The following is a 60,948-nucleotide window of genomic DNA, read 5'->3' on the forward strand; positions in this document are numbered from 1 at the left end:
AAACCCTCTTCTCTCTCACTAACCACTAACAACTAACCAACTGTCCTGGACAGACAACCCAGATAGCTGAGGTGTGTGTGTGTGTGTGTGTGTGTGTGTGTGTGTGTGTGTGTGTGTGTGTGTGTGTGTGTGTGTGTGTGTGTGTGCCCAGGACAGCGTGCTTGAACGTTAATCGTATATAAGTACGAAAATTAGTTGAAATGAAATCATTCTTCACTTATTCACTGAACTCTGTCCTAAAGAGACCGGCCTCGGTGGCGTCGTGGTTAGGCAATCGGTCAACAGGCTGGTAGGTAATGGGTTCGGATCCCAGTCGAGGCATGGGATTTTTAATCCAGATACTGACTCCAAACCCTGAGTGAGTGCTCCGCAAGACTCAATAATGGGTAGGTGTATACTACTTGCACCGACCAGTGATCCATAACTGGTTCAACAAAGGCCATGGTTTGTGCTATTCTGCCTGTGGGAAGCGCAAATAAAAGATCCCTTGCTGCTAATCGGAAAGAGTAGCCCATGAAGTGGCGACAGTGGGTTTCCTATCAAAATCTGTGTGGTCCTTAACCATATGTCTGACGCCATATAACCGTAAAATAAAATGTGTTGAGTGCGTCGTTAAATAAAACCTTTCTTTCTTTAATTCTGATCAATGAATTGTGATAAAGATATCCCCAGTGCGTCCTATTCGTGGTTCATTTGTAAAGCCTATTGAGAATACGCTTCTTCACAGTGGAAGATAGTTTATATGCACTAGTGTAATCAATACATGTAAGGGGGGGGGGGGGGGGGGGGGGGGGGGGGGTGCGTAGCCAAAGTGGTACAGCGCTCACTTGATGCGCGGTCGGTCTAGAACCGATCCCCATCGATGGGCCCGTTGGGCTATTTCTCGTTCTAGTCTATCTTGTAACGACTTGTATATCAGAGGTTGTGGTATGTGCTATCCTGTCTGTGGGATGGTGCATATAAAACAATCCCTTGCTACTAATATAAGAAAGTATCGGGAATCCTCTATATGTCAAGACTATAAGACTATATGTCAAAATTACCAAATGTTTGACATCCAATAGCCGATTATTAATAAATCAATATACTCTAGTGGTGTCGTTAAACAAAAAAACAAAAAAACAACAACAAACAAACCTTGTTTGGTGTGCATTAACCAGAAACTTAGGGCGGGAGGTAGCCAAGTGGTAAAGCGTTCGCTTTATGCGCGGTCGTTCTGGGATCGATCCCCGTCGGTGGGCCTATTGGGCTATTTCTCGCCCTCGCCAGTGCACCACGACTGGTATATCAAAAGCCGTGGTATGTGCTTTCCTGTCTGTGGGATGGTGCATATATATAATACTAAACGAGCTTGCCTGAAACGTATCGTTAAACAAAATACTTTTCATTACGTGTGTGTGTGTGTGTGTGTGTGTGTGTGTGTGTGTGTGTGTGTAGCGCAATTCCCCTCCCATTTGAAGAAAGGAAGGAAATATTTTATTTAACGACGCACACTCAACATATTCTATTTACGGTTATATGGCGTCAGACATATGGTTAAGGACCACACGAGTATTGAGAGAGGAAACCCGCTGTCAACATTTCATGGGCTACTCTTTCCGATTAGCAGCAAGGGATCTTTTATATGCACCATCCCACAGGCAGGGTAGTACATACCACGGCCCTTTGATATGCCAGTCGTGGTGCACTGGCTGGAACGAGAAATGGGCCCATCGACGGGGATCGATCCCAGACCGACCGCGCACCAAGCGAGCGCTTTACCACTGGGCTACGTCCCGCTCTCCCTCTCATTTGAAGACAAAAATATATGGGGTTTTTTGTGTTCTACTCTAAATAAAATAAGATAAAAATATGGCTTGTGTCCCCCACCGAAGATTGTTATTCACTCATCAGTGATTGTGCCTAAGATAATTCCCAGATATTTTTTTCTACGTGCCTGAGATTACAATCATTGGTCAGGGCAACGTTCTATTAAACATTAAGTTTTGGGTCATTAAAGGGACATACTCTAGTTTTTAAACACTAACGCAGATTTTTACTATTATAACCGTTTTTGATAACTTAAATCATACTTTACTTAGATTTTATTGTTTAGATTATTAATTTCCGTACATACAAAGTTTTTTTTAATTATCCTGGTGTTTTTAATATCACAAAATGCATTTCTCATATTTTTAAAAACGCACGTGCGTTTGAGAAGTAACAGTTATGGAGTCGAGTTTTAGTTTATTTCTAGAGGGTATTTCACCATTTCAAAGTCACAGACTCATGTTTCATTAAATTGTAACTTTATCCAAATGTGTTACAGGTTTGTAGATTAACTAAACTTAGTGTTAATTTTCACGGGTTGAAACTAGGGTATGTCCCTTTAAGCAATTCCCCCCCCCCCCCCCCCCCCCCCCCCCCCCCCCCCCCCCAACACACACATCGTTTCCTTTTATTTCTGTTTCATTTTATCATGATTCTTTTCCCCGTTTCATTCTTTTCTACATATGGGCCGATATGTTCATTGAAAGTTAAAGTTTTTTTTGGTTTTTTAACGACACCACTTGAGCACATTGATTTTTTAATCATAGGCTATTGGATGCCAGACATTTGTTAAATTTGACATATAGTCTTTGAGAGCAAGCCCGTTACATCTTCCCCATTTGTAGCAAGAATCTTATATATACAGCATACCACAGACAGGATACTACATACCACGGTCTTTGTTACATCACTTGTGGAGCACTGGTGAAAACGAGAAAATAGTCCAATGTGTCCTCCGGCGGTGATCGATCGACAATGGTGGTTTATGTTGTATTGAAAAATAATATATACTTATTGCTGTCTTACTGGGATGGATATTATTACAGAACATTGCGATGCATCCGCAAAAATCAGGTACGTTTGATTCTTCAATTCTAAGACTAATTCCTAACGTGGCGCGTTAAATATTACGTAACCACCGGCTCGCCAAAGGGCGTATTCACTGGGATGGTACAAAATGGCTGTGCCCGTTATATATAATAGCCGTCACATTTGACTGGTTTATTAATTAAAGGGTTTGCTGAGTTTGTTGCACTTTAATATTTGTACTAGGTTAAATGTCATTTTATTTCCAAAAATAGAATTTTTTCGTACGTACGAAATTAGTTGAAGACAAAAATCCAGTTTGGGCTTCTTACAAATATTAAGATAACCAGAAACATATTGAATATACACTGATATTCTAAACCAGAAAATGTATTTAGTATATAAGTTTAATCGTAGAAATAATTTATTAGTCGGAAACATTTTACAATGCAGGAAACTCAAGGATGTCCCTTTAAATATAATATAATATTATACGTGTTGATATTAAGGAATATTGTGCATTATATATTGTTGAATATGCATACCAATCCAAACGTCTTGCGCGAGCATTCCTTTAATGGATGAAGGTACCAGGTTGCCATCTTGGAAAGTGTGGTCTTTGCTCTATTTTGATCAAGCAAACCACCCGGTCTTCGTGCCTGACAATGTTTGACCTCATGGTGCCAAAACAGCACTGAACTATTTGTAGTGGAATGCACTTAAAAATCGACCATGGCATGCAAAGACGATGTTATGTTGCTTAAAGGGACATTCTGGAGTTTGCTGCATTGTAAGATGTTTCCGAGTAATAAAATATTTCTACGATTAAATTTACATATTAAATATATTTTCTTGTTTAGAATATCAGTGTCTGTAGGCCTTATATTCAATGTGTTTCTGGTCGTCTTAATATTTGTAAGAAGCCCAAACTGGATTTTGTCTTCAAATAATTTCGTACGTACGAAAGCATTATATTTTAGGAAATAACATGAAATGTAACCTAGTACAAATATTAGAACTATCAGAAAAACGTTTAATATACAGCCACTAATATTTTATGCAGAAAAATATATTTGATATGTAATTACAATCGTTAAAAAAGTCTCTGTTTGTCGATAACATCTTTAAACTTGCAGCAAATTCAGGAATATCCCTTTAATGGAAATTCGTGAAATACGCTCCTAATTATTCGTACCACATGACACAAAATTCCGAGTGGGAGAAACTGGAGCATGTGATTGTGGCACAGCCGCCATGACTGTCGATCATTTCCTTCAGCATTGTCCCCCACTACCAGAGGAAAGCAGTCTGGCCTTCAGATCAACCCCTGAAGGAGAAACTAGTCGGCCCCAGAGGAAACCTGCAACACACAGCAGCATTTGTTTCGAGCTACTGCGGTCTCTGACTGGGTGTTAGAAAAGAGCACTTCATGAGACGTTTCAGAAAACAGTGAAGATTCGTTGACCGGTGTCCAGCCTGAGGATGTCCAGTCTGTCATCCAAGCACATGGTAGAAGGCCACAGATCACAGTTATTTTTCAGGGGCGTAGCGTGACCTGGACCTGGGGGATGGGGGTTCGAATATGAACCAAGTGGACCTTTTCTATTTTGTTTTTGCACCACCAGAAACTCCGTATGTATAAACCTGTATGTTTTAGTTCTGAAAGCGCCCCCCCCCCCCCCCCCAGCCTACGCCCCTGTCTTCCCATGTGCTTGTCCGCTGTTAGACAGTGATTATTTCATGACAGACGTGGCTTTGAAGTGTCAACTATTTGACTGAAGTTGACAGGGGAGAGCATGTAGTTTGTAAACATGTGTAACTTGTTGACAATGAAGACTTGTTTGTGGTAATTCCGGCCCATGCAAAAGTAGTGCTTTTTGTGTAAAATGGGTGTACTCCGGCCAGGTTTAGTGGGCGTTTGCTTAAAGCAATATGCTGGCAGAAAGAGCTGGACAACAGGGGTTGTCCTTTTCAGGGCATGTGTCCTCCAGACAGGCAAAGGTACATACAAAAATCCATGGGCCTGCTGATATTAATAAATATGTTATAGCCACTAATGCTATATAGAAACATATAGCGTAATTAATTGTGGTCTGTGGCCAACCATAGCCTAAATTGACTGGCTTAGAATTGTGTTGAGGTGATGTTGGGGGGCCAGTGGATCATGGAAGCAATCGTGACTTTGTCTGAAACATCTTTTTAACTGCCTTGTGAAGAGATTCGATTTTGATCATGGAATAGTTTTTATCATTCAGACTGGCCGACTTTTACAGATGATATTTCATTCCATTCCACGACAAATTAATCACAGCTCTTCAGGTAATAATCTCAGATTTTTATAAATACAATTTTCACCCATTTGTACATCTATATAAATAAAAGATGCATGCAACATTTTGTGGCCAAATTCTAATTAGTTTTGAAATTATGGTTTATCAAATAGTGCCTGTTGTCCCATTTTTTTCACTTGCGACTGTCAAGTGGTGTTAGGAAATTGTTGAATGATAGTACGGCAACTTTATATATCAAGCTGTAATTTGCTGTATATTACCTAGTTAATTACTGGAGATCTGAAATTGGACTAATTTTGTATAGATCTGCAGGGCTTCTAGATTATGGTAGCAAAGCTGTCAACCTGTGGCAATTCTTAAAGCCCCCGCAGACGAGAGCTATCAGCTGAGCAAAACGTTACTTGAGACTCTCGTGTGCGGGGGCTTTTAGGCGTGAGAAAATTAGAAATCAAGGTCCAGGGACTGAAAGCTCTTGGTCTGATCCAGGGCGAAGTTTTTTGTTCTTTGTTTGAGTCCAAAACGGAAATCTGTATAATAAAAAAAAGCAAAAAATAAAAAATAAAAATAAAAAAAGAAAAAAGAAAGAAAGAAAAAAAGCGGGTGTACGTTTTACGGTTAAACCATACAAGTCGGTCATCGGTAGCACCCGCGAGCGATTGTTTGTACTGAACCGAGGTTCAATATGCTGTTATTATTATTAATAGGTAACGAATTCAGAGACCTGCATATAATTCCATTCAGCTTTAAAATATAAACCACGATTACAAAATATTTTTTATTTTTGGAAAAAGTGAGACTATAGTAACGTTGCGTGAGAGCGTGATGTTTCTTACAAATGCGTGAGACTTAACAGGTATGTGGTAACCCCATTCCCATGGTTAGTGATATTCAATGCTGGGCTTGCCATGCCCGACGGCTAGTGAATTTTATTTTTGTTAACTGTTGCAGTTACGTCTATTTTGTAAATATGAATACTCTGCCCCCACCTCAAGTCCCCAATATTAGTTTTTAAGCTCTCCCTCACTCTTTAGGCAACATATCTGATTATTACTATTATTTAGTAAAATTGTATTCACTTAAAGTAAAGTTATACAGGGCTCACCCTGTACATTGCCAAATTAGCCATTTGCTATTTTTTATACAAAATGGCTACAGAATTTACTCTTTGGCTAATAAAATATTACTCAAACTAACCACATTTTCATGTTTTTTTGAAAAACACTACATTTCTGAAAATTGGCTAAACCAAAAGTTTTTCCAGTGCAAGCCCTGAAAGTAGGGCTAGTGAATTTTTAATTGTGGCCATTAAAGGGACAGACCCTAGTTTCAACCCATGAAAATTAACACCAAGTATAGTTAATCTACAAACCTGTAACACATCTGGATCAAGTTACAATTGAGTGAAACATGTGTCTATCATTTTGAAATACACTCTAAAAATAGACTAAAACTCGACTCCATAACTGTTACTTCTCAGACGCACATGCGTTTTTAAAAATATGACAAATATATTTTGTGACATTAAAAAGTGGATTTTATAAAAAATTCACCAGGATGACCAGAAACACTTCGAATGTACTGAAATGGATAATCTAAACAATAAAATGGAAGTAATGTATGATTTCAGTCATCAAAAACGGCTCTAATAGTAAAAAATATGCCTTTCTGATTAAAAACTAGGGTAACTTTAAAATGTTTTAATCTCTGATCCCATGGCTAGTGGATTTTATAAAAAATTCTAGAAGCTCTGGATCTGTCATAGTTTCTGTGCAGGAGATTCCTAAGAGTGGCTTTCTATTATTCAGAAACTAATATTTTCAGATTTTTGGACACCTGCGCATTGGAGGCCTGGCGTTGTCATGAGATTATACTCCTTGATTATATATCAAAGAAAGAAAGAAAGGTTTTATTTAGTGACGCGCTCCACACATTTTATTTACGGTTATATGGCGTCAGACATGGTTAAGGACCACACGGATATTGAGAGAGGAAACCCGCTGTCGCCACTACATGGGCTACTCTTTCCAATTAGCAGCAAGGGATCTTTTATTTGCGCTTCCCACAGACAGGATAGCACAGACCATGGCCTTTGTTGAACCAGTTATGGATCACTGGTCGGTGCAAGTGGTTTACATCTACCCATTGAGGCCGGTGATTATATACCAAAGATACAAACTGTTAAAGGGACATGCCCTAGTTTTTAAACACTACGGGACATTTTTTTAACTATTATAGCCATTTTTTATAACTGAAGTCATACTTTACATATATTTTGTTTAGATTATCCATTTCCGTACATTCAAAGTGTTTTTGGTCATCCTGGTGTTTTTAATATCACAAAATGCATTTCTCATAATTTTAAAAACGCACGTACGTCGGAGAGGTAACAGTTATGGAGTCGAGTTTTAGTCTATTTTTAGAGGGTATTTCACCATTTCAAAGTCACAGACTCATGTTTCACTCAATTGTAACTTTATCCACATGTGTTACAGGTTTGTAGATTAACTAAACTTAGTGTTAATTTTCACGGGTTGAAACTGTGGTCTGTCCCTTTAAGAGGTTTGAAGTACAAATATAGTATGAAGTATATATACCTCTGGGAAGATTTTTGGATTTTATTACTGCAGTGTCAGATAAAAAATCACAACAAACTCCATTGTGAACATTAAAATGCACAATAAATGTCATATAAAAGTATTTATTTGGTTGCCACATTAAAAATTGAAGCATAAAAAACAAAAAAAACAAAACAAAAAGAAAAAAGAAGAAAAACAGCAACATTAATGTGAACACCACAAAAGTAGTGTACTTTTATAGTTTCTAAAAACATTTTGATACTGTGGTGTAATTCTGAAAACAATTTCTTAATATTAAAGTTCCCTCTTGAATTTTGTTTCGAATTTTTGTTGTTGTTTGTGTTTTGTGTGTGTGTGTTGTGTGTGTTTGTGTATGTGTGTGTATGTTGTGTGTGTGTGTTGTGTTTGTCTGTGTTGTGTGTGTGTACGAGTGTCTGTATGTGTGTGTTTCTGTATGTGTGTGTGTTTGTGTGTGTGTCTGTGTGTGTGTGAATGTGTGTATATATGTACCACTATGTGTGTCTGTGTGTATGTATGTGTCTATGTATGTACCTGTGTGTGTGTCTTGTGTGTATGTGTATGTATGTGTCCATGTGTGTATCTGTGTGTGTTTGTGTGTGCATGTGTTGTGTATCTGTGTGTGTGTATCTGTTTTGTGTGTGTGAACACTATACAACAAAAGAAATGCGAATATTAATATAGCTGCTCCACCCCCACCCCCCATTATAAAATCCTTACTACACCACTGCATGGAAGCAGGTATGATCATATTATGGTATGTAGTATAAGCTCAGATATGTACCTACATCACATTTAGAGGACGATGGATGTATATAATTATATAAAACAGTACTAACATGGTATAGTCAAATTAATGCAATACACAGATGGATACAGAAATGCAGCAAGTTGAAAGGCAGATAAATATACAACATATTCAAATTCTTCTAAAAGTTAATTTCTAGACAGAAATCTTTAAAGACTTCACTCACATGTAACTTGTATGGGATCACCATGCAGTTAAAGTTTCAAGTTTTTATTAAATTCTTTAGTCCAGACTAACAATTCTTGAAGCATAGAACTTGTTATGATCTTTTTGTTATGCAGTATAAGCTCAGGTATGTAACTACACTAGGTTTAGAGGACCATGGATGTATATAATTTTATTATCCAGATGGTTCAACATAACCCGAGTTAATAACAATCATACGAAGCATACATGTAATAACAAGTGTGCATGATGACGTAATTTTGGGAAGAGACGTCGTAACATGACGTTGCTTCTCCAATCCTAGCTCAGACTGTGCATTTGATATATGATGTCATTTCGTCGTCTCCTAGTTGTGGCTGAAAGACTCTGAGTTGGATCTTGTTATTCGTAAAGAAAACAACAATAATAATATGGATAATAAAGAAATTATTACACTCGTGTGCGAGTCGTACCGATTTTACGAAACTCGTGTGCGAGTCGTACCGATTTTACGAAACTCGTGTGCGAGTCGTGCCGATTTTACGAAACTCGTGTGCGAGTCATACCGATTTTACGAAACTCGTGTGCGAGTCGTACCGATTTTACGAAACTCGTGTCAGCAGGAGTAGCTCTGGGTGAACACAAAGTTTCACCAAATAATTTATTAAGCTTCAAAATTGGCAGAAAACAAGCTATTTTATGATGAAATGTAGTAATATTATTTCGCCAACTCAAAATAAAATTCACCAGTTTTCAAAATTTGCACTTGTATTGCTCGTTTCGTAAAATCAGTATGACACACATGCTCATATAATAATCTCTATTTATAAAACAGTATTAAAGGCATATTGTCACAGACCACTGACCTATTTAATGGTCTAACAAAGTATTACATAAGTGTACTTTATTCAACCATCTTCATAACCACCATACTCCATTTATTAATGATATTTTGCAAAAATAATTGAATTATGGCAATGGTCCATAATTCAAAAACTAAAATTGTCGAGAGGGTTGACATGGATTTCACTCCATCTTGGTTCAGTTAAGGTAATGCGATAGCTAGATTTGGTTTCCAACAATTAATGTAATTTTTAGAGAAATAAGCTCCTTAAATCCGTGACAGAATGCCTTTAACACGGTACAGTGAAACATACAGTTGGATACAGTACTGTGGTAAGTAAGTTCAAAGGAAGGTAAATATACAACATATTCAAATTTATATATACTAAAGTCTCATGTGAACGAACATTTGATGAATAAAATAAAATATATTTCAAAATTGCTCTTCTAGAGCAAAGTATGATGCAAAACAATCCCACACGTATGGCTTAATTCACTAAACTCTCACAATTTTACAATTCCGCAGTGCTGTGCAACATCACATGCAAGGACAATGCATTGTTACTCAAGAGAGATTTGTACATTTTGCCCCAGTCTCTTAAAAATACTGAAATGCCTAGTCCCTATACAGTACACACATACACAAAGACACACACACACACAAAGATACACACACACACATACACAAAGATACACACACACACACACACACACCTATGATGTATACTCCACAAAACTAAATTAAAGGCCAGTATATATTTTTAGCATATTTCTTTATGGTACAAAATTTGTGTTTGGTTTTACAAAGCACATAAAGCTTGCATGTTTCTTCATTGTTGAAGTGACATACCCCAGTTTTTAAACACTAAAGCATTTTTTTTTGGACAATTAAAGCCATTTTTGAAAACTAAAGAAAGAAATGTTTTATTTAATGACATACTCAACACATTTTATTTACGGTTATATGGCATCAGACATATGGTTAAGGACCACACAGATATTGAGGGAGGAAACCTGCTGCCGCCACTTCATGGGCTACTCTTTTCGATTAGCAGCAAGGGATCTTTTATATGCACCATCCCATAGACAGGATAGCACATACCACGGTTGTGGTGCACTCCCTGGAGTGAGAAATAGCCCAAAGGGCCCCAATGACAGGGATCGATCCCAAACTGACCGCACATCAAACGAGCGCTTTACCACTGGGCTATGTCTTGCCCTTTTTTGATAACTGAAATCAGACATTGTTTAGAATATCCATTTCCATACATCCAAAGTGTATACGATCGTCCTGCAGTTTGTACTAAACGAAATCAGACATTGTTTAGAATATCCATTTCCATACATCCAAAGTGTATACGATCGTCCTGCAGTTTGTACTAAACGAAATCAGACATTGTTTAGAATATCCATTTCCATACATCCAAAGTGTATACGATCGTCCTGCAGTTTGTACTAAACGAAATCAGACATTGTTTAGAATATCCATTTCCATACATCCAAAGTGTATACGATCGTCCTGCAGTTTGTACTAAACGAAATCAGACATTGTTTAGAATATCCATTTCCATACATCCAAAGTGTATACGATCGTCCTGCAGTTTGTACTAAACGAAATGCAATATTCATAACTCTAAAAACACATGTACTTCTGAGAAGTAGTGGTTATGGTTTATTTTGTTCAACAGCTCCACTAGAGCACACTGATTCATTAATCATCGGCTATTGGATGTCAAACATTTGGTAATTTTCACACAGTCATAGAGATGAAACCCGCTACGTTTTCCCATTAGTAGCAAGGGATCTTTTATACGCACCATGCCAAGGACAGGATAGCGCATACCACGACCTTTGATATATATATATATATATATATATATTATAGTCTTAGAGGAAGCCCGCTACATTTTCCATTAGTAACAAGGGATCTTTTATATGCACCATCCCATAGACAGGACAGCACATACCACGACCATGAATCAGTCGTGGTGCACTGACTGAAACGAGAAATAGCCCAACGGGCCCACAGATAGGGATTAATCCTAGACCGACTGCACATCAAGCGAGTGCTTTACCACTGGGCTACGTCCCGTCCCTTCTTATACTGTATGGAATGGTAAACTGTGAATATGCAAAAAAGGTTTATAATGGATCATACATGCAATATCAAATACGAATGTAATAAAAACACCATCACATTGAAAACACACACCTCAATATATATACAGTCATCTCCACTTATTTGCACATCGGTTTATAGCACAATTCGGTTAATCGACTATTTTCACCCAACACGGAACCATTTGCCCGTATAACACTACAAAACATCCGGTTAATTGCACAGACTACAGGCTATATATCGGTTATTTGCACATATAAATAACGTAGTTTTTTTTTTGTGTGCTAAATTAATGTCACAAATGACTGAGAAAGTCTATCAAACTTTGGCAAAAAAACTCAAATAAATCACCGATTAATCTGTTTTGTTTGAGCTCACTGTGTGGCAAGCCGACTGTAATCGCCGTTTACAGAGTCGACGTGTGACATGCAAATGAGATGGTGTGCACGTTACTACTGTATGGGTAACTATATTTACGTGCCCCTATCCACGAGGGTTCAGGCACGCCCACCCCGGATTCAGCCTCTGACATCGCCAGTTGTCGATTCCGGGGCGGAGGGGGGGGGGGGGGGGGGGGGGGGGGGGTAATTATAAAAATGCATGGGGTAATTTTAAATGTTGTGGTATGACCACTTACAACCTTAAATAGTTATATCAATTACAGTTAGGGATCTATCATATTTATATATTGTCACTCACATATTTATAATAGCACCATAAATAAAAGCCTTATATCCTTCTATTATTTTAATATATAATTAGTAGGTGCAATTAATTAAGATTTCGATCGGGCAAATCTAAATAATTATATAGTATAATTAGTTAATTACTAATAATATTTATATATATATATATATTTTTATTTTATTAATTAGGCCCTGGAGGATAAAGGATTCGTAAAGCGGGGAGCACCGCGCCACCGGCAATCAGGCGATCAAACAGGCGGGAGGCCCACTATGGTAAGTCCGGATTTCCACGGGGGGGAGTTACTACTGGTGAATCACAATACCCGACTACAAGATTTAAGAATGACATAAATAAGTTGAATAAACCTAAGTTTCTGCTATATTGTTAGACACCAATCAGTCGGACCGCACCATGAAGGTCAGTCAATTGTGTTAGACCGGACATGCATGCAATGCAGACTGCTGCAACTGATAACGATTCACTAGCCGAGCTTAACTTTAATTGCTTAACAATAGCAAAGTCATTATTTGGGGATCACAAATAATACCAAAGCTTGCCATAACTTTTGGGAGGGAAAGAACACCATACCAGCAAATTCATACAAGTTCACGTAATTCTATGGTAAGGCGCATTCGGTCAATCAACAGCCCGGTAATTCCGGAAACTGACGTCATTTTGTAAACACGTGCACCGATGAAACGTGAACTTTTTGATGGTTCTGTTGTTTCAAGTTTATCTCATTAACTACATGGCTAATACACTTTGTGTACACTAGTGGATGGTCAGTGGGTTTTTTTTAATGCACAAAGTTTGTGTTTTTAGAAAATGACGCCCAGTGACGGACGTTGTTGGGTTGTTTTTTTAAAAATGATTTCTGGTCTGGCAGATTAAAAACAAAAACGTCATGCTAATTATATATATATATCGATCGATATATTTTTTTACATTTATATATATCCAACTGCATGTGACGTGTTAACTGTAATAGTTCCGGTATGAAGTACCGCATTATGCTAGACTGTCTCCCATGCCACTTTGTAGTTGGATGGCTGTTGCAAAGTGAAAGTCGGTACTCTATCGGTTAATCGACTAACCCGATTAATTGCACCAAATCGAGCAGCACCGAGGGTATGCAAATAAGCGGGTTTGACTGTGTATATATATATAATATATATGAAGAGTTTAGGTGCAAAACGTGATATATCAATTTTTTTAACATTTTCAGTAAAAGTGATTTTTTAAATTGGCGTATATCGCATTTTGATATAAAAAAAAAAAACGGTATTTACCCAATACAATTTCATAAGGATCAATCACATTTTGCGGCAAATCAGCGGGCCTACGATTAGACCTTACTGACATACAATAATGGCTTTAACTAAAAACTAGAAAGAAAATGGTTTATATCACGTTTTGCGCCTGAACTCTTCATATATATATATATATATATATATATATATATATATATATATATATATATATATATATATATATACACACACACATACAATCTCTTCTTCATAATGGAATTCACATTGTATAAATGGTCCGATGATAACATTTACGCAAATCTGATATAAAAAAACTTGGTTATACAAACATACATGACATTAATTTCTTTTACATATCAATTCACATTGTATAAATGATCCGACAATGACATTTAGGCAAATCTGATATAAAGCCTCGGTTACAAACATGCACAATGTTAATCTCTCGTTTACATCTTAAATCACATTGTATAAATGATACGACAATGACATTTAGGCAAATTTGATATAAAGCCTCGGTTACAAACATGCACAATGTTAATCTCTCGTTTACATCTTAAATCACATTGTATAAATCATGATAGTTTGTGATATGTTACTACATTGTATAATAATTATTTGGCAGTAAGTTTTTCACATAATTAAAACAAGTGAAAATAATGGGGAACAAACATAATACAACATAACCGGCCTCGGTGGTGTCATGGTTAGGCCATCGGACATAAGGCTGGTAGGTAAAGGGCTTGCACCCCGGGACCGGCTCCCACGCAGAGCGAATTTTAATGACTCAATGGGTGGGTGTAAGACCACTACACCTCTTCTCTCTCACTAACAAACTAACCAACTAATGAAAGGTTCCACTTTCTTCAGAGTGAATTTTAACGACTCAATGGGTAGGTGTAAGACCACTACACCATCTTCTCTCTCTCACTAACCACTAACAATTAACTACTAACCCTCTGTTCTGGACAAGACAGCCCAGATAGCTGATGTGTGCCCAGGACAGTGTGCTTGAACCTTAATTGGACATAAGCATGAAAATAAGTAATGTTTAACACCACTACTAGAGTACATTCATTAATTAATCATCGGCTATTGGATGCCAAATAAGGAAGGACATGTTTTATTTAACGACACACTCAACACATTTTATTTACGGTTAAATGGCGTCGGACATATGGCTAAGGACCACACAAATATTGAGCGAGGAAACCCGCTGTCGCCATTTCATAGGCTACTCTTTTCGATTAGCAGCAAGGGATCTTTTATATGCACCATCCCACAGACAGGACAGTACATACCACAGCCTTTGTTACACCAGTTGTGGAGCACTGGCTGGAATGAGAAATAGCTCAATGGGTCCACTGACGGGGGATTGATCCAAGACTGACCGTGCATCAAGCGAACGCTTTACCACTGGGCTACGTCTCACCCCTAGCAGCTGTTGGATGCCAAATAATGACAACCAAGGTCACAGGATTAGTAATTCAAGCTACTTGGACCTCTTACAGGTTTACTTTATAATAATTTTATGAACTATGAGCCTTATGGCTTAAATCTATTTGATGGTATACAGTGTATTCCCAGTAATAGGTGAAAACTGTTATTCCTACTTCATCCTTCACATAAGCCACAAAGTGTCTTACAAAATTCCTGGGGTTTTTTAGTGGACATACAGTGAAACCTCCCAAAACCAGACCGTCTGTAAACTGAAATTCCCCCAAAACCAGACCGTCTGTAAACTGAAATTCCCCCAAAACCGGACATTTTTCACTGTCCTTTTTTAAAACTCAGTACAGAAATTAACCTTTCTAAACCAGATACCTCTTTAAACCAGACATTTTACTTGCTCCCGAGGGTGTCCAGTTTAGAGGGGTTTCACTGTACTTGTAATTTCAATTGCAGGATTCAGAGAATACTCAATGAGCTGCGAGGAATACTCAACGAGCTGCGAGGAATACTCAACGAGCTGAGGGGAATACTCAACGAGCTACGAGGCAATATCGTTTATCTTGCACGAGTGAACTGATGTTGTCCTTTGACAAGGGAAGGACGTATACAGAAGTTCACATACGTTGTTTTCGCTTCCCATTTATTGCACGAGTTTATTTTGCGCAAGAATATAGACCACGAGACCATGTAGCGATCGAGTGGTATGTTCTTTCGCAAAATAAATGAGTGCAATAAATAGGAAGCGAAAACAACATATGTGAAGTTCTGTATTTATTACCTTCTTTTACGTTTTACAAAAACGGTTTTTAATTTAACGTCATAACAACACTTTGTTAAATCTATGATCAAAACTCCTTTCATGGATTTACTTAACATTAAGAATCATACTCTGCGGCAGCCTTGTGTAATGTTTCAAATACAATGTGACATAATTTGTAAATCGTATATGACGTAAGTAAATAAAAGGCGCTAACTGCAGTAAAAAGTTCCGGTCCATATCGCACATATGTGCTATACAAAATACATTTATTACATGCTTTCAAAATGTTTTTAGCACTATAGTCAGATTGAACAGGTAGGTAATAAAAATTCAATTCACAAGTGCAAGATAAACGAGTAGCGAGTTGGGTGTACTATTTACCATTTTATGGATGATTTTCAACCATATTGTTATTAAAATAAGTTTGCAAGTCGAGAACAAGAGACGGCATTGCATCATAGCTGTGATGTATGTATCTTGTTTGACAAACCGACTGAATGAATAAAAAATAGTTATGGTTGTTTGTTGTTGCCTAACAGTTGTGACATCAAAAGTCTATAGTGAAGCACTGATTATGAAGTCAAAACGAATCAAGGGAAAGATTATTTTTCCACTTCTCTCTGCCCATATGGGTAATAAAGTTTGTATTGTTTAACACCACTAGAGCACATTGATATATGGGTAATAAATACTATTACCAAATAAGACTTCAATAGGTGATGATGTCTACAATCGTCAATCCATAAAGGGTGTATACTACCAAATCAAATCCCACAGACGACAATAGTAACATATGTGGCTAAAACTCCTACCTGCAGTGTATCAATCAACAAACGCCACGGATATAAATACTACCATCCCTCACATTTAAAGTGAATCAGAAAAAATTGGGGGTCAAGCTGCTCGTTTCTGAGATAACGGGTAGCGTCTATGACTACCCTAGTTCCGCACAAAATTCGAGTACTTTTTTGCACAGGTACCCCATACATGTTTCAAGCACAAGGCTACTTGACACATTGGTACTAGATGAAATAAAATTGCTATTATTTTTTACAACCAACACACTCACATTTATAACCAATCACAGGACTTGTGGTGTTCACTTCTCTATCGAAAGTTGGGGTGCACCTCGAACTTTGACCCAGCCGGAAATTATTTGGTCTAGTGCTACCTATACTATAAATACTACAACACCAAAATGTAACTTTCTTTCTTCAACTTATTTTCGTGCTTCTATCCAATTAAGGTTCAAGCATGCTGTCCTGGGCACACACCTCAGCTACTTGGACTGTCTGTCCAAAAAAGTTTGTTTTGTTTACCGACACCACTAGAGCACATCGATTTATTAATCATCGTATATTGGATGTTAAACATTTGATAATTTTGACAGTCGTCTGACTAGGATAGTGGTTTAGTTGTTAGTGGTGTATAGTGGTCTTACACCTACCCGTTGAGTCATAAAACTCGCTCTGAGTGGGAGCTGGTACCGGGCTACGAACCCTGTAGCTACCAGCCTTATGTCCGATGACTTAACCACGACACCACCGAGGCCGGTAAAACAAAATCTAACTGATGGAACAGGATTATCAAAAGTTACTGTCTTTTGAGCTATCCACACCATCGCCCACCTGTCTCAACTTCCTCGATGGGTGCAGTCTCTGTGTATTTCATTGCACCCACCTGGCATCCTCATCCTCTGCCGCTAATAAAGCTGGTCTGACCCACGGCACTAACAAATGACCGCCGGTAGTAGGGGTGCATAGTAGGTGCTTACAAGTGCTTCTTAACAATGCCAGAAGTATCTACTGAACACTCTCCGAAGTGGTCAGACTAAGCCCACAGCTAAAAGCTGATGGAAAAAGGCAGGTGTGTGGCACAAATAGCCACAAGAGACAAGCACCTGTCGCGGTTGGAGAGACAAGGACAGGGATGTGGAGGTGGACAGCGAAATAAGTTGAAAGATAGGAATTGCCAGATCAGGAAGAAATGAGATGGAATTCAAAGGAGAGAAATGAAAGGGGGCAGTGGGATAAAAAAAAAAAACCCACACCCCCCCCAAAATCAACTAACAAAGTGTCACAAAAAATTACAACAGCTTAGACATAAATCAGGATACCACTGAAATGTATGGAGACAATTGTAACAAAAGTGATTTATGACTAAGGTCTCACTATACAGTTGACATCCGGGTGAGAGTTCATTCATCACGGTCCACTATAGTTCCTAATTGTGACATATGTTGTGGTTCACATATTCACTTCTAAAAATTGGGGGAAAATTAAAACAATGTGTATGTTTAATGGCTGTATTTATCCATGTTATTTTATAATATTGAGCATCGACCTTTTGGGACATGGGTGTATAGCGCAAGAAACAGCTGGAGTGAATCGGTTAATGAACCGCCTGTTCGGACCGGTACTACAGCCAGATGCTGTCATATAGCAACAAACTGAGACGGAAATGTTCTCAATTTTGGAGTGAAAATAAAATGATTATAATATAATGTATGTTCGCAATGGTGTATGTTGTTAGTGCCAATGAGAACCCATTCTATTGGCAATCTTCATTTGAAGTTGGGAAATTTAACATGGATTTCAATGGCAGACGACATCTGTGTAGTGCGAGCTAAACATTTCACAATTTGAGAATTTCAAAAAGTGTTTTAAAAAAAGCTTAGTTTACCAGTGGCTCATTTGTATTTCACGCACAAAGGTATTCGACAACAGTGTTGCATAAAATCCAACTGCCTACCTTCATTTCACAGATAAAATTATTTTAGATTAAAATTAATATATTTTAGTTTTGGACAAAAAACATTGCCACATTTATAACCAATGGCAGTCCTGGCATGATTACCTCCATTAAAATGTTTAGCTCACTTTGAACTTTGACTCCAACCAAGATACTATTTGGTATAGCGCTACATCCCACAGACAGGATAGCACATACCACTGCCTTTGTTACACCAATCGTGGTACACTGGCTGGAACAAGAAATAGCCCAATGGGTCCACCGACGGGGATCGATCCTAGACCGACTGAGCATCAAGTGAATGCTTTACCACTGGGCTACGTCTTGACCCCCCCCCCCCCCAGTCAAAGGGAGGTCTCCCCCATAACGAATTTAGGATCCCTCATACACGTTTTTTAGCCATCCGTGATACAAATTCCTTGGTCCCCGTCACTGTCATTCGTACACTCAAGTAGATATAAAAAAAAAAAAATTCTTCCACATATGACGAAAATATTTGTGAAAATAGCGTCTCAGCATTATAAATAAATTTAAAGCTTCCAATAGATTATATCCTGTTACTATTTGGCTGTGGCTTTTTCTCCACTGAATCACATTAATCACATTAATCATACGGTAATCATACAAGCTTATTAATTTTGTCAAATGGTCAACTAAAAAACATAACAAATCTTCAAATAAATGTTGGGTATGACATTTTACCCATTCTACCCTCTGGCAGAAACCCCCCCGATACTTAATATAATGCTTCATGTACTTAGATATCCACACTACTCCTTGTGAAATATGGTTTCCTATTGCCCATTTTTTACTTGCCACAAATGCTATTGTATAAAAATATTTGCCTAATTTTAATCAATACTAAGGGATCTAAAATCATAGGCGTACAGACTCCCATTTTTATGGGGGGGGGGGGGGGGGGGGCAGGCTGGTTGTGCTCCCGTCTTGTATCATCTTGTGTAAAATATCATAAATTTAGAAAATCCCACTGAAATAATACTTATCCATTCACATATGAACATTATTTTATGTACCGGTATTTAATAAACATTTTAAGTGAAAATATGTGAGTAAATGTTATAAATTTGTACCCCCTCAACGTCGCTTTTGTCCTAAATTAATCCATTAGTGAAAAGGTTAACCCATGTATACAAACTGATGATGAAATGATGGTTGTATTGTACACAGTTCAAGCTGTCGCGCGCCAAATACAAATTAACGTTGAATTTGGCCAATATATTTCATTATATTGGCTTTTTTACTGTTTAGCTGAATGCAAAATTAATTTGGAGACAGATTTCCTTAGCAAATTCACCAAATAGCTAATATTTTATGGGCTTCAGGCTGATGGTATATAATTTGTATGCTGTATATCCATGTATATATTATTTTTATGTCTCTTCGCCACTATAAAATTCGCAAAATTGCTAATATTTTATGGGCTTCAGTCTGATGGTATATAATTTGTATGCCGCATATCCATGTATATATTATTTTTATGTCTCTTCGTCATTATGAAATTGGCAAAATTGCTAATATTATATGGGCTTCAGTCTGATGGTATATAATTTGTATGCCGCATATCCATGTATATATTATTTTTATGTCTCTTTGCCATTATGAAATTGGCAAAATTGCTAATATTTTATGGGCTTCAGTCTGATGGTATATAATTTGTATGCCGCATATCCATGTATATATTATTTTTATGTCTCTTTGCCATTATGAAATTGGCAAAATTGCTAATATTTTATGGGCTTCAGTCTGATGGTATATAATTTGTATGCCGCATATCCATGTATATATTATTTTTATCACGACATTGTGTCTTGATCATCCACGTAGTCTTCCGGGTCGTCGGGCGGGGTGTAAACAATCTCTCCAGAGAGAAGACACCGTGGAAATAACCCCATGGTAAGCATGTCCTGCAGGATCTAAAAGAAAAGAAAAGGTTAATTACTGAATTAAGGATTGTCTGTTATTCACGCAAAGCTGTTCACGCGTATGTTTGCAGGTGATCTGGTTTTTTGTTCATATCAGGGTTTCTGCCAGAGGGTAACACAGGTATGGCCCCATACCCCAAAAAAAATTCAGATTTTTTTTTTTTCAGTTACTGTATGATTTTCTTAACCCTAACCCTAAATACAACCCTTTTTTTTTCTGGGGGAGGCCCCACCCCATACCTACTGCTGACTGCGGTTGCATTCAATTCCATAGCACCATACCCACAAATTTCTTTCTGGCAGAAACACTGCATATCCAGAAAGAAGTGTTTTATTTAACGACGCACTCAACACATTTTATTTACGGTTATATGGCGTCAGACATATGGTTAAGGACCACACAGATTTTTTTAGAGGAAACCCGCTGTCGCCACATAGGCTACTCTTTTACGACAGGCAGCAAGGGATCTTTTATTTGCGCTTCCCACAGGCAGGATAGCACAAATCATGGCCTTTGTTGAACCAGTTATGGATCACTGGTCGGTGCAAGTGGTTTACACCTACCCATTGAGCCTTGCGGAGCACTCACTCAGGGTTTGGAGTCGGTATCTGGATTAAAAATTCCATGCCTCGACTGGGATTCGAACCCAGTACCTACCAGCCTGTAGACCGATGGCCTGCCACGACGCCACCGAGGCAGGTCTGCATATCCAGATGAATGTAAAGTAAATAACAGACAAGCCGTATAACTATATATATAAAACTTACTGATAATAATACTAAAAGTTCATAGTTTATTTTGAATTATTTTTTGGTTCTTAAACAATAACGCTCAATAAGACAAAACCGGCCTCGGTGGCATCGTGGTTAGGCCATCGGTCTACAGGCTGGTAGGTACTGGGTTCGGATCCCAGTCGAGGCATGGGATTTTTAATCCAGATACCGACTCCAAACCCTGAGTGAGTGCTCCGCAAGGCTCAATGGGTAGATGTAAACCACTTGCACCGACCAGTGATCCGTAACTGGTTCAACAAAGGCCATGGTTTGTGCTATCCTGCCTGTGGGAAGCGCAAATAATAGATCCCTTGCTGCCAATCGGAAGAGTAGCCCATGTAGTGGCGACAGCGGGTTTCCTCTCAAAATCTGTGTGGTCCTTAACCATATGTCCTACGTCATATAACCGTAAATAAAATGTGTTGAGTGCGTCGTTAAATAAAATATTTCTTCCTTCCTTTCTTTCTTTCTTTCAATAAGACAAATACCAATATAAAGTCATCTGACAGAGATGTCGGTCTGGGATCGATCCCCGTCAGTGGGCCCATTGGGCTATTTCTCGCTCCAGCCAGTGCACCATGACTGGTACATCAAAGGCTGTTGTATGTGCTATCCTGTCTGTGGGATGGTGCATATAAAAGATCCCTTGCTGCTAATCGAAAAGAGTAGCCCATGAAGTGGTGACAGTGGGTTTCCTTTATCAATATCTGTGTGGCCCTTAACCATATGTTTGACACCATATAACTGTAAATAAAATGTGTTGAGTGCGTCGTTAAATAAAACATGTCCTTCCTTCCTGACAGAGACAGTGTTTTTTTTATCACCACAACCAGACTCCAAATCTAAAGCATGTTCAACTATACATGTAGCTTGAATGCAGAAAAGGAAGAAGAAAGTGACGTCATCAGATATGATGTAATTTTTTTATGTTCATCGTGATATGAACAAATTTGCGTTGCTATGGTTATTAATCATCGGCTATCGGATGTCAAACATATGGTCATTTTGACAAAGTCATAGGGAGGAAAGTTCCAGGGTTTCTGCCAGAGGGTAAAACGGGTATGGCGCCATACCCAAATTATTTTTTTTTTAAGTCAACATTTTGACAAAATTAATGACTCTTTATCATTACTGTATGATTTTCTTAAGCCTATCCCTAAATGTAACCCATTTTCTTTGTGGAGGAGGTCCCCCCATAGTCCCTGTTCACTGTGGTTGCATTCAATAACATAGCGCCATACCCAAACATTTCTTTCTGGCAGAAACACTGGAAACCCGATAGTAACAAGGGATGTTTTATATGCACCATTCCACACAGGATAGCACATACCATGGCCTCGAGCTGCTTAGGGAGGGTCCAGGGACATATTGAAAAACAAAAAAGCCACCCTCCCGACCTTCCTAACCCCCATTGGCTACAGGCCTGGATCTCACTAACACATTACGTCTGTAGCAAGCTCTGAATGGTTCCGAGTATGTTTGCTTGGAACGGAATTGCGGTCAAAATAACGACTACAATCACGTTTTCCCACCCTAATCGTGTATTGTGATCTATTTCGAGCTTATGGAAAGAAAGAAAGAAAAGTTTTATTTAACAACGCGCTCAACACATTTTATTTACGGTTATATGGCGTCAGACATATGGTTAAGGACCACACAGATTTTCCGAGCTTATGGAGACCAAGAAATACTTACTTTGAAATGGTCTTCTCTTTGAATAAAAGGTAAAAATTCTGACTGTTTTTTTCTTCTTCAAAACGCACAGTTATTGTTATCTGGCCTTATTGGAGGGAAATAAAACTCGGAACAGTCTTGTATGTGGGAAAGGATCGGTGAAGTCATTTCTCGTTCCATAATAAATACCAAAAAATCCCCCACATAAAACTAAAAATTGCTCAGAACCGTTCAAAGCTTGCTACAAGTGTAATGTGTTAGCCAGATTAACCATGGATCGCGCTTGCACTTCCATTCGAGGCTAACCTTTTATGAATTAAGCAGAACCCCTACCCTACCAGCCTACGTCACTGGTCCTACATATACACTTCCTACAAAATGGATCTCCCAACTATTAAAGGGACAGACCCTAGTTTTTAAACACTAAGGCATATTTTTCACCTAGACTCTAGTTTCAACCCGCAAAAATGGACACTAAGTTTGGTTAATTTACAAACCTGTAACACATTTGGATACAACAGAGTGAAACAAGAGTCTGTTACGTTAAAATACCGTTAAAAATAGACTAAAACGTGACTCCATAATCATTACTTCTGAGACGCAAGTGCGTTTTACAAAATATGAAAAATGCATTTTGTGGTGTTAGAAACACCAGGATGACCAGAAACATTAGAGCAATACAATATAAGTAATGTTTGATTTCAGTGATCATAAACAGCTTTAAATGTGAAAAATATTGTTTAGTGTTTTAAAACTAGAGTATGTCCTTTTAAGGACAGATCAACAAAAGAATAACCAATACAGAATTTACTTTAAAACTGGAAAACACCTCTCATCCTTATCCAAATTGCTCATGAAAACACGTTTTTGTTATTTCCAAAACACAGGGCATAGTGTAATTACTTTAGAATGGGAAATAATAAATTAAAATTAATTTACTCAGCTTGGTCAGCTGAGGTTTTTCAAAGAATCTTATAAAACGGATCTTCAACTATTAGGGACAAATTAACAAAAGAATAACAAAGACAGAATGTTTTTAAAACCGAAAAGTACCTCTCGTAAAGATTCTATGGTCAGCTGAGGTTTCTCAAAGAATCTTATAAAATGGATCTCCAATTATTAGGGACAGCTTAACAGAAGAATAACAAATATAGTTTAGTTTAAAACTGAAAAGTACCTCTCGTAAAGAATCTGAGGTCAGCTCAGGTTTTTCAAAGAATCTTATAAAACGGATCTCCAACTATTAGGGACAAATTAACAAAAGAATAACAAATATAGTTTAGTTTAAAACCGAAAAGTACCTCTCGTAAAGAATCTGAGGTCAGCTCAGGTTTTTCAAAGAATCAAACACAAATCCTGTATTTAAAACTGAAAAGTACAACTCAGCTCCAACTTGGATCCATCCAGGTACAGGTGTTTGTTGTAGAGTAATTCCTGTAAACAAAACAGAACAAAGAATGAATGATTGTTTAACGATACCCCAGCATTCTGAGGTTGTCTTTTCTTTTTAATTCTGAGTCCTGTCTGTGGGAAAGTGTGTATAAAAGATCCCTTGCTGCATTAGGAAAAATGTAGCGGGTGTCCTCTAATGACTATGAGTCAGAATTACCGACTGTTTGACAGGGCTCGAAACGGCCTGTGGCCAGGTCGCCAAATGTGACTAATGTCCTATTTAAGCGAATTAAATATTAAAAAATTATTGAGTTAGTTACCCAAATAATATTATTTGGGCGATCTTCTTTAGAGCTATAACATATGAGCCACTATTGATATTTGTATTGCATATATTTATTCCACATTAAAATCTTGCTTGTGATTCATGGTTCGCTTACCTTAATTTGCCAACATTAATTATTATTTTTTGGGCTACCATATTTTTTGGCAAGTTTTGAGCCCTGATAGCCGATGATTAATTAATCAATGTGCTCCAGTGGTGTCGCTAAACAGAACAAACTTGAACTTTTAATTCTGAGAGTACTGTTCAAGCAGTACATTGTCTTCTACTATGCCTGGGACCGGCCTCCGTGGCGTCGTGGTAGGCCATCGGTCTACAGGCTGGTAGGTACTGGGTTCGTATCTCAGTCGAGGCATGGGATTTTTAATCCAGATACAGACTCCAAACCCTGAGTGAGTGCTCCGCAAGGCTCAATGGGTAGGTGTTAACCACTTGCACCGACCAGTGATCCATAGCTGGTTCAACAAAGGCCATGGTTTGTGCTATCCTGCCTGTGGGAAGTGCAAATAAAAGATCCCTTGCTGCTAATCGGAAGAAAAGCCCATGTAGTGGCGACAGCGGGTTTCCTCTCAAAATCTGTGTGGTCCTTAACCATATGTCTGACGCCATATGACCGTAAAAAAAAAATGTGCTGAGTGCGTCGTTAAATAAAAAACATTTCTTTCTTTCTTTCTACCATGCCTCTAAGTTCAAGGGACACAACTGTGTCAAAATAAATTTGATAAATTCAAATGTTTGACACAGTTATGGCCCTTAAATAAATTCCTGCTAAATCCTCATTAAAGTCAAACTTGATCCGTAACTTACATGATAAAGCTATATAAAAAATATCAGCTCGATATTTGGAGTTATTGCAAAAGAAATGTGAGACAGACAGACAGGACGAAAAATTAAACCTACAGCATCTCCTGATCTATGGTCTGTTACCACCTACCCCTCATTTTATGTCTGGGACTGCCCCTCATATCTGTAAACTTGAGAACTTCCCCCCCGATCTATGAATGGTCTGCCACCACCCACCCCTCATTTTATTGTTTTAATATCTGTAAACTTGGACTGCCCCCGATGAATACCACACCACCCCTGTAGGGACAATAGGTCTCACTTGAGTTCCCCCCTGATCTATGAATGGTCTGCCACCACCCACCCCTCATTTTATGTCTGGGACTGCCCCTCATATCTGTAAACTTGAGAACTTCCCCCCTGATCTATGAATGGTCTGCCACCACCCACCCCTTGTTTTACGTTTGGGACTGCACGTGATACCTGTAAACTATAGGTCTCACCTGGTCTATGAATGGACTGCCACCACCCACCCCTCGTTTTATGTTTGGAACTGTCTGCGATACCTGTCGACTATAGGTTTCACCTGGTCTATGAATGGTCTGCCAGCACCCATCACTTGTTTTATGTTTGGGACAGCCCGCGATACCTGTAGACTATAGGTCTCACCTGGTCTATGAATGGTCTGCCACCCACCCACCCCTCGTTTTATGATTGGGACTGCCCGCAATACCTGTAGACTATAGGACTCACCTGGTCTATGAATGGGTTGAGGGGTGTGCTGGCGATTCCATCACGATGACACGCGTCCGCCCACGGCGCCATGTGTTTATCATTGATGTCTTCTACCACATGCTGCATGTTGATCTGAAAGAGAGGAAACCCGTTAAATTTTTCCATTAGTAGCAAGGGAATTTTTTTCCATTAGTAGCAAGGGATCTTTTATATGCACCATCCCACAGACAGGATAGCATATACCATGGCCTTTGATATACCAGTCGTGGTGCACTGGCTGGGACGAGAAATAACCCAAATGGCCCACCGATGGGGATAGATCCTAGAACGACCGCACATCAAGCAAGCGCTCTACCACTGGGCTACATCCGACTCCCTTGTTGGACAGGTACTCGACTAAAATTGGAGGAAAATATTGTATATTTCCATGCCCAGATGCATACCAAATATACAGAACTTCACATGTTGTTTTCACTTCCTATTTATTGCAAGTGCAAGAATATATACCACGAGACCGCGTAGCGGGGTCGAGTGGTATGTTCTTTTGCAAAATAAACGAGTGCAATAAATAGGAAGCGAAAACAACATATGTGAAGTTCTGTATTTATTAATTTACATACCTACTTTTATGTTTTACAAAAATGCTTTTTAATCTAACGTCATAAGAATACTTTGTTAAATCAAAACTCCTTTCATGGATTTACTTAACGTTAAGAATCATACTCTGCGACAGGCCTTGTGTAATGTTTCAAATATGAAGTGACGTAATTTGTAAATCATATATGACGACAGTAACAAAAAGGCGCTAAATGCAGTAAAAATAAAAAGGGAATTCCCTATTTAAAAGTTCTGGTCCATATCACACATATGTGTGTGATACAAAAAAAATGTATCACATCATTTCAAAGTGTCTTTATTACAATAGTAAGATTGAATAGGTATGTACATGTAATCAGTGATAGAAATAAGCAGAACTTTTCACTAATCCACCGGACAAACACATCTAGAAATCTACTTGTCCACCAATATTTTCACTTGTCCAAATAAATAGTTTGTTTTATTAAAGTACAAGGACAATGTTTTTCATTGCTCAAAACGAAACTTCATTGAATAGGTTTACTTGTCCACTGGACAACCACCAAGGTACATTTTGTTAGTCGGAGCAGATTTTCACTTGTCAGGACAAACGGACAAGTGCTTATTTCGAACACTGGTAATATGGAAGGAAGGAATGAAATGGTTTATTTAACGACGCACTCAACACATTGTATTCACAGTTATATGGCATCGGACATATGGTTAAGGATCACACAGATATTGAGGGAGGAAATCCTGTGTCACCACTTCATGGGCTACTCTTTTCGATTAGCAGCAAGGCATCTTTTATATGCACTATCCCATAGACAGGACAGCACATACCACAGGCCTTTGATGTACCAGTTGTGGTGCACTGGCTGGAGCGAGAAATAGCCCAACGGGCCCACTGATGGAGATCTATCCCAAACCGACTGCACATCAAGCGAGCGCTTTACCACTGGGCTACGTCCCGCCCCCACACTGGTAATAAAGAACGATGCAAAGAAAGAAATGTTTTATTTAACGACGCACTCAACACTCACTCAGGCTTTGGAGTCGGTATCTGAATTAAAAATCCCATGCCTCGACTGGGATTCGAACCCATTACCTACCAGCCTGTAGACCGATGGCCTAACCACGATGCCAGCGAGTGATACTCAAAAAACTTACTTTGGCCATGTTAGACATGAGGGAGCCGACGAAGTCAAAGTTGATGTCGAATATTTCAGAAACCAGTCTGCTGATCTTCCCTTGATCTGAAAAAAACACAACAGACTAATAGACTACATCATAGGCGGTCATGTGGTATAGAAAAAGTACATCCGAGGTGGTGGAAATTTCGACCTAGGACAAGGCTTGATGGGACCCAGGGTCGAAATTTCTAAAACCCCCAGAAAAGACATGTTTTATTTAATGACACACTCAACACATTTTATTTATGGTTATATGCCATCAGACATATGGTAAAGGACCACACAGATACTGAGAGAGGAAACCCGCTGTTGCCACTTCATGGGCTACTATTACTATACTAGCAGCAAGGGATCTTTTATATACAGACAGGACAGCACATACCACGGCCTTTGATATACCAGTCGTGGTGCACTGATTGGAACGAGAAACAGCCCAATGGGTGCACCGACGGGGATCGATCCCACACAGACCGCACCTCGGGCGTACTTTTTCTATTCTACAAACGATAAATAAATCATTATTTTACACGAACAAACAAAGATGGCTGAAAAAGTAACCTCTTTATTTGACCGTTTTATCATAAATAAACTACACTATTATATTTGCCGTGTCTGTTTCATGTGTTAAATATAAATTAACACTACAAATTAACAAGATAGCTTTTATAATGAAGGTTTTAATAACAAAATATTGATCTAAAACTAACCAACTCGCATTAATACTCCCCATGTTAAACGTCATGACGTCATAGCCCATGCAAGACAGATTTATTCCGTATGGGCTGATGTCATGGAATGGGTCTGTGTTGCATAGCTAGGGATGGGAGAGAAATATATATATATCAAACGTAAAACACTGATATGTTTTAAAATTGATAGCCGCAGAACTGGAGGGAAGAGGATGGTGAAACTGATAGCCGCAGAACTGGAGGGAAGAGGATGGTGAAATGCAATGGACAGAAATTTGAACTTACCTGTATCTCCTTTATCAACAATGTTATAGATCTCTCCACGTTTCCCATGATAACAGAGATGCCAGATGGCACGACACAGATCATCAACGTGAACAGTGTTCATTTTCAGGTCTTTGGTCCACAGCATCTGTAGACAAATGTAAAGGAAAGGAATGTTTGTTTAATGAGAGTTGAGCACTTTTTTTAGAGCTACAAGTGTATTTGGGGTGCAACATTCCAGATTATGGACATTTCAAGGAGAGAGAGAGAGAGAGAGAGAGAGAGAGAGAGAGAGAGAGAGAGAGAGAGAGAGAGAGAGAGAGAGAGAGAGAGAGAGAGAGAGAGAGAGAGAGAGAGAGAGGAGAGAGAGAGGGAGAGGGAGAGAGAGGAGGGAGAGAGAGAGAGGGAGAGAGAGAGAGAGAGAGAGAGAGGAGAGAGAGAGAGAGAGAGAGAGAGAGAGAGAGAGAGAGAGAGAGAGAGAGAGAGAGAGAGGGAGAGAGAGAGAGACGGAGACGGAGAGGGAGAGGGAGAGGGAGAGAGAGAGAGAGAGAGAGAGAGAGAGAGAGAGAGAGAGAGAGAGAGACAGAGAGAGAGAGAGAGAGAGAGAGAGAGAGAGAGAGAGAGAGAGAGAGACGAGAGAGAGAGAGAGAGAGAGAGAGAGAGAGAGAGAGAGACAGAGAGAGAGACAGAGAGAGAGAGAGAGAGAGAGAGAGAGAGAGAGAGAGAGAGAGAGAGAGAGAGAGAGAGAGAGAGAGAGAGAGAGAGAGAGAGACAGAGAGAGAGAGAGAGAGAGAGAGAGAGAGAGAGAGAGAGAGAGAGAGGGAGGGGGAGGCTTATCAGATGTTAATTTGTTAAACATACATATATGACCATTACTAGCAAGGGTTCTTGTATAATTATGCACCCTCCACAGACAGGACATCATTTATCATGGCCTTAGATTTAAAAAAATTAGAATTTGAAAAAAGCCCAGTCACAGAAAGGGTCTATAAGGGTTTGTTTGTTTTTTTGTTTTGTTTAGCAACACCACTAGAGCATATTTTGGACATATAGTGGTGAGCGCTTTACCACTGGGCTACGTGACGCTTTAAGAAAGCGTGGAATCTTGTTAAAAAAATTTTTTTTACATCTATAAGTCTTACAATTTTGCTATAAAACATAATTACAAATAACATAACAATTGACAGAAATATTTTAGAAAAAATACTGGATACATGAATTTAAACAAAAATCTTACCTTCATTTTCTCATTGATATATTTGTATATAGCACCAATAGTAAGTCGAGGTGCTAAAAGAAAAGAAAACATATTGAAACATTGTTAATACATATTGAAACATTGTTAATACACATTGAAACATTGTTAATACACATTGAAACATTGTTAATACACATTGAAACATTGTTAATACATTATAAAAATCCATAACTGAATGTTAGTTTGTTTTATTTAACGACGCCACTAGAGCACATTGATTTTTTATCTTATTATCGGCTATTGGACGTCAAACATATCGTCATTCTGACACTGGTTTTTTTAGAGGAAACCCGCTGTCGCCACATAGGCCATTCTTTTACGACAGGCAGCAAGGGATCTTTTATTTGTGCTTCCCACAGGCAGGATAGCACAAACCATGGCCTTTGTTGAACCAGTTTTGGATCACTGGTCAGTGCAAGTGATTTTGCAGAGCACTCACTCAGTGTTTGGAGTCAGTATCTGGATTAAAAATCCCATGCTTTGACTGGGATCCGAACCCAGTACCTACCAGCCTGTAGACTGATGGCCTACCACGACGCCACTGAGGCTGTTTAGTTATGGAATTCATGTTGAATGTTTATGTCAACATAATGAAAACAGATGTTAAATAGTTATTAAAGGTAAAAAGAAGGGAAATGTTTTATTTAACGACACACTCAACACATTTTATTTACGGTTACATAGCATCAGAAACATGGTTAAGGACCACACAGATATATAGAGAGAAAACCTGCTGTCGCCACTTCATGGTCTACTCTTTTCGATTAGCAGGTCAGGTCAGGTCAGGTCAGGTCATAGGGTTTTACATGCACATTCAGAACAAGCTGTTGTAGCGCATGCCTGTTGTGGGCACAAGAGCCGGCCTTGGCCGGATCCTCCGTCCATGACAGGAAAGGTGGGGGGAGGGGAGAGGAGGGACCGCCTGCACTGGCAGGTGCAAGGGAGCACCAGCAGCCCGATCAAATCGGTAGCAGGCGGGTGGTGGTGGTGGTGCTATGGAATTTGAATGGAGCAGTTAAATGCCAAAGAGAAAAGGGTGCGCAATTTTGATTGAGGGAATTTGGCGCAATTTTGAACGGTCGGTCGAAAGGTAAATGGCCGAGCTAATATAGATTTTGATATTAGTGAATTGAGAGTAGCTCGTTAATTCGATTAGCAGCAAGGGATCTTTTATATGTACCATCCCATAGACAGGATAGCACATACTACAGCCGTTGATATACCAGTTGTGGAGCATTGGTTGGAGCGCAAAGTAGCCCAATTGGCCAACCGACGGGGATCGATACCAAACCTGGCTGTGCATCAAGCGAGCGCTTTACAACTGGGCTACAACCCGCCCGGAACACAATAGATGTCAAATGTAAAGTAAAACTTGGGCTATTCAATACATGATATTGATGGGGAAGGTTGTGAATTGTTACGAAACAATAAAACATGGAAACAAATTTTAAATTCAGGATGGAGCATGGAAGACCCAATTTTCTTAAAGAAAAACACCAACGACACCGCAGCATAAGACATACATGTATATCGGCTATTGGGTTAGGGGGATATTCTGTGAATTTACCACTGGGCTACGTCAATGATGCATGATGAAATTCCCACCGATTTCCAACACTACTCACTAATACTGTTTCGGTCACCGATGCCATACACAACGGCAGGTCGGACGATGATGTATTCGAGATCAGGAATGTTTTCCAGGTCTCGCTCCACTTCCAGTTTGTGTTTCGCCATTTGTGTCCATGGTTCACACTTTGTCTCCTCCGTCACGGGTTTCTACAAAAAAAAATAAAAAATAAAATAAAGACCTCACCGAGACATTTTTCAATTGTATATGAATTTAGGTGGTATACGTACATGACATTAATAATAGAAATAACAAGAGATAAGTGAGAGTGAGAGTGAGAGTGAGAGTGAGAGTGAGAGTGAGAGTGAGAAAGGGAGGGAGGGGGGGGGAGAGGGAGAGGGAGAGGGAGAGGGAGAGAGAGAGAGAGAGAGAGAGAGAGAGAGGAGGGGGTGAGAGGAGGGGGAGAGAGGGAGGGAGGGAGGGAGGGAGGGAGGGAGGGAGGGAGGGTGGGAGAGAGAGAGAGAGAGAGAGAGAGAGAGAGAGAGAGAGAGAGAGAGAGACAGAATGAGACAGAAATTGAGAGAGAAACAGAGATAGTGAGAGATACAGAGTGATAATGTAAAAAAGAGACAAACAAAGAAACAGACACACAGAGAGAGACAGAGACATAACGAGTACAGGGGTAATTATTATTATTTAAAAAAGTAGGGGAACCTGAAATATTAATGTTAATATCAACTATTAGACCGAACATACATGTACGTTTTGACCACAGACATCCTAGTAAAGAACGTTCAGGTATATTTATCAACACACCGAAACACATTCCATAGTTTGTACGTGCATCACGCAGCTGCCCCGTACACATAAGCTGAGTGTGTCATTCTCGATTTTGACAATTTCTCAAGGTCGATTAATCACTGTGGAACATTATTCCTGTCAATCATTTTCATTCTGTTGATCATACAGTTGTTATTTTTTTGTTTTCAGTCATTTTCATTGTTTGAATTTGCGATTTACTGATAAAAAACCGTCAACTTTCAAATTTCACTTCTGACCCCAATCATCCTTCAAGATCTTTGGTGATCACAAAACCTACTGTAAAATTGAACTACCGGTTGTAATGTTTGCCCAATTAATTCACTATTATCTTATAACCATTCCCAACAGCTAATATACCTTACAATTTTGGCAATTGTAAATTCTTATTAGAGTTTCCCTACTCTTTTTTTGAAGAGTATACAATAAAACAAGCATTCTGTAGAGTACTGCCACCAGGTCCAACAAATGTTTTGTATCTCTTAATTTCAAGGGTCATAACTCTGTCAGAAATGGGGATATTGCCATAAAATTCAAACTTGATTTGTAGTAGTACATGATAAAGCTATATATAAAATTTCATGAGGCATGCAGAAAATTAATTTTTGAATCTCATAAGTTTATGGACCATAACTCTATCAAAAATGGGTAAATCGCCATGAAAGTCAAACTTGATAAAGGAAAGAAGGAAAGAAGGAAATGTTTTATTTAACGACGCACTCAACACATTTCATTTATGGTTATATGGCGTCGGACATATGGTTAAGGACCACACAGATATTGAGAGAGGAAACCTGCTGTCGCCCCTTCATGGGCTACTCTTTTAGATTAGCAGCAAGGGATCTTTTATATGCACCATCCCACAGACAGGATAGCACATAGCACAGTCTTTGATATACCAGTCGTGGTGCGCTGGTTGGAACGAGAAATAGCCCAATGGGCCCACTGACGGGGATCGATCCCAGACTGACTGCAAAGCAAGCGAGCGCTTTACCACTGGGCTACACCCCGCCCTTTCTGACACTTGAAAACGGTCACGGTCTAGATAAATTTCATTAGTAAGCTTTTGCAGACAAATGAATGAATAAATGAATGAATGAATAAATGAATGAATAAATGAAAGAATGAATGAATGAATGAATGAAAGAATGAATGAATGAAAGAATATAAGAATGAATGAATGAATGAATGAATGAAAGAATGAATGAAATGAAAGAATGAAAGAATGAATGAATGTTTAATGACACACCAGCAGAATGAATGAATGAATGAATGAATGAATGAATGAAAGAATGAATGCAATAATAAATGAAAGAAAGAATGAATGAATGAAAGAATGAACGAATGAATGAAAGAATGAAAGAATGAATGAATGAATGCTTAACGACACCGCAGCGTAAGTTATATATCGGCTATTGGCTGTTTAACAATGGTAATTATATAAATGAATTGATGATCAACATGAATATAAAAAAAAATCTAAAATTTTTAGGCATGCTGGTACACACGTATACATTATGTTATAAGTGTGGCATTACATGCAAAAAACATTTACAGTTTGTTTTGTTTAACAACACCACTAGAGCACATTGACTAATTAATCACCAGCTACTGGATGTTAAACATTTGATTATTGTGACATGGAAAACTCGCTACATTTTTCTATTAGCAGCAAAGGGATTTTTGTTTAAACTTTCCAAATGACAGGACAGTAAATATCTGCCAACAGTGGTACCCAAGTTAGGATGGGAAACCCCAATGGGCCACCGCGGTGATTCGATCCCATGACCCAGATGAGCACTCTATAGACTGAGCCAAATCCCACCCACCCCATGCGGAAAGTGATTTAATAAAATATTCAAAACTATACATCACCATGCAAGAACATATTTTGGAAGGAAGGAAGGAAGGAAATGCTTTATTTAACGACGCACTCAACCCATTTTATTTACGGTTATATGAGGTTAAGGACCACACAGATATTGAGAGAGGAAACCCGCATTCGCTATTTCATGGACCACTCTTTTCGATTAGCAGCAAGGGATCTTTTATATGCACCATCCCACAGACAGGGTAGTACATACCACAGCCTTTGATATGCCAGTCGTCGTGCAACAGCTGGAACGTGAAATAACCTGATGGGCCCACCGACGGGGATAGATCCTAGACCGACAGCACATCAAGCGACCGCTTTACAACTGGGCTATGTCCAGCCCAGAACACATTTTTGGAATAAAAGTACTGTTAAATGTAAAATAAAACATGGGCTATTCAATACATGATATTGATGGGGAGAGTTAGGGGGAAATTCTGTGAATTGTTATGAAACAATAAAACATGGAAAACAAATTTTAAAATCAGTATGTAGTTTATATTGCAAAAAAACAAAAAAAATGCATGAAACACTTAATTTTTTTAAAGGAAAAAAAGCAACCAAAAAGTAATAATAAAACCCCCCAAAAAAAATGAAAGAAGCAAAAAATTAAGTCATATATTGAAAACGCAAACCAACACCTCCCCCCCTCCTACCCACCCCCAACCAAAACAAACACAAAAAACAAGGGGCTACAAAACAGTTTCAGACTAACAAAATATAGTCAATAATTGCTGTGCTTCAGAAAAAGATGCCAAAATTAAGCGCAAAATATCTGTCAGGGACTCCCAATTTAAAATAAACTGTAAAAAATACTGTAATGTGGCTGTAATGTGCTTATTTAAAATATAAAAAAAAAAATACCCCAGAAAATCAAGAATTTTAATTAGAGATCCAACATAATTAATGTTTTGATATTTAAATCCATCCCAAATTTTATTATTAATAGTAAAGGTTTTTATGAAAATTAATCATTGTGTATAATGTATACTAATAAAACTAGTTTTATTAGGAATACAGACATTGAGAAGCTAATTAATGTACTTACATGTATATTGATTTAATGTTAAAATAGATAAATTGTGTTTGTGAAGTTTTTAATGCTTTAGGACTCTGACAGATACAAGAATATGATGAAGATATATGTGACAGGAACGCTACAATGTAAGTTGATCAATGTATTGGTGTTGATTATATTCTTGAAAATCTCTTTTTCTATCTGCAACATTATTTTTTCCCAATTCACCAAAAAGGAAGAAAGGAAGGAAATGTTTTATTTAACGATGCACTCAACACATTTTTAATTATGGTTATATGGCGTCAGGCATATGGTTAAGTACCACACAGATATTGAGGGAGGAAGCCCGCTGTCGCCACTTCATGGGCTACTTTTTCGATTATCAGCAAGGAATCTTTTATATGCACCATCCCATAGACAGGATAGTACATACCACGGCCTTTGTTACACCAGTCATGAAGCACTGGCTAGAACAAGAAATAGCCCAATGGGTCCACCAACGGGGATCGATCCTAGACCGACTGAGCATCAAGCGAATGCTTTACCACTGGGCTACCTCCCTTAAAAATTGTTTAATAGAAATTCCTCCTTCTTTGTCTTTCTTCTTCTTTTTTCCTTCTCTAAGAATGTTACAAGAAAGAAAGAAATGTTTTATTTAACGACGCACTCAACACATTTTATTTACGGTCAGACACGACACCACCGAGGCCGGTCAGAATGTTACAAATTCCAGAGAAACCATGTACAATTATGCTGGCTATTAATATAATTTTTTCATACAATGCTAAGAGAAAGAAAGAAAGAAATGTTTTTATTTAACAACGCACTCAACACATTTTATTTATGGTTATATGGCGTTAGACATATGGTTAAGGACCACACAGATTTTGAGAAGAAACCTGCTATCGCCACTACATGGGCTACTCTTTCCGATTAGCAGCAAGGGATCTTTTATTTGCACTTCCCACAGGCAGGATAGCACAAACCATGGCATTTGTTGAACCAGTTATGAATCAGTGGTCGGTGCAAGTGGTTTACACCTACCCAATGAGCCTTGAGGAGCACTCAATCAGGGTTTGGAGTCGGTATCTGGATTAAAAATCCCATGCCTCGACTGGGATCCAAACCCATTACTTACCAGCCTGTAGATCGATGGCCTAACCACGATGCCACCGAGGCCGGTAAAATGCTAAGAGAAGACTTGATGTAGGTATTACAGCAATAAATATGTTTTAAAGTCTACTCAAGTTAAAAGTTTGTTTTGTTCAACGACACCACTAGAGCACATTGAGTTATTAATCATCGGCTATTGGATTTCAAACATTTATTAATTTTGACTTAAGTCTTAAGATATGAAACACGCTATATTTTTCCATTAGTAGCAAGGGATTTTTTTTTATATATACACCATCCCAGAGACAGGACAGCACACACCACAGCCTTTGAAATACTGGTTGGAATGAGAAATAGCCCAGACCGACCGTGCATTAATAGCAAGACAGGATAACATTTATCATAGCCTTTGATATACCAGTCGATCGATCCCAGACCGACCACACATTAGGCGAGTGCTTTACCCCTGGGCTAAATCCCGCACGTACAGGTTAGTTACACTGGAACTGAATAGCAATATTTGTCTGGTATGCAAAAATAACAAAAATAGTGAAACATGCACAAAACAACAGATATAAAGAAACAGCTGGTGAACAGAGCAAATACATATTCATGAGGTGAAATACATATTGATAAGGTGAGATACATACATATTCATAGGCTGGAAAACTAAAAACAAAACTCGGCTACCCATGCACGCATGGAAAGACGTATCTAGCTAACATTCCCGCACGTTGATTTAAAATACTCACTGTATCCTCTTCTTCAGTCTACGAAAATGACAGAAACATTTAATAAGATCCTGATATTTAGATAAGGGAAGGAAGGAAATGTTTTATTTAACGATGCGCTCAACACATTTTATTTACGGTTATATGGACATGTTTTATTAAAGACACACTCAACACATTTTATTTATGGTTATATGGCATCAGACATATGGTTAAAGACCACACAGATATTGAGAGAGGAAACCCACTGTCGCCACTTAATGGACTACTTTTTTTTATTAGCAGCAAGGATCTTTTATATGCACCATCCCACAGACAGGGTAGTATACACCACGGTCTTCGATGTGCCAGTTGTGGAGCACTGGCTGTAACGAGAAATAGCCCACCGACGGGGATCGATCCCAGACTGACCGCGCATCGAGTGAGCCCTTTACCACTGGGCTACGTCCTGCCCCCTTTAGATAAGGGAGATAACTTAAATGTGGGAAAACAAAAAAGCTTAACATGATTTTTAAAGTTATAAGCCTGGATGGTGTAGAGGTTAATCATTCGATTTAAGGCTGGTAGGTACAGGGTTCGCATCCCGGTACCGGCTCCCACCCAGAGCGAGTTTTAACGACTCATTGGGTAGGTGTAAGACCACTACACCCTCTTCTCTCTCATTTTCATCGGACACAAGGCTGGTAGGTACAGGGTTCGCATCCCGGTACCGGCTCCCACCCAGAGTGAGTTTTAACGACTCATTGGGTAGGTGTAAGACCACTGCACCCTCTTTTTTCTCTCTAACCACTAACAACTAACTCACTGTCCTGGACAAGACAGCCCATATAGCTAAGATGTGTACCCAGGACAGCGTGCTTGAACCATAATTGGATTAGAAGCATGAAAATAAGATGAAATGAAATGATTTTTAAAGTTAAAAGCCTCAGTGCTGTAGAGGTTAACCATTTGATTTAAGGCTGGTAGGTACTGGGTTCGCATCCCGGTTTCGACTTCCACCTATAGCGAGTTTCAACTACTCAATGGGTAGGGTCAGCTTCTCTCTTAGCAAAAACTAACAACTGTTTTCCAATCTGATTAAAGTTAGCTCTACTGGTCTACTAGTAGATCTAACAGCATTGCGTAGACTACCATGTCCAGGTGACATTTCATCTATAAATAACAATTTAAATATCGACCAATTACACTTCTCTCTCAGCAAAAACTAAGAACTAACCCACTTTTTTCTATAGCTCAGACAGTTGAGATGTGTGCCCTAGAGAGTGTGCTTGAACCGTAATTGGATATAAGCATGAAAATAAATAAAAAATTGAGGGATGCAGATGATTCATCATCTAGAAGTTTTGTCCACAGACGTTTCGTCCACTAAAAATTTGTCCACTGTTGAACTCGAGACAATTCGTCCACAACCAAACATTATTCTTAGGCAATTCGTCCACTATAATTTTTATAGTTAAATTTAGAACTTAGCTGGAACCTGGTAGCGGAATTGACATAATATCGTTGTTTATTGGTTGGTTACCTCAAATGACATCACGTTATGGTGTTTTTGGCATAAATGACGAAATTTTAGTTTAGTTACTCGCTTTGTTTTCTAAATAGTGTGTCAGAATTATAGAATTATGTAATTGAAGAGCAATTTGAATAAAAACATATCAATAAAGTACTATAAATAATGGACACAGACAGACAATAACAAGTTGAAAGTGCCACTAAAATTTAGTTTGTTTCATATACTAGTAGTTTACCACAAAACGAAAATAATTAACCATTTCAATGGCTAAGAAATAACATTATAGATTTATTGGTCTAAATGTTGTAATCGAGTGGAGGAGGGTGGACGAATTGTCTGTGGACAAATTATATGGTGGACGAATTTGTCTGTGGACGAAACGTCCAGAGGACGAACTGTCTGGAAAGCATAGTTGAGATGTGTGCCCAAGAGAGCGTGCTTGAAACGTAATTGGATATAAGCATGAAAATAATGATTGCATATGGAAGTCTCAATTTATATGACCTATATTTTACTCACACATTAATTAAATTTACATGGTCGCAATCAAATGGGCTACATTAAAAAAAAAAAACCCAAAAAGTTAAATTTCACAGAGGAATGCAATATACATAACATCTGAAATAAAGTGTGTTTTGTTTAATGACACCACTAGAGCACATTAATTAATTAATCATCAGCTATTGGATGTCAAACATTTGGTCATTCTGACTCGTAGTCATCAGAGGAAACCTGCTACATTTTTTCATTAGCAGCAAGGATCTTTTATATGCACTTTCCCACAGACAGGAAAGCACATACCACAGCATTTGTCCAGTTGTGGTGCACTGGTTGGAATGAGAAAAAAATCCCAATCAGTTGAATGAATCCACTGAGGTGGTTCGATCCTGCGACGCAAGCACCTCAGGCGAGCACTCAACCGACTGAATGTTGTCTTTGATTTCATTCATTTCAACTTATTTTCGTGCTTATATCCAATTAAGGTTCAAGCAAGCTGTCCTGGGCACACACCTCAGCTATCTGGGCTGTCTGTCCAGGACAGTGGGTTAGTTGTTAGTTGGTTAGTGGTTAGTGAGAGAGAAGAGGGTGTAGTGGCCTTACACCTACCCATTGAGCCCTTAAGAACTCGCTCTGGGTTGGAGCCGGTACTGGGCTGCGAACCCTGTACCTACCAGCCTGTAGTCTGATGGCTTAACCACTAAGCCACCGAGGCCGGTGTTGTCTTTGAAACACAATTTTACCTTTTCCGAAGAATACATCTGACCGGTGGAGAACTCCATGTAGAGTTTGACTTTGTGGGAGGCGGCGGTCGTCGAACAGTTGTGACTGAGACGAATGATTCCTTCTTTGTAGACCTGGAAAATCATAGACAGTAAAGATTTAGAGGCTATTAAATGAGCTTCCATTACGTATCATGTTTATGTCACGAGTGAAATAAGTTTCAGTTGTTATGAGAGAGAGAGAGAGAGAGAGAGAGAGAGAGAGAGAGAGAGAGAGAGAGAGAGAGAGAGAGAGAGAGAGAGAGATAACGAGAGATAACGAGAGAGCAAGCGAGCAAGTGAGTGTCTGAGAGGCAAATAGACAGACACACAGAGAGACAGAGAGACAGACACAGAGAAAGACAAACAGACAAAGAGAGAGAGGAAGGAAGGAAAGAAGGAAATATTTTATTTAACGACGCACTCAACACATTTTATTTATGGTTATATGGTATCAAACATATGGTTATGGACCACACAGACACCGAGAGAGGAAACTGGCTGTCGCCACTTCATGGGCTGCTCTTTTCAATTAGCAGCAAGGGATCTTTTATATGCACCATCCCACAGACAGAATAACACATACCAGGGCCTTTGATATACCAGTCTTTGTGCACTGGCTAAAATGAGAAATAGCCCAATGGTCCCACCGACGGGGATCGATCCAAGATCGACCTCATGGCAAGTAAGCACTTTACCACTGGGCTACATCCTGCCCCTATATTCGACAAGGAAGGAAGGAATGTTTTATTTAACGACGCACTCAACACATTTTATTTACAGTTATATGGTGTCAGACATATGGTTAAGGACCACATAGACACTGAGAGAGGAAACTGGCTGTCATCAAATCATGGGCTACTCTGTTCGATTAGCAGCAAGGGATCTTTTATATGCACCATCCCACAGACAGGATAGCACATACCAGGGTCTTTGTTACACCAGTTGTGGAGCACTGGCTTGAACGAGAAATAGCCCAATGGGTCCACCGATGGGGATCGATCCTAGATACTCGACAAATGCATGTACTCACTGGTTCTGTTTGTCCATATTTGGTCTCGGCAGCGAGATTGAAGACGTAATCAAACTGACCATCATCCAGTGCAAAGGCTGCATCAACAGAACCTGAAGAAGAAAGGTTACGAACAAAATGTAACAGTAAAATATTTTGAATAGTTTTTTTTATTTCCTGTCTATATTTGCGGGCTTTCTACCAGAACACAATTTGAGGGTAGTAATATTCAATGTTGGGCTAGTAAATAACTACTGTTGCCATGCCAGACAGGGCTTCTAGATTATGGTAGCCCCACTTTCATGGCTAGTGATATTCAATGTTGGGCTATTAAATAACTACTATTGCCATGCCCGACGGCTAGTGAAAACAAATTGGCAAATGTTGCAGTTACGTCTATTTTGTAAATATGAATATCCTGTCGCCCCCAACCCCCCAATATCAGTGTTTTTAAGCTCTATCTTCTTCTTTAGGTGACATATCTGATTATTACTATTATTTAGTAAAATAGAGGTATTTCGCATTCCTATTGCACATGCGCGTGAAGAGTAACGTCCCTTGACAAAATAGACTGAAACTAGTCTATTTACAAATTGGGGGGCGTGACAGACAGGTTGTTATGGGCGACTTGAGTAGCTTCGTAGGAGACTTTTAAACTTTGGCAACTAACATGTACATATTTCGAATTAGATGGTATAATGGCCGTAGAAAACAGTCCGCTGAAATTTACAGCGGAATGGTTCAAATTAAAAAGCAGTGCAACAACTTGGACAAAGTCTCTGCAACTCGTACCCGAGGGTTTTGATAACGCCAGATTAAAAGACTATCTCGCAAAAAGTATAAACAAACATTTGCCAGATTAAATATGGCTATCTCGCAAAAAGTATAAACAAAACATTTGACAGATTCCATAGGTTATGGCATCAACAGGTTATGGCATCGATCAATATATATATTTGAGAGAGAGAGAGAGAGAGAGAGAGAGAGAGAGAGAGAGAGAGAGAGAGAGAGAGAGAGAGAGAGAGAGAGAGAGAGAGAGAGAGAGAGAGAGAGAGAGAGAGAGAGAGAGAGAGAGAGAGAGAATATATATATATATATATATACATACACACACACACACACACACATATATATATATATATATATATACACACAGTCAAACCTGTCTTAAGCTGCCACACAAGGGAGTAGATAAATGCTTAAGACAGGTTGCCACATATATAGTCTTTAAAACATTTGTTGTTGTTTCTTGTTTTACCGTCTGTACTGCTAATTAACGGATGTGTGCTTCATAGTTGACTATAAATCAACTTTAGACATGTTGTCTCCTTCAGAAATAATGCAAATAGAATATATTAAATTAACCGTTCTCCACAAGTTTGTTTTCTTTTTCCATTTAATTATTTAATTCCGACTTCATGCGATGTATTGTCATAGTAAGTAAATCTACAAATGTCAAGCGTAGCCTGCCCAGAGGCAATTAGATGCATGTCAGATTCATACTTCCTTAATTGATACACAGTGGAGATGTTGGGACTAAATGGGTACTAGTATTCCTGAAGGTGTGAAGATTGGTTATTTGCTGCACCGTATCGCTGTTGTTAAAATATCCCTTTTATATAACAGTAAAACTTTACTGTGGCCGCATAATGCAGGTATTTTAGCGATTTGGGATCCGATTTAGGTGGCCGCTGGCCGCGTTAGACAGGTGACCACTTATTAAAGGTGCATTTACATTATAAATCGTTTGGGAGGAAAAAAGTGGCCACTTAAGGCAGGTGACCGCTGGGTACAGGTGGCCGCTAGGACAGGTTTGACCGTATATATATATATATATATATATATATATATACAGTCAACTCCACTTATTTGCACATCGGTTTATAGCATAATTCGGTTAATCGACTATTTTCACCCAACACGGAACCATTTGCCCTTATAACACTACAAAACATCCGGTTAATTGCACAGACTACAGGCTATATATCGGTTATTTGCACATATAAATAACGATTTTTTTTTTTTTGGTGCTAAATTAATGTCACAAATGACTGAGAATGTCTATCAAACTTTGGCAAAAAAACTCAAATAAATCACCGATTAATCTGTTTTGTTTGAGCTCACTGTGTGGTAAGCCGACTGCAAGTGTAATCGCTGTTTACAGAGTCGACGTGTGACATGCAAATGAGATGGTGTGCACGTTACTACTGGTGAATCACAATACCCGACTACAAGATTTAAGAATGACATAATTAAGTTGAATAAACCTAAGACCTAATGTTTTGTTTGCAATATATTGCTGTTAATCAGAGGCCATCTCAATAACAAGTAACTCTCCGACTATTATTTTTAGAAGTACCGCCTGTGCGCTTGTACGCATGCGCACTCAACTATTGAGGCCCTATTCGATTGACGTGTTCAGGGCAATCATTGTTCTGTATCAATTATTACGTTATGTTGAGAAGCCTTGTTAATAATTAAAAGATTACAGATCAATCGTCCTAGGCGGGGTTTTTTTAATGCACAAAGTTTGTGTTTTTAGAAAACGACGCCAGTTTGTGTTTTTAGAAAACGACGCCCAGTGACGGACGTTGTTGGTTTTTTAGAAAATGATTTCTGGTCTGGTAGATTAAAACAAAAACGCCATGCTAATTATATATATCGATAGATATATTTTTTTACATTTATATATATCCAACTGCATGTGACATGTGTTAACTGTAATAGTTCCGGTATGAAGTACCGCATTATGCTAGACTGTCTCCCATGCCACTTTGTAGTTGGATGGCTGTTACAAAGTGAAAGTCGGTACTCTATCGGTTAATCGACTAACCCGGTTAATTGCACAAAATCGAGCAGCACCGAGGGTATGCAAATAAGCGGGTTTGACTGTATATATATATATATATATATATCATCAGGTGTTTTGTTGCATTTTTCTTAGTGTCTATCTAATTGGGAAAAGTTTTAAAAAAGAAGAGATTTTATGCTGTTACATGTATATCCATAAAGTGGGAATTTAAAAAAGGGGGATTTGGGGGGGGGGGGGGGGGGGGTTTGAAGGTAGGTGCTGTTCTGTTTACCCATACACACGTTTTTATACAGTGTCAACATGAACGCATTGAGTATTATACAAAATATATTTATTTTCTTTACTGTTAATGTGTTTTCAGCCATATCTAAGTATAAAAAATACTAGACGAACCTGTATAGGAACGTACTGTACAGAGCCGTCATCAATCTATATATATTTATATATCATTATTATTATTATTATTTAAGAAGTGTCTGTTATTTCTTTTACGTTCATAGGGGTATGAACAAAATAAATCATCCGTAAACTGTGTGAATCGGCGAAGACGTTCTCACATAAGTGTGCGGATGATTTTTTTGTTCATACCTAGATGAACGTAAAAGAAATAACAGACAATACTTATAATTAAATTTGAAACACACTGAGTAATAATAACATTAAAAGTTCATATAGATATATATATATATATATATATTCTATTGAGTATTGTCTGAAATATACATATATTTTCTGTATATACAAAATATATATTTATTTTATTTTATTTACTGTTTACTACCATATCTAAGTAGAGAATACTAGACCGCCCTGTATAGGAACGTTCTGTACAGAGCTGTTCTGACTACATATTTTTTTTATATATTTACACACGCACATGTAATATATTTTATTGATTATAATCCGAAATATACATATATTTTCTTTATATAAAAAATATATATTTATTTTCTTTACTGTTAATGTGTTTTCCACCATATTTAAGTATACTAGACCGCCCTGTGTAGGAACGTCCTGTACAGAACCGGTATGGTTTTGGTCCCTTATGCGTTCACTGGCTTCTCTCCTACAAAATGTGCCAAACAAACCCTCGTACTTAGAGTAACATTAAAATCGTTTTCTACGTGAAACGATTACCCACAAACGTTTCCAATATCCATTGGTTGGATATCGATGAAAGGATAACGAATTTCCCGGACATATGCAATTAGAACAGTTAATAATTGAACAATGGTCGTGGTGCCTCCCATTGCTTTTGCCCCCCAATTTGCAGAAATTGTGAAATCTCGCGGTTTGCGTCCTCGAGTAACTCCGCAACGGGCACACACACAGTGGAATGAGAAAGAAGTCTATTGTATTAGCTTAAAGTAAAGTAGGGCTAGTGAATTTTTAATTGTGGCTAGTAAATTTTGAAAATCACTTAATTTTTTTAGAAGCCCTGGTAATAATTTAAAAACCCCAACAGATTGTAAGTGGTTAGGACTTTGAAATCTTTTAAAATTGAACAATGTAATAATTTTGCATTCATGTCTTTGAAAAAATTTAATAATCTGTGTAAAATTTTGAAAAATGTCTCCATTAATTTCCTCCATTTTAGGGTCCATAACTTTACCCTTCATACCCTCTGGCAGAAATCCTGATTTGGAATGCTAAATGAAGAAAATGTTTTTTGTTTCTCTTTTTATGAATACTTAACTTTAATGAGACCTTCTATGTGAATAGATTGGTTTGAACATGGTAACAGTGTGAAAAAAATAAATTACATTCAAGAAAAACACTCCACAACCAAGTTAAAAAAAGAAATCTTTTATTTAACGATGCACTCAACACATTATTTTACGTCATATGGCGTCAGACATATGGTTATGGACCACACAGATTTTAAGAGGAAACCCGCTGTCCCCACTACATGGGCTACTCTTCCGATTAGCAGCAAGGGATCTTTTATTTGCGCTTCCCACAGGCAGGATAGCACAAACCATGGCCTTTGTTTAACCAGTTATGGATCACTGGTCGGTGCAAGTGGTTTACACCTACCCACTGAGCCTTGCGGAGCACTCACTCAGGGTTTGGAGTCGGTATCTGGATTAAAAATCCCAAGCCTCGACTGGGATCCGAACCCAGTATCTACCAGCCTGTAGACCGATGGCCTAACCACGACGCCACCGTCTTTTTTTTCTTTCATTTATTTTGCATTATATTTTCCACCACCAAGTTACAATGAGAAAGAAAAAAAGAAGAAATAATAACACACTCACAGGTCTCGGAAGATTTCAATGATTGTTTCATTCGCATGTCGTTCACGTCAATCTAATTTAGTGTAACCTATTTCTCTTTCGCGCTATCATTTAAGACATTATTTACACAAAAACAAATGGGTTACCTGAATTTATCATATAATATCTTACATTTTCAGTGCAATCAAAGTATGTGATGTTTTTCAGATCACATACTTTAAGAATTTGATAACTTTGCAAATTAGATGTAAATTAGTCGAGGTCTCTGCACTAGGTTTATTGACTTTTAAGCAAACGTACTCGGGTGACACTCCATGATTGACGTATTTGCATTCATAGTCATCAAATAAAAACATTTCAATGGCAATTTGACACTGAAAGCTGTCCAGTGTTCAGAAAACAAAAAACGTTAGGCATAACTTTATTTTGATGTAAGGACATCCAAAATGACGTCATTTCCATTTCCAAAATACACCGCGCCACATTATTACGTCATCTGAATATCTAGTAATGGCGGACTGGAATTAAAGTTGCGTGTACAGTTTACAAAAACATGTTGTATTAAGCTTGAGCTTATATGATAAAGAGATTATTACCCTCGTGTATTTCGGTATCGTCAATATCATATATTAGGAATAAAAATAATGTATTATGCTCGCCAGAGGCTCACATATATGATACTGATAATACCGAAAAACACTCTGGTAATAACCTCTATTTATTTTTGCATAACCGATAAATGGTTTATGCAAATATTCTATTCTCTGAGGACAGTGTCAGCACATTTACAGTAATATTGTCAACGTCCACAAACTTAATGAGAGAGGAAACCCTTGTCGCCACTTTATGGGCTACTCTTTTTCGATTAGCAGCAAGGGATCTTTTATATGCACCATCCCGCAGACAGGGTGGTACATACCACAACCTTTGATATGCCAGTCATGTTGCACTGGCTGGAACGAGAAATAGCCTAATGGACGGAATATGGTCAAGGGCCAAAAACTTAATAAGAATGAGAGAGGAAATCCTCTTTTTGATTAGCAGAAAGGAATCTTTTATATGCACCATCCTAGACTTCATTACATGAGAAATATGTGTCAGGCTCTAATAGTATCCGAACTACTGTCTTCAGCTTAAAAAAACACCCAAAAAACCCCAGTCTTAGACATTACGGAAAAATATCCGCCCAGTCCCCACTTCCTCTAACCCTAACCCTAACCCTAACTCCAACCCTAGCCCTAACCCCAGCCATAACCCCAACGCTAAACCTAACCCTAACCCTAACCCTAACCTTAACCCTGACCCTAACCCTAACCCTAACCCTAACCCTGACCCTGACCCTGACCCTGACACTAACCCTAACCCTAACCCTCAACCCTAACTAAAAATAATAATGGAGGGGACCGGGCGGATATTATACCAGACATTACATGACGGTTCGCTTTGTATCAGTCAAAGAACAAACCTGGATTTATTAAATTGCACTGCTTGAATTCCACCAGTGGACTCGCAAATGACGCCTGCAAATTGATTAAAAACAAGTATTAACAGATAATTAACCGAGAAAGAAGGAAGGGCAAAATTCATTGTGAAATGTGTGTGTGTGTATGTGTCTTTTGGCTTGTTCCATGCATATGTAAACAAAATGGATATTTTAGGAAATAAAGGTAAAACTAACAAACTGTCAAGTCTTATTCTGGTAGAATTACAAACTTAAAGAAAGTCTTTCTGCTGTTATAAAGTTTGTTTTGTTTAACGACACCACTAGAGCACACTGATTTATTAATCATCGGCTACTGAGTTTGTTTTGTTTAATGACACCACTAGAGCACACTGATTTATAAATTATCGTCTATTTGATGTCAAACATTCAGAGAGTAGCAAGGGATCTTTGATATGCACCATCCCACAGACAAGACAACACATACCACAGCCTTTGATATATCAGTTGTGGTGCACTGGCTGGACCGAGAAATAGCCCCACTGACAGGGATCGATCCTAGACTGACCACGCATCAGATGGACATTTTACCACTGGGCTATGTTATATGATTTACTGCATTTTGATTGGATGATGTCGCTAAAATCTGAATGTTATCCATCGATAAAAATCAGAAAAATTATGTCATTATGTCAAATGGGACTCCATTACGTGAAACAGGTTATGGAAAGGACATTAAAAACTTATTTATAAATGTATATTTTAACTGAATAACTTGTTTGTAATTTTAAATTTTGTTTGTCATTATTTTGTGAACTGATCGATATTATTCATTGATAAATTCACACAAAAATTATTAATTTTTATGAACATAACAGTAGATATTTTATTTATATTAAGTCTTAGTAATTCAGATCCTTATCAATTTACTAAAATAATTAGATTCGGTATTATAACAAATGTCCAACACTACTTACATCACTGGCTTAGGAAGGGGGAGTAAGGAGGGTATGTGCCCACCCCCCACCCCCACTTTGTAGCACCAGCAATGTTTTTATATATTTATATATGATTCAGGCTTTCTACCAGAGGGTAAAACGGGTATGGTGCCATACCCAAATTTTTGTCAGACGTTTTTTAAAGTTAACCTTTTGACCAAATTAATTACTCTTATCATTACTGTGTGATTTTTTTTTACCCTAACACTGAATTTAACCCATATTCTTTCTAGGGGAGGCCCCCACCCATCCCCCATACCCCCTGTTGACTGTGGTTCATTCAATTCCATAGCGCCATACCCAAAAAATCCTTTCTGGCAGAAATACTGATATTATATAGGATAGGATAGGATAGGATAGGATAGGATAGGATATATGATCTCTCTCTCTCTTTTTTGGCACCTTCCTACTACATGCATTATCGTAATTTACTGAACATGGAGCCAAAAGAGTATGTAGGTTGTGTTAAATAGACTGGATTAGTGGATGTATTTTTTTAAGATAAGTACATGTAGTACCACCGACACAAATTTACTTACAAGACTGAATCAAAAGACTAAGGATACAAACTACCTAAAAAGACTGAGTATGAGACACTTACTGTGTGGTTTGCATTCAGCCAGGCCATTAGTGGCGGGACTTTATCAACAACTCGTACCTAAAACAAACAGAAAGGTTTTAATTATTTTTTTAAAAGAAAGGAATGTTCAGTCAATACGTCTCAGTCGGTTAACGTTTGTTTTGTTTAAGGACATCACTAGAGCATATTGATTAATCAAATCATCAGATATTGGATGTCAAACATTTGGTCATTTCTGACATGTAGTCATCAAGGGAAACCGGCACCATTTTAACTAATGCTGCAAGGGATATTTTGTATGCACTTTTCCACAGACAGGATAACACATACCACAGCCTTTGTCAATCAGACAGATGTTTGTTTAATGACGTCTCAGCACATTTTAAAGAAGGCATTGGAAAAGGAAGGAAATGTTTTATTTAACAATGCACTCAACACATTTTATTTATGGTTATATGGCGTCAGACATATGGTTAAGGACCATACAGATATTGAGGGAGGAAATCTGCTGTCGCCACTTCATGGGCTACTCTTTTTGATTAGCAGCAAGGGATCTTTTATATGCACAATCCCATAGACAGGATAGCACATACCATGGCCTTTGTTATACCAGTTGTGGAACACTGGCTGGAATGAGAAATAGCCCAATGGGTCACACAGACATTGAGATAGGGAACCCACTGTCGCCACTTCATTGGCTACACTTTTCGATTAGTAGCAAGGGATCTTTTATATGCACCATCCCACAGACAGGACAGTACATACAGCTGGAACGAGAAATAACCAAATGGGCCACCCACGGGGATCGAACCGAGACCGACCGCACATCAAGCAAACGCTTTACCACTGGGCTACGTCCCGTCCTGCATTGGAAAAGATTCTAATTCCCGAGCCTAATTCAGTACAGCGAAACTCTAAACCGGACACCCTCGAGACCAAGTAAAACATCCAGTTTTAAGAGGTATCCGGTTTACAGAGGTTCTCTTCTCTACAGATATTTAAAAGGGGACCACACAAAATGTCTGGTTTACAGAGGGTCCTGTTTTGAGAGGTTTCACTGTAATTGTACTCATAGTGAAGTGGATGGGAAGACAAGATGGTGCCACACCTCAAGCATGCCAGCTTTGTTGTCTATGACAATTAGCTTTCGACCGTTGTCAAAGGAAAGGGTGTCTATGGCAGTGCATCAAATTAGGTTTTTGTACTGTTAAGTTTCAAAAGTTGTTACAACCAACAGTCGATTGTCACACATGGCCAATTAAAGTGTAGCAGCAATTCATTTAAGGTTCTTCCAAGAAAGAAAGAAATGTTTTATTTAACGAAGCACTCAACAAATTTTATTTACAGTTATATGGCATCACACATATGGTTACGGACCACTCAGATACTGAGATATGAAACCTGCTGTCGCCACTTCATAGGCTCTTTTCGATTAGCAGCAAGGGATCTTTTATATGCACCATCCCACAGACAGAATAGTACATATCACAGCCTTTGTTAAACCAGTTGTGGAGCTCTGGCTGGAACGAGAAATAACCCAATGGGTCCACTGATGGGGATCGATCCTAGACTGACCGCACATCAAGCGAATGCTTTACCACTGGGCTACGCCCCGTCCCTGTTCTTCCACGATGTCAAAGTGCTTACTTAAACACCTAACGAGTAGCGGCCCACTACACTATATGCCTCTGGGGGAACCCCTGCCTTGCGGTTTCATGATTCTAGTCCTACATGTGAAGTTTCATGTAAATCAAATACCGTAAGAAATGAAGTGGAAAGAGCAGTGAAATCGTAATGTCCATTTATAGTAAGAGTGAAAGAGGTGAAATGTGGCTAGGATATTCGTATGCGTGCCACATCATAAAAAAAAGAATTAGATGAGAAACGAAGTATACAGTTGTTGACTTCATATTTGTTTTTTTTAGTAACGACCTTGACCTTTGACAGACAGGTAAAATGTGAATTCATTCAAGAGGTCATGGTCATATTCCTATATATGTGAAGTTTCATGAAAATAGAATACGAAATGAAGATACTAGAGGTGACATAATATTTTTAATTTTTAGTAAGTGACCTTGACCTTTGATACTGAGCTTTAGATAAAACGTGAACTTGTTTAAGATATCATGATCCTATAACTATATGCGAATTTTCATAATAACTGGTCATTGTAATCAGTTAGTACCGAATAAAAGTGCATACCCGATGTATAAACAAAATGAATGGAAGAAAGGAAGGTAATGGGGTTAACTCACCTTAGAGACCAGCTCATTCTGAACTAAATAATGGACAAGATTTCTACCAATAAATCCAGTACCTACAACAAAAAAAGAGAGAAAAAAAAAGTACATAAATGAACAGCTTTTGTCAAACTTATGTAACGCCCAAAAAAATAAATTTGTGGTCTCTGGTCAGCGCGCACGTGTTGATTTTGACCTTGAGCGTCACCTTTTAAAATTTATTTCTCGCATTATGACGTTAATTTTTGCCGGGCTTTTCTTGCTAAGACGTATATGTAGAACCTGCATTTAGAGCAAAAAGTGCCATCGTGCATGAACTAGGACGTGTATTCCGATTTCTGATAAAAATGCCCCTTGTTTCGGTATCCAAATATATCCAACTTTTCTGCATAAATCCATGCTTTAAAAAAAAAAAAAATTAAAAAAAAAAAAAAAATCAGTCTCATCACACATCTGACCAGAGACAAACTGGGTTTTTTTCCCGTAACAAGGCAAGGTTAAAAATTAGGCAGAGTATAGTTGCTATCAATCGCTATTACAGAATGACAGTTCACTGGAACAAGTTAAAGTTTGTTTTGTTTAACGCCACCACTAGAGCACATTGATTTATTAATAATCAGCTATTGGATGTCAAACATTTGGTAATTTTGACATATAGTCTTAGAAAGAAAACGCACTAGTTTTCCATTAGTGGCAAGGGATGTTTTATATGCACCATCCCACTGACAGGATAATACATACCACAACCACTGATATACCAGTTGTGGTGCACTGGCTGGAATGAGAAACAGCCCAATAGTCTAGGCACAAAACTGGAAAAGAGCTTTAGAAAATGGTTGTTACGGCATTTTGGGGTAGAATATGGTATACAGTTGTTTTTATATGATTTGGACCTGCTGATTCCAAAAATGCTGTGTACCAAACTGAATTTTGTGTTTTTAACCCCCTAAAGCCCCAAAACAAGATGGCCACCATATATTATATAAGATTTCATTACTTCTCATCTAATTGAGATATTATAATCATCTCAGATCTGTTTTTGACATTTGAAGTACCCAGTAGTTCAATGAAAGCAAATTCAAGTATATAGGATATAACAGTAAATATTTACAGGAAAGGTCAAGGTCACATTTTCAAGAACACTTTAATACAAGAAGAACCATATTATTTTTAATAGCTAATAGCCCAACTTTGTTATAGGGTTTTTCTTACACAAACAATATATTTAAACATTTAATTAAATATTCCAACTTGTCATTACAATAGAGTATTTATGTTTGGTATTGGTGCATCTAATAGCAGTTGGGGGGGGGGGGGGGGGGGGGGGGGGGGGGGGGGGGGGGGGGGGGGAGAGACAGAAAGTAGATGACCACATTTGAAATTCTAAACTAATCCTCAGATTTCTAACATTGGTCCAGCAGAAATTTTGTTGATGTAAATCTGGCATACACCAAAATTAGCAATGTACTATCTTGGTTTGGTCAAAGACATGCTGAAGATCCTAACTTTATGCTATAGTGGGAATATCTGCAGATGGTGAAAGTGCTGTTGATGTTTATTTGTGTGCAAGGAATGGCATTTGGGAGCTACACCTCTTTGCATTCCAATGTATGCTTCCCTGTTTTCACATATATTATCATACAAATTATGCAAAATGGGGTATTATATACCTTGCTGAGATTAATTAATTGCCCAGTGATGTTCTTGAGCAGTTCAGAGAGGGAAACTCTGTAGTGAAGGTGGGGAATCCAGATTCAACCAAGTGGATCCTGATCAGTCTCAGGAATGGCTGAATGGAAGAGGTAAGAGAGGAGGTGGAATAGTTGGAATAACAAAGACCATATCTGCTTTAACTAGAAGGGCTTTATCATTTAACCTACGAGCACAGATTGCAGCAGTCACTAGGCAGCTCTATGATCTTGCACTCGATGATTCATTAGTCCACAAAGAAGCTACCAAGAGCCGAAGACAGAGAGATTGTGAAGATGAAGAAAGAGTTATGCAGGTTCTAAACACTTTTGGTGTGTTCCAAGAAGTTGAACATGATGATGCAACACTGTGCAACATTGCAACGAAGGATCAGGCAACAAAAGAGATTACAGAGTCATTGCTTCATGCAAGAGATCGAGGGCAGAAGCAAGTTGGAGAATTTGTGAGGGACAGACTGATTCTTACTGGTGAAGGACAGTTTGGAAAACAGTTCAAAGATCCTTTTCAAAAGAATAAGTCACTGGCATTTTCAAACATTTATGATGTTCCTAAGGTGACTAATGACAAGGGAAAGACATTAAAAACAGACAGGTCTATCCTGCAAAGACTACTCATCGCTTCTTAAGCTGGTCGAAAAACATACTAAAGCACGAACTTCTGCCAGTACCTCTGTCACTTGCACAGATGGATGGTAGTCTTCGCACAGGACACAAATCAGTGCTTATGAAAGAACTAACAAAGAACATATCTTGTCTAGCGACCATAGAAGTCCCTAATGAGGCAACACTTATAATTGATGGCCAGGCATTGGTTGTTGCTTTAGGGAAGCCGCAAAATGCATTAACATTTGGTGATTTTGCAGATATTTTTGTACAGGCAGTCTACCAATCTGTGCAAAGTACAGTCGAATTAATATCCTTTTTGACAGATACGAACATCATTCTATCAAGTCAAGAGAAAGAGAGGAACTGCTATTCGGACAAAGATTGAGTGAAGACAAATACCCTTACCACATGACTGGCCTGGGTTTCTATCCCACCAAGACAACAAAATTGATTTTTATCAGATGAACTGATCAGTACATCCCCATCAGACAAGAGTATTATAGTTGCTGGAGGATTCACGTATGGAACAGATGTCAGAAGCAAAACTCCAGACAGCAACATCAACAAGGTTACCATGAGGAGGCCGATACTCGAATTGTACTTCACTGTGTGAATGGAGTTCCGACACCATTGTGGTTTCTGAAAGAGACACTGATGTTTTCCTGCTGCACATTATGATTAAAGGGAGGGACACACAAAACACAAAAATTCATTTCAGTAAAAGAGGTTATCGATACACATGGTTTACAATTCCCAACAGCTCAACTTCTTCTTTTTCATGTGCTAACAGGTTGTGATACAACTTCATACCTGTCTGGTCACACCAAGAAAACAACTCTTGATGGCCTTGGTAAAGAGCCTCTAACAGAGTGAGAACATACAATGCATAATGCTGAGTCATTAATTTGTAAGATCTATAAAGTTCCCAATGCAGCCACTACAAACAAGGCCAGATATGTACTGTTCAAAAATGCTCCATCCAGCAAGTGATGCTGCAAGAGACCACATACAAAGCACTCATTATCAAACCTACCGGCCTCGGTGGCATCGTGGCAGGCCATCGGTCTACAGGCTGGTAGGTACTGGGTTCAAATCCCAGTCGAGGCATGGGATTTTTAATCCAGATACCGACTCCAAACCCTGAGTGAGTCTTTCTTTCTTTCATTATCAAACCAGCATTTGGCTTCAGGCCAGTATATTACTTCTAAATATTCCACCTGCCACAACTATGGGTTTTGAACTGAAAGATGACCAAATCCAACCAGTTTTAGTACCCCTACCATCTGTACCAGCATCCTGTTTGCAACTAATTGCATGTGGCTGCACATCAATGTGTTCCTCTCAGAAATGTAAATGCAGAAAGGCAAAACTGTCAGGCACTGGTGCTTGCAAATGTGCAGGTGACTGCATGAACGTTGACATAGTTGAACAATAATAGATTTAATGTCTGTGTGACCCAACGTAAGAAGTCTACAACAGTGTTTCAATGCAATATTTGAAGTTTATGTTTATATTACAATAATATGTTTCAAATGTTAGTTATTAATCTGATGCTATACTTTGGTCTTTAATTTCATCAATTATCCAAAACACAACATGTAAAAACTACAGTGAAGGCCAAATTACGTTTATAGAGAGAAACAATACAATGTCTTGTTGTATTGTGTAACCACCTTGCAAACTGACCTTGACCTTTCCTGTAAATTACCAAAACCTTGATACTACATTAAATGTGGTCATCTACTCCCCCCCCCCACCCCGACCACCCCCTACCCCAGCCCCCCCCCCCACTATTAGGTGCACCAATACCAAACATAAATACTCTATTGTAAAGACAAGTTGGAATATTTAATTACATGTTTAAATATATTGTTTGTGTAAGAAAAACCCTATAACAGAGTTGGGCTATTAGCTATTACAAATAATATGGTTCTTCTTGTATTGAAGTGGTCTTGAAAATGTGACCTTGACCTTTCCTGTAAATATTTACTGTTATATCCTACATACTTGAATTTGCTTTCATTGAACTACTGGGTGCTTCAAATGTCAAAAACAGAGCTGAGATGATTATAATATCTCAATTAGTTGAGAAGCAATGAAATCATATAGAAAGATTGGTGGCCATCTTGTTTTAGGGCTTTAGGTGGTTAAAAACACAAAATTCAGCTTGGTATACAGCATTTTTGGAATCAGCAAGTCCTAGTTATATAAAAACGACTGTATACCATATTCTACCCAAAAATGCCGTAAAGCTGCACACCCTAGTTCCATCCAGCGAAAATAAATTATAATTTGGTTAATCTACAAACCTGTAACACACTTAGATCACGTTTTTATCAAATGGAGTGAAAAAGCAGGTTTTATATCGATAAATACCATGGGAATCTCTATGTCTCAATTGCTTGAAATAATTTTGAAAGTTAGTATTCTGATGTCACTGGTAGATGTCGTTCAAAGCACAACAATGCCTACGCCATGACAAATTTCACAGAGTGCGCACAGACTTGGGGTGCGTTCCTTTCACCTCTCTTGGACATGTTCCAACTGTTCTGTCCTGGTTGTATCCCCTCTCCAGATATCGTAAGACTTAGCAAAATTATTGGTTTTAAGGGTTTGTAACGTTTTGTATTGAGATACTTACTTGTCTGAACTTTATTGTTACTGAAAATGTTCACGAACTGTGAAGAAAAATCTCACAAATGAACAACAAGCAAACGACAACAAATCGTATGTTGATTGCGCGAACCGTGCACGAGAAAACAAACCGAACCAAAATGATAACGGTCACGTGGTATACCAACGTCTGTGACATTGAAATGGGAATATCCCCTCTAAAAATAGATTAGACCTTGTCTGCTCAATGGTTTTTTCTCAGAGGCCCGTGGCATTTTATGAAATACGAAAAATGCATTTTGTGGTATTACAAACACCAGGATTACCAAAAAAACACTTCAGGTGAATGGAAATGTATATTCTAAATAATAAACGGTAAGTAAAGTGCACTTTTATTTGTGAAGAAATGGGTTTAATAGCGAAAAACAACGCCGTAATGGTTAACAACTAGGGCGTGTCCCTTTAACAAGTCTCAAATCTCCAAAATGTGCCTAGACTACAAGGACTAATCCCTAACCTACTGCACATCAAGCGAACGTCTTACCACTGGGCTACGTCCTGCCCCCTCAATTTTATGTAAATTATCTTACACATATATTACAGCTGTAAACTATACTTATGAATATTAACAGTGTTCACCTGGTCCAAAACAAAATATCAATGAACCACTGATGTCAAACTATACTTTTACTGACTATTTATTGAGATTTAAATCCATTTGGACTCAAGTAATGGGCCATATACATGTGTCCATCTGTTACTTTTCCAATGTGTCCCTCCATTATCATAAATTTATTGTCATTAAAAATATAATTAAAGGGACATACCCTAGTTTTTAAACACTGAGGCATATCATTTACTATTAGAGCCATTTTTGATAACTGAAATCATACTTTACTTAGATCTTATTGTTTATATTATAGATTTTCGCACGTTCGTAGTCTTTTTAATATCACAAAAAGCATTTCTCATATATTTAAAAATGCACATGCGTCTGAGAGGTAACAGTTATGGAGTCGAATTTTAGTCTATTTTTAGACGGTCTTTCACCATTACAAAGTCACAGACTCATGTTTCACTCAATTGTAACTTTATCCAAATGTGTTACAGGTTTGTAGATTAACTAAACTTAAGAGTTAATTTTCATGGGTTGAAACTAGGGTCTGTCCCTTTAATGAGTACCGGTAATGTATTTCAGATTTATATTATTGCTTGATTTCTGTTATACTAGTTCCAATACTGGATGCCTAGCACAGCAGATATAACAAAAAACAGGCAAGTCATTTAATGCTATGTGCATTTTATGTCCCTCTGTTGCCGAATATTAAAAACCCATTTAAAACAGAGTTGCATTTAAATATATTTTTATGCAGCAGTGTAAAAGAACCTATCACCCACAAAACCAATCCAAAAGTAATTTGTTATGAATTTTGTTTTTAAATTGCAGTAGGCAGGGTTTCTGCTAGATGGTAGATTTTTGTAGATTTTTTTTCTTAACTTAACGTTTTGACACAATTAACTACTCTTATTATTACTGTATGATTTTCATACCCTTACCCTAACCCTAAACTTAACCCATTTTCTTTCTGGGGGAGGCCTATACCCCCTGTTGACTGGTTGCATTAAATTCCATACCCAAAAATTTCCTTCTGGCAGAAACACTGGTAGGAGACAAATTCTTAAATTCGAACCCTGCACATATAATAATTTTGCCATTTAACGTTGTATCATTGTTTTAAAAATATTTAAACAAATTAATATTTATAACTTTATATTTATTGTTAAGTTGTTACATTTTTATGTCACTGCATAAGATGGACTATATTTTTCAGCGTACGATTAAATGATTGAGTTTCGTTGTTTGTAGGTGAAATGTTTACGAATCGTTCTACAGTAAACAAACTGTAAGTAGCTTACAAAATTGTTTTGTTACTGTAATTAAATGGGCAAGAAAAAGAATCAATCACCATTGTGAGGTATAGATAAGGCAATTCCAATCCTTGGGACAAAACATTTTGTCTCTCGGGTTGGAATTGCCTTATCTATATCTCACAACAGTGATAGATTGTATTAGTCCATGATAGGCTTCAAGTACTTTGTGTTACTGGTACGTAGACTTAAGAGGACAAGCGACAATCAAAGGAAACAGGTGGTGTGTCTCAAGAGGCATTACATCTACTCTCGATAAGTGGAATATTTGTTCACAGTAGTGTCAGGGTTTTAGATGGATACATGTATGTAGACTGAATTGATAAATGCAACATAAAGCTGTTGCGAGTTTAGTTAATCACAGATTAAACAACTGAACAAATGACATGTCACCCAAAACAAAAAACCTTTTTTCTCGTTGACATCATATTCAAAATAAAAATGGAAAAAGTGTGACATCAAAACAAAATGCTACATTTTTCTAACCAGTAATTACAATAAACATAGCACTTCATTGTACACATATATAAATATCATTTTTAGAGCTTCATCACCGTAAAACGATCCCTATCAGTGGACCCATTGGGCTTTTTCTCGTTCAGGCCAGTGCACCACGACTGGTACATCAAAGGCTGTGGTATGTGCTGTCCTGTCTGCAGGAAAGTGCATATAAAAGATCCCTTGCTGCATTAGGAAAAATGTATCAGGTTTCTTCTGATGACTACGAGTGAGAATTACCAAATGTTTGACATCCAATAGGTGATGATTAATTAATCAATGTGTTCCAGTGGCGTTGTTAAACAAAACGAACTCATCACTATGTGACCATAATTTACAAAATCAAAACAAAACCTTGGTTATACTTTGTTTTTAATGATGGGTCAACTAAAATACAAAACAAATGCTTAGGTCACATATAGAAAGAAAGAAATGTTTTATTTAATGACGCACTCAACACATTTTATTTACGGTTATATGGCATCAGTCATATGGTTAAGGACCACACAGATTTGGAGAGGAAACCCGCTGTCACCACTACATGGGCTACTCTTTCCAATCAGCAGCAAGGGATCTTTTATTTGCACTTCCCACAGGCAGGATGGCACAAACCATGGCCTTTGTTGAACCAATTATGGATCACTGGTCGGTGCAAGTGGTTTACACCTACCCATTGAGCCTTGCGGAGCACTCACTCAGGGTTTGTAGTCGGTATCTGGATTAAAAATTTGATGCCTCGACTGGGATCTGAACCCAGTACCTACCAGCCTGTAGACTGATGGCCTAACCACGATGCCACCGAGGCCGGTAGGTCACATATGGGTGCACAGACTTAGGTGTCACCAGTGTATGTAGCGGGTTTCCTCTCTCAATATCTGTATGGTCCTTAACCATATGTCCGATGCCATATAATCGTAAATAAAATGTGTTGAGTGCATCGTTAAATAAACCATTTCCTTCCTTCTTCCATTGTATGTAAGACGGTTCGGATGTAGGAGAACCACACATTCTACGTCCCTTCAAACTAGGGGGAGAGGGGAGTCCGAAAATGGGGCATGAGTTCGACCTGTACCCCGTTTCAGTGGTTTGGCCAAATAAAATAAAAAAGAGTTGGTGATCGTCTATGCCCGTACCCGAAAAATGCGCCCACCCCTTAATTTTTATTTTTTTATTTTGTTAAAAACTGTTAAAATTGCATCAAGATAGCAGCAATTCAACTTTCGTAAGCACCATAATGGGTTAAACCATCACCAGGTCCATCTGGCAGCCAGCAGACCCCGTTTGCTATGGAGTTGCCAGCTCTGTATCTGGTCTCCAGGGTTTTATAAAGTTTTTCACAGAAAAACTAAATTTAAAAACCTCCCCCCCCCCCCCCCCCCCCCATCCTGATTTGTGTGATCAAAAGGACAATCACCAACTCTTTTTTTATTATTTGGCCTTAGTGTTAGTTTTAAGGTTAGGCTTCGGGTTAGTCTTAGAAACTTTGCTGATTTATTATAGGGGTACAGGTCGAACTCTTTCCGAAAACGGGTCCACTCATCACTGGGAGAATTCGATCCTTCAACACAGGCCGTGATTCAACAGTACGCACTGTACGGGTAATCTAATTCACGTTACGCAGCAGTCACTCGCCCACCCCTTTCTAAAATTAGCTGCATGATAAATCTGCATTTACGAATATGACAAATAACATTTAACGGGCAAACAACAGCATAAGTATATTCCTAAACCATAGTCAGTTTCCAAGAAATAAATGTAAGCTGAGTAAAAGATGACAGAAAAAAAGCTACATAAATTACCTCCTAGTATCAATACACAGGCACGTTTTGTGGGTTCCGCCATCTTCGATTTTCATGTCACGTGATCGGATAATGCGGAAGTAAAAATAGTGTTGTCTTAAAGGGGCAATCTCAAAGTTGCAAAATGATAACACACACACACACACGCACACACGCACACGCACACGCACACACACATACATACATACATACATACATACGTACATACACCACACATACATGTACACAAAGTATTTCTTATGACATGTAAAGGTTAAACTTTGAATTACATACCCATGATGATAAAAAAAATAAAGATTGTTTTATTTAACGACGCCACTAGAGCACATTGATTTTTTTATATTATCATCGGCTATTGGACGTCAAACATATGGTCATTCTGACACTTTTTTTTTTTTT

The 60,948-nt window shown here is 38.3% G+C and overlaps 1 protein-coding gene across 1 annotated transcript; it reads right to left on the reverse strand.

Annotated features, from left to right (window-relative positions):
• Positions 1–24,308: 24,308 nt before the first annotated feature.
• LOC121373031 (dTDP-D-glucose 4,6-dehydratase-like) lies at positions 24,309–60,598 on the reverse strand. The gene is made up of 13 exons (XM_041499475.1): positions 60,550–60,598; positions 51,411–51,472; positions 49,177–49,233; positions 47,602–47,656; positions 41,109–41,200; positions 40,058–40,171; positions 37,325–37,342; positions 31,805–31,958; positions 30,159–30,211; positions 28,943–29,069; positions 27,946–28,031; positions 26,218–26,331; positions 24,309–24,380 (listed from the first exon to the last, which is right to left on the reverse strand). The coding sequence occupies exons 1-13, from the start codon at positions 60,590–60,592 to the stop codon at positions 24,309–24,311; spliced, it is 1,047 nt and encodes a 348-aa protein (XP_041355409.1). The 5' UTR covers positions 60,593–60,598.
• Between the last annotated feature and the right edge of the window lie 350 nt (positions 60,599–60,948).

This window comes from Gigantopelta aegis, chromosome 5 (genome assembly GCF_016097555.1).
Source record: "Gigantopelta aegis isolate Gae_Host chromosome 5, Gae_host_genome, whole genome shotgun sequence".
NCBI lineage: Eukaryota > Metazoa > Mollusca > Gastropoda > Neomphalida > Peltospiridae > Gigantopelta > Gigantopelta aegis.

What these genes read in the sequence shown, in the direction of transcription:
- LOC121373031 (XM_041499475.1), bottom strand. Translation starts at nt 60,592, where the DNA reads ATGGCGGAACCCACAAAACGTGCCTGTGTATTGATACTAGGAG. An exon ending in CGGTGACCGAAACAGTATTA is followed by an intron (nt 30,212 to 31,804) that starts GTGAGTAGTGTT and finishes CTTTTCTTTTAG; the next exon opens with CACCTCGACTTACTATTGGT. An exon ending in TCATGTCTAACATGGCCAAA is followed by an intron (nt 26,332 to 27,945) that starts GTAAGTTTTTTG and finishes CCTCTCTTTCAG; the next exon opens with ATCAACATGCAGCATGTGGT.